The following is a 72,089-nucleotide window of genomic DNA, read 5'->3' as shown; positions in this document are numbered from 1 at the left end:
TACCAGAAAGGATGGCAAGTTGGTGTCTAAACAGAGAACAGATAGTTGTGGTTAGTTACACAGGATGGCAAAACATGGTGGGAAGTAGTGCTCGAGAAAGATGAGTGATTTGGCTGCGACGGGGCAGAGCGGGGCACGCGGGGGAGGTGAGGCTTAGAGATGAAGGTTGCCTATGATGGACACAGAGGATGGTGAAGGAGAGCTCTCCCTCCCCCACTCCTCCCCACCATACACACACACACACGCACACCATGCCTGACACCATACAACCCATACAGTTACAGTTCCTGGGTTACTCTATTGACATGGCCCGCCCCCTGCCATGAGTAAAATAGTGGCATGGGCAAGATAAGGCTCTTATGTTGTCATCAATTGGCTACTTAAAGCTCTCAATTGATCCATGGCCAGACAGGCCACCCAATGACTCCAGCGCCCCCCCCATCCCATAAAACATGAAATAGGTCCAGGGTGGGCAGGTCAGTAATGATAATCACCTTTATTAGTGTCACAAGTAGGCTTACATTAACACTGCAATGAAGTTACTGTGAAAATCTCCTAGTCACCACACTCCGGCGCCGGTTCGGGTACACAGAGGGAGAAATCAGAATGTCCAAATTACCGAACAGCAAGTCTTTCGGGACATGGGGGAGGAAACCGGAGCACCCGGAGGAATCCCACGCAGACACGGGGAGAATGTGCAGATTCTACACAGATAGTGACCCAAGCCGGTAATCGAACCTTGGACCCTGGCATTGTGAAGCAACGGTGCTAACCGCTGTTCTACTGTGCCACCCGCTGGCAGGCCATGCATTGCATTTTATGAGCCCCCTGCCCTTCAAACCCGGTGGGAGGAGAGCGTTAAATCATTTCTCTTCTATCTCCAGCCGCTTTTTAATGTGAAGAGTATATCAGGGAGCTGAGATTTATCCTTGCTGTTCCCCTGCAATATACACTTATAATCTTTTGGTGATGTTTTGCCACAACTGCTTACAACTGCTGATTATAAGTGTATATTGCAGGAGAACAGCAAGGATAAATCTCAGCTCCCAGATATACCCTTCACATTAAAAAGCGACTGGAGATAGAAGAGAAATGATTTAACGCTCTCCTCCCACCGGGTTTGAAGGGCAGCGGGCTCATAAAATGCAATGCAGGGTCTGCCAGCGGGCAGCACGGTAGCACTGCTTACAGCTGTCAGGTGGGTATGGGGCCAGCTTTCTCAAATTTCTCAAGGGGGCCTTTGCTCTGATCATGGAATGAAAAATATTTGATGAGGTTAGTTGTAATTAAATAGACCAAGCAACTCTGACACATTTATTTCAAGTGTGTTTAGAAAACAAAGGTAGTTTTAAGGGATTTATATTTGTATTGGTAAACATTGGAAATAAGGTATAGTTTTAAGTGGGTTTAATTTAATGTTTCGGACCTGGAAGGGTAAAACCTATAGTCAGATTCTTGCTGGACAAAGGTGTTTGTATGTGTGAGGGTTGATTTCTATTCCAACTGTGATTTTATTGTGCTTAGAGAGGACTACCACATGAAGAGTAAATAAAGCAATAGTGCCGACAGCGAATTCCGCAGACGGTCTTTTGAGCGAGGGTTCCATTCTGGAATCTTCCCATCCAGTTAGAACATCAACTGGGGTCATAATAAGGGACTGTGATAAGTTGAATAGTCACACTTAGTAGTTTGCAGGAAGGGTGCTTTTGCCAATTGAATGCGTGAGTTGTATTCCTACCTGTAATCTGCTCATGGAGCTTCTCTTTAGCTTTTGAACAATTTGATCAAAAATCTTACATCACCAATTTATGCAACAACGGTGCATCAAAATTATTTTTCCTAAGTTTTGTGGCTATTTGAACAATGAACAGTGAAGTCGTGTGTCCGGATTGGTTAACGCAATCTCACAAAGAGGATATGAACAACGACATTAATGATTCTATCATCCAACATGAAGAGAATGTATGCCTGATGTAACACCATGAATAATCAGGTGGGTTTTGAGATCAGATTCCTATTTCACGATAGTACAGTAAATATTTCAATAATTATACTTAGGAATTTTCTGAAAAACATGGCAAAGTGTTAGGTTCTGTGTGAAAATTGATGTGTTTCTCCCCAGAAATACAGCCAGGTTTTCTGTCCAGACCTTCTGACACCTCAGAAACAAATCGGGGGGGGGGGGGGTGTTTTGCGGCATCACTCTGGCAGGGTGAGGCCTCGTAGGGACGACAAGCCAGGCTGCACTGAGATTGGGGTGCACCCATAGTCGGCGCTTAAAATATACTTCTCCCCCATTGCCATGGAGGATCCCCCCCCACCCACAAGTATTGTAGTGAGCCCCCCCCCCCCCACCACAGAGGTATCGAGGGGCACTGTCCTCACACTCAACTCCCCACCCCCCGCACCCGCCCCTGGTTCTCCGGCACGCACTCCTCTCTCCTGACCACACATAAGGGGAGTTTTCGATTTCGAAAACCAAAACTGATACACGCTGCCGTGACATCTAACATGCCTGGATGTAATGGCGTTAAGTTGTACAATTCTATTTAAATACATTTAAATTCATGGAATTCAGGTTCACGCTCTTTCTGGGCAGGGAGGGTCTCAAACGGAGACATTGGGTGCAGTATTCCCACTGCATGGCGCCAGGCGCTGGTTCCGTTGCGCTGGATGCACAGCAAGAGAAGCCAAAACCGGGTTTTGTGCCGGGCGCCAAGACAAGTACGATGCACCTGATCTGTTACAGGCGGCATGGTCTGGATCGTCCACTCACTGGGTGTGATCCAGATAATCATATTTAAATGAACCATTAAGCTCATTTCAATATGCGCAGCCTGTGTGAAGCCGCAGTCTCCCGGCTCCCGGTAGACACCGGCCGCCTGCTGGGGGCTCGCAGTCCACTGAAGTCCCCAGGTGGCCGGGGTGAGTGCAGGACAATATCATGGCACCCTGGCAGTGCCAACCTTACACCGCAGGGATGCCAGGTTGGCAATTTCAGAGTGCCGGGGCAGTGTCCATGTGCCATGTTGGCATTGCCAATGTGCCAGGTGTCAGGTTGGCACTGCAAGATATGGGGCCTTAGGGGAGAGCCATGCACATGGAAGGGAGTGAAGGGGGCATGAAGGGTGTTGGGGCTGAAAAGGGGGAGCCTGAAAAGGGGGGTTACTGAAAGGAGGGGGCTCTAAAGGAGGGCCATCATCAATGACCCCATAGCAGTGAATGCACACTTGTGGGGGAGGGGGGCAATGCCCCAATCCCGACAAGGATGGGTGTTTACGGGGCCAGGTCACCCTCATGCCTGGGTGGTGAGTGGGGTGGGCATGTAGACTTTTAGTGATGGGAGGAGGTTGCCCCTCCAGGCTCATTAATTGGGGGTGTTGCCCATGTCTACGAAGGGGTCACGATGCCCATGGGTGCGGGTATGGGGGACTCTCAACCTCACTTTGAGATCTGGGCACCCTTTGAAAATAGTGCCCCAATCTCCGAGGAACCAATCCTGCCGGCGATTTTATATCCCACCCGGAATAACATAATGTTTTGGGAGAATTGCAACCCTTGCCGCCGCAATTCCCGTTTTGGCCATTTTGCGAGCGTTTGTGGCAATAATTGGCTTTGTGAATGTACCCTGAATACCGCGACTTTATATTGTTTTCAAAATACCTTGAAAAATGTTGTTAAAAATTTCAGGTCTGCAAAATATGTTTTGGGCTCAGCAATTCTACAACTGGACCTCATAGACTATGCAGCATTGTATCTTTACTACCCAGTGTATGCTGAGGGATATGATACCGGGGCTCTACTACCCTTGTTATATATACTAAAGACAGCAAGCCCACATATTCTGCTGTTTGTGTCAATCCTATCTTTTAGTCGGCAATTGAAAGCACTCTTTCACCTGATATGTGGCAGGTCCGGGAGGCTTCCAGCGTCCCGGATGGCTTCATCTGCAGAAAGTGCACCCAACTGGAGCTCCTCACAGACCGCATGGTTCGGTTGGAGCAGCAATGGGATGCACTTAGGAGCATGCAGGTGGCGGAAAGCATCAGGTGCAGGCAGGCAGAGAAGGTGCAGGCAGAGAAATGGGTGACCACCAGAAAGGGCAGGCAGTCAGTGCAGGAATCCCCTGTGGTTGTCCCCCTCTCAAACAGGTATACCCCTTTGGATACTGTCAGGGGGGATAGCCTACTAGGGGAAAACAGCAAAAGCCAGAGCAGTGGCACCACGGCTGGCTCTGATGTTCATAAGGGAGGGTCAAAGCGCAGAAGAGCAATAGTCATAGGGGACTCTATAGTCAGGGGCACAGATAGGCTCTTCTGTGGATGTGAAAGAGACTCCAGGATGGTATGTTGCCTCCCTGGTGCCAGGGTCCAGGATGTCTCCGAACGGGTAGAGGGCATCCTGAAGGGGGAGGGCAAACAGGCAGAGGTCATTGTACATAATGGTACGAACGACATAGGCAGGAAGGGGCATGAGGTCCTGCAGCAGGAGTTCAGGGAGCTAGGCAGAAAGTTAAAAGACAGGACCTCTAGGGTTGTAATCTCGGGATTACTCCCTGTGCCACGTGCCAGTGAGGCTAGAAATAGGAAGATAGAGCAGCTAAACACGTGGCTAAACAGCTGGTGTAGGAGGGAGTGTTTCTGTTATCTGGACCACTGGGAGCTCTTCCGGGGCAGGTGTGACCTATATAAGAAGGTTGCATCTAAACTGGAGAGGCATAAATATCCTGGCCGCGAGGTTTGCTCGTGTCACACGGGAGGGTTTAAACTAGTATGGCAGGGGAGTGGGCACGGGAGCAATAGGTCAGAAGGTGAGAGCATTGAGGGAGAACTAGGGAATAGGGACAGTATGGCTCTGAGGCAGAGCAGACAGGGTGAAGTTGCTGAACACAGCGGGTCTGGTGGCCTGAAGTGCATATGTTTTAATGCAAGAAGTATTACGGGGAAGGCAGATGAACTTAGAGCTTGGATTAGTACTTGGAACTATGATGTTGTTGCCATTACAGAGACCTGGTTGAGGGAAGGGCAGGATTGGCAGCTAAACGTTCCAGGATTTAGATGTTTCAGGCGGGATAGAGGTGGGATGTAAAAGGGGTGGCGGAGTTGCGCTACTGGTTAGGGAGGATATCACAGCTGTACTACGGGAGGACACCTCAGAGGGCAGTGAGGCTATATGGGTAGAGATCAGGAATAAGAAGGGTGCAGTCACAATGTTGGGGGTTTACTACAGGCCTCCCAACAGCCAGCGGGAGATAGAGGAGCAGATAGGTAGACAGATTTTGGAAAAGAGTAAAAACAACAGGGTTGTGCTGATGGGAGACTTCAACTTCCCCAATATTGACTGGGACTCACTTAGTGCCAGGGGCTTAGACGGGGCAGAGTTTGTAAGGAGCATCCAGGAGGGCTTCTTAAAACAATATGTAGACAGTCCAACTAGGGAATGGGCGGTACCGGACCTGGTATTGGGGAATGAGCCCGGCCAGGTGGTAGAAGTTTCAGTAGGGGAGCATTTCGGGTACAGTTACCACAATTTAGTAAGTTTTAAAGTGCTGGTGGACAAGGATAAGAGTGGTCCTAGGGTGAATGTGCTAAATTGGGGGAAGGCTAATTATAATAATATTAGGTGGGAACTGAAGAATCTAGATTGGGGGCGGATGTTTGAGGGTAAATCAACATCTGACATGTGGGAGGCTTTCAAGTGTCAGTTAAAAGGAATTCAGGACTGGCATGTTCCTGTGAGGAAGAAGGATAAATACGGCAATTTTCGGGAACCTTGGATAACGAGAGATATTGTAGGCCTCGTCAAAAAGAAAAAGGAGGCATTTGTCAGGGCTAAAAGGCTGGGAACAGACGAAGCCTGTGTGGAATATAAGGGTAGTAGGAAGGAACTTAAGCAAGGAGTCAGGAGGGCTAGAAGGTGTCACGAAAAGTCATTGGCAAATAGGGTTAAGGAAAATCCCAAGGCTTTTTACACGTACATAAAAAGCAAGAAGGTAGCCAGGGAAAGGGTTGGCCCACTGAAGGATAGGCAAGGGAATCTATGTGTGGAGCCAGAGGAAATGGGCGAGGTACTAAATGAATACTTTGCATCAGTATTCACCAAAGAGAAGGAATTGGTAGATGTTGAGTCTGGAGAAGGGTGTGTAGATAGCCTGGGTCACATTGAGATCCAAAAAGGCGATGTGTTGGGCGTCTTGAAAAATATTAAGGTAGATAAGTCCCCAGGGCCTGATGGGATCTACCCCAGAATACTGAAGGAGGCTAGAGAGGAAATTGCTGCGGCCTTGACAGAAATCTTTGGATCCTCACTGTCTTCAGGTGATGTCCCGGAGGACTGAAGAATAGCCAATGTTGTTCCTCTGTTTAAGAAGGGTAGCAAGGATAATCCAGGGAACTACAGGCCAGTGATCCTTACGTCAGTGGTAGGGAAATTACTGGAGAGAATTCTTCGAGACAGGATCGACTCCCATTTGGAAGCAAATGGACGTATTAGTGAGAGGCAGCATGGTTTTGTGAAGGGGAGGTCGTGTCTCACTAACTTGATAGAGTTTTTCGAGGAGGTCACAAAGATGATTGATGCAGGTAGGGCAGTGGATGTTGTCTATATGGACATCAATAAGGCCTTTGACAAGGTCCCTCATGGTAGACTAGTACAAAAGGTGAAGTCACACGGGATCAGGGGTGAGCTGGCAAGGTGGATACAGAACTGGCTAGGTCATAGAAGGCAGAGAGTAGCAATGGAAGGATGCTTTTCTAATTGGAGGGTTGTGACTAGTGGTGTTCCGCAGGGATCAGTGCTGGGACCTTTGCTGTTTGTGGTATATATAAATGATTTGGAAGAAAATGTAACTGGTCTGATTAGTAAGTTTGCAGACTACACAAAAGTTGGTGGAATTGCGGATAGCGATGAGGACTGTCAGAGGATACAGCAGGATTTAGATTGTTTGGAGACTTGGGCGGAGAGATGGCAGATGGAGTTTAATCCGGACAAATGTGAGGTAATGCATTTTGGAAGGTCTAATGCAGGTAGGGAATATACAGTGAATGGTAGGACCCTCAAGAGTATTGAAAGTCAGAGAGATCTAGGTGTACAGGTCCACAGGTCACTGAAAGGGGCAACACAGGTGGAGAAGGTAGTCAAGAAGGCATACAGCATGCTTGCCTTCATTGGCCGGGACATTGAGTATGAGAATTGGCAAGTCATGTTGCAGCTGTATAGAACCTTAGTTAGGCCACACTTGGAGGATAGTGTTCAATTCTTGTCGCCACACTACCAGAAGGATGTGGACATTCATGCCTGGAGGCTTTCGAGAGGGTGCATAAGAGATTTACCAGAATGTTGCCTGGTATGGAGGGCATTAGCTATGAGGAGCGGTTGAATAAACTCGATTTGTTCTCACTGGAACGACGGAGGTTGAGGGGCGACCTGATAGAGGTCTACAAAGTTATGAGGGGCAGAGACAGAGTGGATAGTCAGAGGCTTTTCCCCAGGGTAGAGGGGTCAATTACTAGGGGGCATAGGTTTAAGGTGCGAGGGGCAAGGTTTAGAGTAGATGTCCGAGGCAAGTTTTTTACACAGAGGGTAGTGGGTGCCTGGAACTCGCTACCGGAGGAGGTGGTGGAAGCAGGGACGATAGTGACATTTAAGGGGCATCTTGACAAATACATGAATAGGATGGGAATAGAGGGATACGGACCCAGGAAGTATAGAAGATTGTAGTTTAGTCGGGCAGCATGGTCGGCAAGGGCTTGGAGGGCCGAAGGGCCTGTTCCTGTGCTGTACTTTTCTTTGTTTTTTGTTCTTTGTTCTCTCGTGAAATTAGGCCAATAATAACCCAACAAACTGATTTTTTCACATAGAACATATGAATAAATAAAATAAACTTTTCCAACCATGTTTAATGAATCAATGCCATGTTACTCGGTTTAGAATTTAAGTAATAAATGACACAATTTGACTCTTTTGTTTGGGTTAACAAGTTAGCGATCTTGGAACATGCTGCACTGCGGTATCCACCACTCACAGTGACCGCTGAAAACTCAAATCTGTGGCAGACTAATTCAGCAATGAAAGGAGGCGAAACCTTTACTTCTGCCTTTCCCTTGGCTGTGTTCGTGGATTGTTTCCAAGTTACTATTTGAAACTACTACCTTGAATGAGAATTCTCCTTCAGTTAAATCCTCCCCCCCTCCCCCCCCCGATGCATCTGAATGGACACAAATTGAACATTATGTTGTGAATGATACGCTGTCCCACTGTCACCCCCTCCACCACACCGCTCCCCTCCCCTCTCCCAACCCCGGACCCAACCATCAGCTTAAACTTTGGAGGCAGTCCCACTCACGCATTACCTGTTCGGCCTTCATTTAATGGCTGTGTGTCTTGAATTGGCTTGACGTTGCCCTTCCACTTTCATCAGAGAGAAAATCCTTCGTCCGAGAGCTGTTGGCCAACTCAATAGCCAATTTATTGGTCACTTAAAGGCCTCAACTGGCACAACTGGTAAGATCGCACTGGGACAGGTGGGGAAGAATAGACTGCAGGCATGAGGACCCGGCCATGGTGATGAACATTACATCCTCCTGTTATGGGCCAGGGCTTAGAAAACTCCAAAGTGTATCATGGAGTTCACCTGACCCACGACTTTTAACAGATTGTGGTTATTAGAAGCACAAGAGCCCACTTTACAGGTGTGATGCAACAGAGATCTAAAGTACTTTTTAAACAAAACCATGTTTATTTATGAATCCAGTTAACACTTTATAAACCCACAGTAAACATCTTAACAACTATCAACACCAATCATCCCCACAGATATAATATTCTATAAGTAACCCATCATAACTTTCCTAACAACATCCATAAGACCAAAAGACCCTTTTTACAGAAAGACAGCAGGTTTAAATTCTCTACAAAAACAGGTATTACTTTGAAATCACCCAAATGAACATTCTTTAGCTTGTAGAGATATCCATACACATCTGCTTCCTTCCAGTGCAGCTCTCCACTCTGAAAACGAAACTAAAACACACAGACACACACCAACTTTTTGCTCAAAGCGGAAGTAAAAGCAGAGTCACAGCTTAGCTCCACCCACACACTGACATCACTGCAGCTATTTGATAAGCACCCATTTCTTAAAGGTACATCCACTACAGCTATTTGATAAACGTCCATTTCTTAAAGGTACTCTCACATGACACTTCCTCCTCACCTATTATCCCCACGCTATGAACCAAAATCACAGTGAAAGTTTCTAACCTCCCCTGCACATTGTTCTTTAACTGTTTTTATAGCAGACATAACGGCTGACCTTTTTATCCTTGGCACAGCCAATCTAAATTCCTCGTTTTCCTTATTTTCAATGGCTTCCTGGATTTTTACTGTCAAATCGGAAACATAATTGGAATTCTGTGAATTGTCAGCATCTTGCATCTTGGAGTTGAACTTATATCAGAAATTAGGTAACACCGAAACCAAATCTTCCTTCCAGATGAAATAGGCAATAATCTCAAGGCGGAAAAGTTTAACCCAAACCTGCTGGGTGAGAAGCTTAGAGTGTCGGGAGTAATGCTGGTTTTCACAACTCACATTGGGGGATATTTTAACCTATTTTGCCAGTTTGGAAGCAAACAGAATCAAGTGCAATTTTGTTTTAAATGGGAAAAGGCTTAGGAAATCAGAAGCACAAAGCGACTTGGGAGTCCTTGCTCACGATTCTCTTAAGGTTAATGTGCAGGTTCAGTCGGCAGTTCGGAAGGCAGATGCAATGTTAGCATTCATGACGAGAAGGCCAGAATACAAGAGCAGGGACGTACTTCTGAGGCTGTACAAGGCTCTGGTCAGGTCCCAATTGGAATATTGTGAGCAGTTTTGTGCCCCATATCTAAGGAAGGATATACTGGCCTGGGACAGGGTCCAGAGGAGGTCCACACGAATTATTCCTGGAAGGAAGAGCCTGCCATATGAGGAATGGTTGAGGACTCTGGGACTGTACTCGTTGGAGTTTAGAAGGGTGAGGGGGGACCTTATTGAAACTTACAAGATGCTGAGCTGGATAGAGTGGATGTGGAGAGGATGTTTCCACTAGTAGGAAAAACTAGAAAAAGAGGGCACAGCCTCAGATTGAAGGGACGATCCTTTAAAAAAGAGATGAGGAGGAATTTCTTCAGCCAGAGGATGGTGAATCTGTGGAAGTTTTTGCCAGAGAAGGCTGTGGAGGCCAAGTCACTGAGTATCTTGGAAATAAGGGGATTAGGGGTTGAGGGGAGAAGGCAGAGGAATGGGGATGAGAAAAATATTAGCCATGATTTAATGACGGAGCAGACTCCAGGGGCCAAATGGTCTTGCAACTCCACAACAAGCATCCCACAACCAGTTTTACTCTCCATTGAAGTCAACAAGTAATATTGGTCAAGTGTAAAATTAACATTCAACCAGACCCTGTGAGTTGGAGTAAAATTATCTCTATGTTTTTCAAGGGATAACATACCCCCTGTCCTGACCCAAGCTAAAAGTTGGTTGGCACAGGACTGACCAGATGTCCGGCTGCCCTGTAGCAATGATATGGTGAATGCAGCCTTAACAGGGTGAGAATGGAGTGTTCCACCCCTCAGGAACAGGAAGTTGCATGCTAGAGAGCTGCCAGCCAATCTGATTGGTCAGAATCTCCATAGCCCAAGCAGTGCCAGAAGAGAGTGCTGGTCATTTACTGCTCAGAGGACAACCAGTCCCATAGCAGGAGAGAAGATGGATACTGGACGTAAGTAAGAACACCGCAGTAAGGGGTTGGAGTGGGGGAGGGGCCAGAGGGTGCAGTGGCTTGGGTTAGAGAGTCTAGGGAGAGTGTCAAAGGGTCTTTTATAATACCGTTTTGAGGGAAGGGTGCGAGGAGGTGTCTCCAATGGGAACAGGGGCACCCCAAAGGGTGTATCTCCCTTCCTGTCCACCAGCAACGTGTGTAGTGAAAGCTGCTGAGCGGGCCGCCTTCCCTCAATCTACTGAAAGATTGTGGCAGTTGTGTAATGAGTTCATTGATATGGTTCATTGCCCACTTCACAGCCTCCATTGGCCTAACAGCGGGCAGGATGCCTGACACCTTTCCCACCCCAACTAGCCGGCAGGGGGGGTCATAAAATTCACCTCCAAGATTCTTGCCTAGTATTTAAATGGCAGCTCCCCAATAGATCATCTCTATATTGTTGTTAAAAATGCCAAGTAAACACATAGAATCTTTGTGTTGAGCACATCAAGAACTCTCAACATAGGGCAGTATGGTGGCGCAGTGGTTAGCACTGCCACCTCACGGCGCCGAGGTCCCAGGTTCGATCCCGGCCCTGGGTCACTGTCCGTGTGGAGTTTGCAGATTCTCCCCTGCGTGGGTTTCGCCCCCACAACCCAAAGATGTGCAGGGTGGGTGGATTGGCCACGCTAAATTGCCCCTTCATTGGAAAAATGAATTGGGTACTCTAAATTTATATTAAAAAAAACAAGAACTCCCAACATAGAATTCTTTTCTATCATACGGGGTTCAGGACACATCTCAAGCCTGTGTCCCTTGTCAAGCCACCAGAGGATTGGTCTTCATGCCTGCTTTCACTTGGCGTGTAGCATTTCATCGGTGTAGCAATCTCTTCCCCAGGCCATACGTCCTCTTATGCTGAGGCTTCTGAGGCTAAAGGGTAGGGGGCTGGATTCTCCGTCGGCGGGATTCTCCATTTCGCCGGCAGCGCACTCACGCCTGGCGATTTCCTGACGGAGTGGGGGTGGCCACAATGGGAACCCCGTTGGCCGGCTGGCAGGACGGAGAATCCTGCTGCCGGCAGGGGCGCGCCGCACCAGAACACGGGTGCGGCAGGACGAAGAATTCCGTCCAGGGTTTTTGCAAACCCTCTTTCTTTTTTTAGACATGTCTAAATGCAAGAAGGACTCCCTGCCTCAGTTGAATGGTGACACCACTTGTCCAAAATATCATTCCCTTAGTTCTCTGTTGCTTTCATTTGGACCTCTCTTTAATATCCATGTGTATGAACAAAAGAAACACAATTACTTTGAGCAATCACACATTCACTCAGAACATGCAACAAAAATATTGAGCAGTGCAAAATTTCAGATGCATAGTTCCACTTTGACGCAAACATTCCTGAGATCTTCAGATAAAAATCCAGTGTTTACTTCATTGTGCAACAGAACAGCAGTTCACCCTGCTTCACTCCACTCCACATCATCCAATAATACGTCAATATGCCTAATTTATAGCTACACAGGCAAAAGCTGAAGGCATAAATCACATCAACTAAACACTGTGCCCAAATTTGTTGAATGTGGTGTGTGCTCTACTTACCAAGGAGGTCTCCGCAACTGATGAGGAAATTTAGCTGGGCTGCTTCGCTAATGGAAATGTCCACTCTCAATCATTTTGGCAATGGTGGGATGTGGAGAATATTTAAACTTGACATTACTGCCAAGCACATCAGCCGCCTGTCATTCCGAACCAGGAATGATGGCTTTCTGGAATCGCTCGGAATTTGTTTTCCTGTGGCTGCTACTACTTGTCAACAATGGTCAGGCACTTAGATTTACTTGGCAGTTTATAGCATGCAAATGGAAAGGAGGAAGCAACCTCTCGAAATCGTGTCTAGGTAGCATAGTCACTGGTGCAGGGGGTGTAATTACATGGAGTTTCTGCTCAAATAGGACAGGCATATTTAAGATAACATTCAGATATGCGTAGATGCATAATGGGCTCCCAGAGGGATTATAAAATCTGTCTACCTTGTGACTTGACCATATATTCGAAGGCAATTGCCTTTGACAGTTATCCATCACTGCCAGGAGCTGGGAACATTCCTATCACACTGTGCATTCACTTACAATATCTCATGACTACTCATTCACTGTGAATTTCAGTATTTCATTGTGTTTTTTTTACCAGACATATGTTAACTCACTGATAATATACAACAGACTTTACAAGCACGGGACAGTCACTGATAGAGGGTTACACATAGCAACTCCGCTCCGGTGTTCAACAAAGTGGCTAGAATCTAGTGACTGAATTGGCACCTCATCGCTAGGGTGGCACAGTGGTGCAATGGTTAGCACTGCTGCCTGACGGCGCCAAGGACCCGGGTTCGATCCCGACCCCCATGTCGTTGTCCATGTGGGGTTTACACATTCTCCCCGTGTCTGCGTGGGGCTCACCCCCACAACCCAAAGATATGCAGGGTAGGTGGATTGGCCACGCTAAATTGCCCCTTAATTGGTAATTTTTTTTAAATGAATGTATTCCTTTCAGTGTGATGTGTAACTTTTAGGAAACAAAGCAACTCTTGGATGGCTAGATGTGTAAAATGGTATTCTGGTGACACTGGAACAGCCTGGAAAATAGTGAAAGGATTCCATAGCATGTGCAACATGGAAATAGTCCACTTGACCCATGCCGATGTTTACACTCCACACAATCCTCCGTCCTTCTCCTTCATCTAACCCGAGAAGCATGCTGATCTATTTTATTTGCCTCAACTTTGTATTGGTGAACTCTACAATCCTGTTGCTCCTTGAGTAGATAAATTCCTTCTGAAATCACTATTGAGCCTATCAGTTAATATCTTTTATTCATTATATTTAATTTTCTTTGTGCAATCTGGTATCTCTCCTCCAAGAGTAACAACATGTAGTGTATTGAAAATTGCGTTGTGCACCCTGACCGTTTTAGACTACCATATGCACATGTACCAGCAGCAGGAGTCTGCTGGGAAAGAGTCTGCTAGGAAGAGAATAATGCACAAATAAAGGATCCATGTTTAACAGCTTGTGTGCAGTTCTAATTCTAAATCTATCTACCTGAATGTGTAGCTTTCTGTCTCAAGAACTTTGCACACTGCGCTCACTTCAAATCCAGGGCAGAGAAGGCAAGAACAAAGGGAAACGGATACCTGTGTCACAGGCCAAACAATCTCAATGGTGCTATATTTAATTCTGATCACTTAATGATTGATTTCTGTGGCAGTAAACAACATTTGTTGTGTTCGTAACCCACTTGCTGTACAGTTCAGGTTAGAGTCATCTGTCAACCTGAATGCCAGCTCGTGTTTGACTAACTTTATCACCTGCACATATGCATATATGAATAAGTGAAAGAAAAACGATGAGCTCTTCCACAAAGTGCAGTAAATTATAGATTACAGCATGACACTAACTATTAGTTTGTTCCTTCACTGGAAAATGCATGCTGGTTACCTGCTGAATATATTATTGAAGAACAATTAAGCAGCAAAGCATTAAGTACAACATGATTTTATTGGGCAAATACTGTATCCACCAAATATCTGACATAAGTTCTATTTATGCAAACAATAATTAAGAGCCACAGGGAAAGATTTGTACTGGTTTATATAATATAACCTCTGACCGCGATCTGTTCATTAAATTATAGAAGTTTTTTTAAATCTTGGTTTATTAGATCTTATTCCCCAACATAAATGGTATCAGGTTCAACACAAACATTTGATTAAAGGTTATCGTAAGAGTTAAAAAGGATGACAAAAGGGGAAAAAGAAGATACAATCCACCAGTTACTTGACTACCTCAAGGAGACAAGAACAACCATGACAGGAATGTTATTAAAAATGAGGGATCACCGCACTGAAGGAAAACAGTAAAGGAAATGTTAAATATTAACATATATATGAAAATGAGGTGGAAGTGTGAAATCTCCATTCAGAACGATACTTCAGGAAAGTCCAACCAAAACAATACAAAAACGGATTGCATTCTGTTGAAGATGAAACACAAACATTTGAAGCAACAAACAAAATATCAACGAGGCCACAAGAGTGGTTTTTTCCTCAAAATGGATCCAGAGACATGAAAAAATATAGTTATTAAAGTGAAAAGTCTTCTTTTCTTGTACGGGGGCGGGGCGAAGGGTGGGTGGGGAGGGCAGAGTTTATATCTTACATTTTGGGGGGCTGTCTACAATAAATTATAATGAATTTATCTGTCAGAGTGTTGTCAGAATATTACCAACCATCATCCACAGGACTATTTTCTGCTTTTCAAATGTGTTTTGTTGGCATAATGCACTAAGTGTTAATTTATTCCAAGTAACGTGATTAATGGATTGAAATGCAACTTCTGTCAGAATGGGACCAACAAGTACTGAACTGAACTGTCTGTTCTCGATTCATTTGCATCCTATTTGTGCCTCATGTGATGTTTTTGCTTTATACCTGTCTCTCTGTTGATTTTACTTGCCTCATCATTGTCATCTTCCACACTTCTCCAATTCTCCCATCTCACTCTCCCTACCCAACATTACCTCACTTTGTTTAATGTTCCCTTTCTATTCTCTCTTCTTGCCCTTCTACTTTGATCATCCGCTAACTGTCCACTCATTGGGCATACTTCCCCTTGAATTTATTTTCACTTTTGACACGTAACCAGTCTGATTGCCACCTCTGGCTACCTGTAGCCACGTGAAAATGCCATGAGGCTATCTCTGGAGGCAGACATCTTAAGATCAGTTCAATAAAGCCTCTTATGAGAATGGGGCACCGAAGAAGATTGTTGTCCTGATACATTTTTTTTCCGATTAAGGGCAATTTGGCGTGGCCAATCCACTTACCCTGCACATCTTTGGGTTGTGGGGGTGAAACCGACGCAAACACAGCGAGAATGTGCAAACTCCACACAGACAGTGACCCAGGGCCGGGATTCGAACTCGGCGCCATAGGCCGTTGTCCTGATACTTGAAACAAGGTAGGTAGAAGTGGAAACAATCGATTTCTGAACCCCTGAAAAGGAGCAGAGAAAACACAGAGAAATCAGGGGAACACCAAAATGTTGTAATCTGCAGTAAAAGCTGCTGAAAATAACAATTAAAAAGAGGCTTGTAGCCACCTAAATTGGCCAATTCCCGATTTAAAATGACGAACGGCAAAGGCTGATGGGAAAGTCAGCCAACATGGACAGAAACCAGTAGCTGCAGGTTTGCTGTGTATTTACCTCTGCAAAGGCCAGACATCGATACCAGCGACCATCAGCATAACAAAGTAACAGCCATCTGCATACTGATGAGCAATCCCCGGGAACAATAAGTAAATAAATAAATAAATTTTGGACACACAGAGCAAAGCCAGACTCCTCGGCGCCAGCAGGAGCCAACACAAAGGAGGTGAACGAGCACCTCAAGACCGCCCATCGATCAGGGAACCACTCCAGTATTGGAGAAAATCGAACCAAGCGATTGGGACAAGTCCCTGGGGACTATAAGAGTTGAGCCCCAAGTTCAAATCTCTCTCCAGTTCTCTTCAGCTCTCTTCAGCTCGCTCTTCTCTCTTCACCTCTGCGTCCTGCCGGGTCACCCAGCAACACAAACCAACATTGACCGTGACCGGTGCAGTGACTCCCGAACAACGTAAGTCTTAATTCAACGCTCGCTACGAGATAGGCGCTCCTAGCTACCAATCCGTACCAACTTCGAATCCCGCAGACTCAGAACCTGAACGAAAGGCCATTTGTTCCCCTGACCTGGTGGGCCAGTCCAAAGTTAAGTATAGGCCTGTTAGTTGTAGAAGTAGCTTAGATGTAGAATTTGTGCATGAGTAGCAATTACTGTGTATAATAAATGTGCTTTGATTTAAATCTTACTAATCGGTGTATTGGGTTATTGACCATTACTCGGACTTGAACCTCATGGCGGTATCATAAAGATAACTGGTGACTCGAGAGCAAAGGTAATAAAACAGAGCAATTGAACCAAGGAGAAAATCAGCAACATGCTGCAAGTTAGACGCAGCTCAGAGAGGCACACATAAATGTTCAAATCTGCAGAGAGCTATTAAAAATACTGGGGAAGTGAACATAATGAAATAAATAAAAGTAAATAAATAATATTCATCGTCACAAGTAGGCTTACATTAACACTGCAATGAAGTTACTGTGAAAAGCTCCTAGTCACCACATTCCGGCACCTAGAAGGAGAATTCAGAATTCTCAGCTGGTACAGGAATTGAACCCGCGCTGCTGGCCTTGTTCTGCATCACAAACCAGCTGTCTAGCCCACTGAGCTAAACCAGCCCATGGCAAACTTTGTGAATTTTCCAACCACATCTCCGGTCAAAACGAACATGAAATTTCACAGAATTGGCAGTTTTTCCCCTGACAATAGCGAAACTATGAGATTGCAACATACTTAACTAACAAAACTGAACCAATAGGAATAACCACAGTGTCAACACTGCTTGGGGAAAGGTCTGCTACAAAATCTAACAGACCAAATATAACAGACGTGCAAAGAAAAAAAGGTGACGGAGATTTCGAAAGCCCATTTTGCATTGAATGTTACGTATTCAATTACATTTGAATTTGACACTAGCGTTCAGGATGAATATGAGACATTGAACGGTACATCATGGCATCAATACAGAATCATGTGGATTCAGACAGCGAAGAGATGTTCTGATTAAAGATAGATTAGCCTTGGGCATGTGAGAGCCCTTAGTGAGAGCAAGTCTGCCGAAAGATGGGAAACTGATCCTGAAGAAAACGATAGGTGTATGTCAAAATGAAGAGTTTGTGAAACACATCTTCGAGCTCATGTTCGGCAGAGCGGACCAGGGGATGGGCTCTGTTAAGAGACAGTCCAGGCTAGAGGGATTGAGCAATCTCAGACAAAGTGCAAAATAAAAATACTACAGAGGACAGTATGCGCAGGAAAAGAAGGGCTGCCTAGAATGGGGAAAGCTGGGTTTTTTTTTCCAGTGAGTTAGTTTATTGTTGAAAATGCAATTGTTACAAATACAAGCTGCCCCAGAGGTGGCTGTAGCACTGACAAACCCCGCGGGGAGAGTGACTTTACAGATACACACACAAACTAAACACATCTGTTGACCAGGCTGTAGAATGCTGTGTTTTAACTGCAAGAAACAAAATAATTTAGCCCACGAGTGCTTGGCCAGAAGAAAAAATCAAAACCACCCTTAACAAATGGCCACTGGAGAGATTTCAGCAGAGGAGTCTGATGAAGAACTATGGACAGTGAAACAGGGGATCAGATGTCCCAGGTGGCTTCACTCTGGGCAGGATGGCACTGCTGTTGCCACCTGGCACCTTGGGCAATGCCAGCTTGGCCCCATGAGATTGCCAGCCTAGCACTGCCACCTGGTTGCCAACCTGGCACTGCCAAGGTGTACAGGTGGCACTGACAAGGACACTGCCCATGGCGGGGATCGGCTCCTATGGTGCCCTGTGAGTGTGAGGTGGGCTGCAGGGGAGGGGGTCCAAATAGGTGAGTTCGGACTTTGGGGTGGGGGTGGGGGGGGTTCATGCCGGGGGGGGGGGGGTAAAAATGGCATCCCAATCTCTTCCTTCACTGAGGAGTTTCGGCGGGCGGAGCGTGCCTTAGTGCAGGAAATGGGACTAAGCTTGGCCTCGGTGGAGCATTCCCCGCTGAGGCCCCAAATCCAACCAAGTCCCGATGGACAGCGTGGTGTTACTCGGCACGGCAAGCACTGGAAAAGTACCTGGCTAAATGTGCTCCCCGTGGGACATTGTTAAAATTTGATCAGATCGCGTCTAGAAACAGTTCTGTCAAATTGCGCCCAGTGACTTTCACAGATCCATGTGAAGTGACTCAACATGGCAATCTGCAAATTAAGCCTTCAAATGGCACGATTTTAATAACGAGAGGGCAAATTAGTCTGACAGTCCAATGCAATGGCAAGAAGGAAGATCTCAAGTTCCAGGTCATAGATGGAACAGAATGGCCACTCATCACAGCTGGAGCAAGTCTAACGCTTGGGTCGGTGCGCCTGAACATGCCAACAGAGAACGTGACTATGGCATGAGGCTGCCTCTGGATGCAGACATCTTAAGATCAGTTCAGTAAAGCTTCTCTCCGAAACAGGCACTGAAGAAGACTGTCGTCCTGAAACACGTTTCACTGTCCTTCATCTTTTTGCTACTCTCGTCCCTTGTGTCACTCATATTTTTAAACCTTACTGTCTGCTTTATAATACACTCACTTTTCCATCTCTCTAATTTTCTCAATCCTACAAGGTGCCTGCTTCTCACTCCTTTGTATCTTTCTAACACTATCTTCTCTTTCTCAGTACCCAATCTTCTCTTTTACCCTGTCCTTGTCCTTATACCTGCATTCTTCTCCATTTTGTCTCTTTACTTTGTTCCCACTGCATTTTCACCAGTTGTTTACCCAGCTGGATTGTCCTTTGTATTTTAGCAACCTGGAGCAAACTGGCAGTGGGAAACTGGCCTGAAATGCATTGGTTGGGATTCTCTGTGTCGAATGCGGCGCGAGCCACTCTGGCGTCAACGGGCCTCCAGGCCCAGGTATTCACCCCTACCTAGGGGGCTAGTACGGCACCGGAGTGCTGTCTGCGGCTCCGGCGCTCGAAACCCGGTGTGCCATGGCCAGTGCGGGTCCGCACATGCACGTCACATGCGCGAGGGTTCCCATCTCCCTGCCGGCCCCCGGGCAATATGGCGGAACCCTACAGGGGCCCAGCACGGAGGAACATAGGCCGCCCCATGGAATAAGCCCGCCTGCCGATCGGTAGGCCTGAATCGCGGGCCAGGCCTCCGTGGAGGCCCTCCCCGGAGTCAGATCCCCCCTGCCCCCGCCCACCAGGACAGCCCCGCAGCCAGAAGTCCGAGGTCCCGCCGGGGAGGTCCATCCGTGACATACGCCAGCGGGACTCAGCCGAACTTGGTGGGCACTCGGCTCGTCGAGGCACGGAGAATCTCTGGGGGGGGGGGGGGGTGCTTTCAACGGACCCCGACCGGCGTGGCGGCGACACCCCGGGCGCCGGAAAAATGGCCCTGGAGAATCGGCGGGCCGGCGTCAGAGCGGCATGGCGTGATTCCCCCCCCCCCGGCGATTCTCCGACCCGGCGCGGGATCGTAGATTCCCGGCCATTATGTCCAATTTCTCAGCCACGTCAGCATCAGAAGTACCTGGCGGAAAATGTTACAGAAAGGGAATAATCTGCCATAATCACCTGGGCTATTAATGCTAGAAATGAAGAACGGCAATGTTCAACAGGAGTTTAGGGAGATGGAAATTTAAATGCCCAAAGTGCAATGGATGCAGAGGTTATTCATCCACAGGGGAAGAATCATTCCTCCAAGATTCTTTAGGTGGCACGGTAGCACAGTAGTTAGCACTGTTGCTTCACAATGCCAGGGACCCAGGTTCGATTTGCGGCTTGGGTCGTTGCCTGTGCGGGGTCTGCACGTTCTCCCCGTGTCTGTGTGGGTTTCCTCCGGGTGCTCCAGTTTCCTCCCACAAGTCCCGAAAGACGTGCTGTTAGATAATTTGGACATTCTGAATTCTTCTCCCTCTGTGTACCCGAACAGTCGACGGAATATGGCGACTAGGAGCTTTTCACAGTAACTTAATTGCAGTGTTAATGTGATAATAATAATAATCTCTTATTGTCACAAGTATGAAGTTACTCTGAAAAGCCCCTAGTCGCCACATTCCGAAGCCTGTTCAGGGAGGCTGGTTCAGGAATTGAACCCACGCTGTTGGCTTTGTTCTGCATTACAAACCAGCTGTCTAGCCCACTGAGCTATACCAGCCCTAATGTAACCCGACTTGTGACAATAAAGATTCTAATATTATTATTGTTGCAGCCTGTGGAATTATAGGTATTACGGTACCTGACAGGCTAAAGCACCATTGGTGGAAACTGTATGCTTTCCATTGGTAGAATGTATGATAGCTCCGCCCTGATAGGTGGGTTATAAGAACCCGTGCCGTCTGTACCTGAGCTGCTGGGGAAAGCATCTAGGTTATTAAAGCCTTCAGTTGGACTACAACCTCGCTTTACTGGTCATTGATCGTGCATCAATTTAATAAGCTAGTTTTTTTAAGAAGAAAGGATGGAGCTCCGAATCAAGCCGGAGTGTCTGCAAATTAGCCCCCACGCGGCAAACTCAGCGGCAATCTTTAAGCACTGGCTGCCGTGCTTTAAAGGGTATCTCGAGATGGCCGAAAACGCAACCAAGGGAAAGCAGAAACTGCACGTCCTGCACTCAAGGGTGAGCCCGGAGATTTACACCCTCATCGAGGAAGCGGAAGACTTTGATGCAGCAATCGAGCTGCTAAAAGGACACGATATTCGCCCGGTAAACCAGGTCTACACCCAGCACCTGCTTGCTACAAGGCGACAAACCCCTGGGGAATGGCTGGAGGAATTCTACCGTGCACTCCTGGTGTTAGGCAGAAGTTGCGGCTGCCCGCAGGTTTCGGCGAGCGAACACACGGAACTCTTAGTCCGGGATGCTTTCGTGGCAGGTATGCTATCGTCACAAATCTGCCAGCGCCTGTTAGAAAAGGACACCTGGGTCTCAGGGAGGCACAGGCCCTCGCAGTCTCCCTGGACGTGGCCTCCAGGAACGCCCGCGCTTACGTTCCCGACCGCGCGGCAGCCCCCTGGGCAGCGTGGAACCCCTCCGCGGCCGACCCCGAGACTTACCCCATCCCCCGACAGGCTTGCGCTGCAAGGCGGCCTGGCAACCCCAAGGGGCCCCGCTGCTACTTTTGCGGGCGGTTCACACTCAGTGGAGATAAAGGGATTTTGTGTAGCAAACCTCACAGTCCAGGGAAGGGAGTTCAAAAATTTCCGTCTCTACGTCCTTCCCCGCCTCTGCGCGGCTACACTCCTGGGTTTAGACTTCCAGTGTAACATTCAAAGTCTGACCTTCCAATTCGGCGGCCCTATACCCCCCCTTACTGTCTGCGGCCTCGCGACCCTTAAGGTCGACCCGCCTTCCCTGTTTGCAAATCTCACCCTGGATTGCAAACCCGTCGCCACCAGGAGCAGACGGTACAGTGCCCAGGACCGGATCTTTATTCGGTCAGAGGTCCAAAGGCTACTGAAGGAAGGGTTCATTGAAGCCAGTAACAGACCCTGGCTCAAGCAGTGGTGGTAAATACCGGGGAGAAGCTTAGCATGGTCTTCGACTACAGTCAGACCATCAACAGGGTTACGCAGCTGGACGCATACCCTCTCCCCCGCATATCCGACCTGGTAAACAGGATCATGCATTATAAGGTCTTCTCCACGGTGGACCTAAAGTCCGCCTACCACCCGTTCCCCACCCACACTAGTGACCGCAAATACACTGCCTTCGAGGCAGATGGGCGGCTCTATCACTTCTTAAGGGTTCCCTTCGGTGTCACCAACGGCGTCTCGGTCTTCCAGCGCTAGATGGACCGAATGGTTGACTGGTACGGTTTACGGGCAACATTCCCGTATCTCGATAATGTCACCATCTGCGGCCACGACCAGCAGGACCACGACACCAACCTCCGAAAATTTCTCCAGACCGCTAAAATCCTTAACCTTACATACAACAAGGATAAATGCATGTTTAGCACCGACCGCCTAGCCATCCTCGGCTAAGTAGTGCGAAATGGAGTTATAGGCCCCGACCCTGAATGCATGCGCCCCCTTATGCAATACCCCCTCCCTCACTGCTCCAAGGCCCTGAAACGTTGCCTAGGGTTTTTTAGCTACTACGCCCAGTGGGTCCCCAACTACCCGGACAAGACCCATCCCCTGATCCAATCCACAGCTTTTCCCCTGTCGATAGAGGCCCGCCAGGCCTTCAGCCACATCAAAGCAGACATTGCAAAGGCCACGATGCACGCCATCGACGAGTCCCACCCCTTCCAAGTTGAGAGCGATGCGTCCGACGTAGCTCTGGCGGCCACCCTCAACCAAGCGGGCAGACCAGTGACCTTCTTCTCTCGTACCCTCCATGCTTCCGAAATCCGCCACTCCTCAGTCGAAAAGGAGACCCAGGCTATAGTAGAAGCTGTGCGACATTGTAGGCATTACCTGGCCGGCAGGAGATTTACTGCCTTAGTGACCAATGGTCGGTTGCTTTCATGTTTGAGAATGCACAGCGGGGCAAGATAAAAAACGACAAGATCTTGCGGTGGAGGATCGAACTCTCCACCTACAACTACAAGATCTTGTATCTTCCCGGGAAGCTAAACGAGCCTCCTGACGCCCTGTCCCGCAGCACATGTGTCACCGCACAAGTGGACCGCCTCCGAGTCCTCCACGAGGACCTCTGCCACACGGGGGTCACTCGCTTTTTCCATTTTGTCAAAACCCGCAACCTGCCTTACTCCATCGAGGAGGTCAGGACAGCTACCAGGAACTGCTAAATCTGCGCGGAGTGCAAACCGCACTTCTATCGACCAGAGAAAGCGCGCCTGATAAAGGCTTCCTGTCCCTTTGAACGCCTCAGCATGGACTTCAAAGGCCCCCTCACCTCCGCCGACCGCAACACGTACTTCCTGAACGTGATTGACGAGTACTCCCGGTTCCCATTCGCCATCCCCTGCCCCGACATGACCGCAACCACCGTCATCAAGGCCCTCCATAGCATCTTTGCACTGTTCGGGTTCCCCGCTTACATACACAGTGATAGGGGGTCCTCCTTTATGAGCGACGAACTGCGTCAATTCCTGCTCAGCAAGGGCATCGCCTCGAGCAGGACGACCAGTTACAACCCCCGGGGTAACGGACAGGTAGAGAGGGAGAACGGAACGGTCTGGAAGACCGTCCTACTGGCCCTACGGTCCGGGAACCTTCCAGTCTCACGCTGTCAAGATGTCCTCCCGGATGCCCTCCACTCCATCCGGTCACTGCTTTGTACGACCACCAATCAGACACCTCACGAACGCCTCCACGTCTTCCCCAGGAAGTCCTCCTCTGGGACCTCGCTCCCGACCTGGCTGGCAGCGGCCGGACTCATCCTGCTCTAAAAACACATGCGGGCGCACAAGTCAGACCCATTGTTCGGGAGAGTCCATCTGCTCCATGCTAACCCCCAGTACGCCTACGTGGCATACCCCGACGGCCGACAAGATACGACCTCCCTATGGGACCTGGCGCCCGCCGGAACCCCATGCACATTCCAGCCGCCAGTCCCACCCTCCCCTTCATCGCAGCACCATACAGGAGGATCGGTCCTTCTGCCGGCCCCGTCGAGGCCCCCCACCCACCGACGCGCACCCCCCCCCCCCAGGCGCTCCCTTCTCAGGTCAACCGTTTTGTCCACCAGTGCCGTCTAGGGGTGCCGAAGCTGCCATGGAGATCGAAGCCACGCTCCCGGAGTCACAGAAGCCCGAGCCTCCACCGGAGTCACCACCGAAGCTCCGACGATCGCAGAGGACGACCAGGGCCCCCGATCGACTGATTGCTTCATTTTAATTGTAATCTGTAAATATAAACCATCAAATGTACATAGCTATCAGAATTGTAAATAGTTTCTAAACACTGTACGGAGGTATTACGATACTTCCATAACTAATTATACCATGTTGCCATGTTTTGTAGTTTCAGGCCACCACCCCCGCCGGACTCTTTTTTAACAGGGGGTGAATGTGGTATTATAGGTATTACGGTACCTGACAGGCTAAAGCACCATTGGTGGAAACTGTATGCTTTCTATTGGTAGAAAGAATGATAGCTCCACCCTGATAGGCGGGGTATAAGAACCCGTGCCGCCCCAGCAGCCTTCATTTTGTACCTGAGCTGCTGGGGGAAACATCTAGCTTATTAAAGCCTTCAGTTGGACTACAACCTCGCTTTAGTGGTCATTCATTGTGCATCATAGCCTTAATGTCCATATTCAAAGAATAAAAAAGAAGAGTTAAATGGCAGTCAATCATTTATTTTTTGTCTTTTGGCTATTATTTTGCTCCTTTTCAATCGTGGTTTCTTGAATAAACTAATCAATTATACCCAGGCATCCATTGCTAAAAAAAACCACTCATTTATCTGCTGCCTTTCAGAAACCCGTGTTATTCCAAAGTGTTTTCCAGCCAATTAATTACTTTTGAAGTGTGTTCAAAGTTGGGAAATACGACGGCCAATTTGTGCACATCGTGCTCCAACAAACAGCCACGTGACAATGCCTTGGTAATCCGTTTTAAGTGATGTTGGTTGAAGGATAAATATTGACCGAGACACCAGGGACCTCACCTGTGCTTCTTCAAACGAGTGACACGGAATCTTTTCCCCAAGAGGGCAGGCAGTGCTTGAGTTTGACATCTCATCCAAAAAGAATCCCCCCCCCCCCCACCAGCCCATTTGGAGTCGCAGGCTTGAATTGGGAAGCTGTGTCTCTGAACCCACAACCTTCGTGACTCAGGAGGCAAGTGTGCTTCCCACCCAGCCATAGCCAACAGACACAATGAAGACAGAAATAAATCTAATATGAATCCCTACATCACCAAAATGAAAGCCCACTTCCTTTATAGTACTTTACCGCAGAACATACTTTATGACAAATCGACCAGAATGATATCGGAGATGGGGTTCGGTTATCTGGCGAGACAAAATAAACTGGACCTTTTTCACCTTAGAGGAGACCAAGATTAAGGGGATATTCAGTTGAGATATCCAAAATCATGAAGGGTTATGATTGCGCAGATAGGGGGGAAGCACTTCCACTGAAGGATGAGTCATTAAACAGAGGGTCCAGATTCACAATACTGTTAGAAGGTCAGGGTGGGGATGAGGAGACTATTTATTTTCATCAGCATGCTGCCAGGACCTGGAAAACGCTGCTTGAAGGGGTTGAGTAAGCAAATTGAATAGTTTCCTTTAAAAGGGAGCAGGATATTGGCTTAAAAAGGAAACGTTTGTACAGCTGTGGAAGAAGACCACTTTGGTAGAAGACACAGAGAGCTACACCAGACACAATGGTCAAATGGCTTCTTTCTGTGCTGCATGATTCTATTACAGTGGTTAGTACTGCTGCTTCACAGCGCCAGGATCCTAGGTTCAATTCCTGGCTTGGGTCATTGTCTGTGTGGAGTCTGCACATTCTCCCTGTGACTGCGTGGGTTTCCTCCGGGTGCTCCGGTTTCCTCCCACAAGTCCCGAAAGACGTGCTTGTCAGGTGAGCTGGACATTCTGAATTCTCTCTCTGTGTACCCAAACATGTGCCAGAGTGTGGCGACTAGGGGATTATCACTGTAACTTCATTGCAGTGTTACTGTAAGCCTACTTGTGAAACTAATAAAGATTATTACTATTGGACGGCAGAGTGGTTACCACTGCTACCTCACAGTGCCAGGGGCTTGGGGTCTATTCCAGCCTTGGGTGACTGGGGAGTTTGCACATTCTTCCCTGTGTCTACGTGTGTTTCCACCGAGTCCTCCGGTTTCTTTGCACAGTGCACAGATGTGCAGGTAAGGTGGATTGGCCATGCTAAATTGCCCCTTAATTGGAATAAAATAAATAAATAATTGGTAATGAAATGAAATGAAAATCGCTTATTGTCACAAATAGGCTTCAAATGAAGTCACTGTCAAAAGCCCCTAGTTGCCACATTCCGACGCCTGTTCGGGGAGGCTGGTACGGGTACTCTCAATTTATTTGAAAAAAAGGTCGGTCCCTGTGATGATTGGAAGACTTTAGGAAAATTGGATTAGAAATGTAATGGGCAATTTAAGGATTAAAAGCCTGGGGTTAGAATGTGTTTGACTGCAAAAAATAATAATAATGATTCTCTTCTGCAGGGCCTGGGTGGTTTTAACAGCCAGCAGGTAAAATTGATGGAGGACAGTGTTTTTCAATCTGGGCTAATGCATCGTGGTTTGCCTGGGGAAGTCCTTGGGGAGTTAATGTGCTTTCAGTCCCTGGAATGTTAATTATTTTTTTTTGCTTGGGGAGATCAGGCCATTGCTGGGTCGAGCCAAGGAAGGCAGAGAGAGACAATTTGAAAGCATTAGAGAGACAGAGTTTTGGGGAAAGGTTTTTGGAAGTGAAGTCTAATCTAGCAACCCTTGTTTTTGTTGGTCCACAAGTAAAGGCAGTTTAAAAAAAAAGGAGAAATAATATTTTAAAGCAGAGCAGTCTTGTCTGAAGACAAAGAAGAGGCTGAAACAACCCAGTTGCAGCAACTATTTGAAGGTATTCAGCCAGAGTCTGAAGGGGTTATAACAAGAGTAAGAATCTGTTCAGGAAAGCAAGTATTACTCTATGCTCTGCTGACTTTTAAGCTGGATTGAGAGCTGCATGTTTCTTTGCTTGTTGTTTAATGGGGAATTGAGTGGCAGTGTTAAGGGATAAGTGTAAGCTGTTATTTTCTGGGTGAGCCCCCTTGTGGTAATGCCACCTCTGGGTGTCCTGATTACCCATTGCTTGTGTCCTGTTCTAGTGACCCATTGGTTGTGTGTCTGCATACAAGTTAAAAAGTTGAATCTTGTATCTATAATGAAGCTTTGATTTTGAAAATACCAAAGCCCTACTTTTTTTCTCATGCAATCATGAAGAGAATCATTCTTTCCGCACAGACTTAACCTAAACTAAAGCCCTCCCAACCGGGGTATTCACTCTTCCAATTTCTTCCCGCAGGCAGGAGATACAAAAGTCTGAGAACACGCACTAACAGATTCAAAAACAGCTTCTTCCCCACTGTTACCAGTCTCCTGAATGACTCTCGCATGGAATGATCTGATCTCCTCGCAAATCTTCTCTACTGAGTAGTGCTGCATTCCTTATGCTCACCCAATGCCTGTGTCTATGTATTTACATTGTGTATTTATGCATGCTCTTTTATGTATGGAATGATCTTTCTGGACTCTACGCAGAACAATACTTTTCACTGTACCTCGGAACACATGGCAATAAAACAAATCCAAATCCAAATATTGGGGTTTCGGCCCCGTATCCTAGTCAGTGTTGGAATCTGGTTTGGGATCATAATAGTCCCACTCTCCTGACCTTTCCCCAGGCAACCCATCAGTATATTTTCCTTTTTTAATGTATACCCAATTGCTTTTATGTTTTGTACTTTCTTTCCCCCTAAATTTGGGGGACATAATGACTTGAAAAAAAGATGAATGCATTTGCATTCTGAATCAGGCCTCACAGTGACGGATCCACACAACACTGGAACAAATCTGCAACCCATAATGAATATAGCGGCCCATTGAACATATTTAATAAAATAATTACAACTAAAATTCTTCCGTAATTGATGTAATATGTAAGATGAAACAGATATTGTCAGTCATGTGCTAACAGATCAGTCCATTCATTGCATGAGTTTTTGGAATGTAACCTTCAGAACATCCCTCTCCAAAATTTCAACCCTGATGATTCAGTGTCAGCATTGTTATCCCAAACACATGGTTGACAACTATTCTCTAAGGCTTTAGTTTAGTTTATGTGATGCTAAATCAATTAGGAACGTTAATATAATTATTAATTATAATCACCTTTATAATTGCCCTGATGAGAATGAAGTGTGAAGAGTTTTCAATTTCTGTCTTCTCTGATTTCTATTCCCTCAGCAATAAACTATAAAGTTTCATTTCTTCACATTTAAAGGTTGTCAGATCTAAAAACAACTTGTATTTGCATGGCACCTTTAACATATTAAAACACCCCAAAGAACTCCCCTGGAATACACAGAGAAAATGGTTTAAAACAAACCTGTCTGGAAACCATTGAGTGTCACCAATGGACGAACACAGAAGCAAGAAGGACCTCTCATTTGCACCCTCTCACTCTCTCTCGGTCTCTCTCTCTCGTTGGAGGCAGGCTGTCTAGAAGACATAAGCAGGAAGAAACAGGACAATATCTTCATTTAACCCTGCAAAGATACCCAGGTCATCTCTCCCTCTGGGACACGCCACCAAGTGTCTCCAGCAGACTGCGGATTGCATGTCTTGAGATATGGGTAAAAGTGTAAACTCTCGTCTTTTTGATATTTTTAATATATTTTTAATATCAATGTCTTTGTCACCAACAAAGAAACAGACACAAGCAATGGACATTGCTGTCTTCCATACGTCCATGCTTCTATTTTGATGTACATCACTGGTGCTTTTGATAACAATGTTAATAGTCAAATGCTTTGTAACGGTTGTGTGTAGGAGGATAAAACAAAAGGTAGAGGTGACACACGTCATATCTGGCAGAGAAAAGCAGTTAAACTTAACTACTTCATATAAATATTTTAGCAAGATGCACAAGCATTTTCCATTTCCAAAGCCCTTAAGAGATATTCCACTGAAGGACAAAAAGCACTCAGTGAAATAACAGAACATTTGAATTTGTTTCAGGGAAAGTATTACAAATGTGTTGTGATGTTGTAAACAAGTCATATTTTTCAACATGTTGATACAGATGAGAGTTTAATGCTCCGAACACTCGAAGGATTAGAAAGGCTGACAAAGCGCATCTTAACTATAATAATGTGGCCCCAACAGTTATCTTGCTCACATTTAGATAGGGACATACTTCCGAGACAAAGGACTTTGCCTATTTCCAATCTCAACATTTTATATTTTGGTTATGTGAAGTATTGCAGCGTTATCATGAGGGCGGTTCCCCCACCCCCCCACCCCACCCCCCCCCCCCGCCCTCCACCGGTAGCGTGTTTTGCGGAGGTGATCTTCCATTATCCGGCGGAGGCATCTTCCGGTCCAACGTTGTCATTGGGTTTTCCCATTGTTCACACCCTCGTCAGTGGTGCGGCTGGCTGGAAAAGCCTCCCAATATGTGTTCAGTGCTTTGGTGCACCATAAGAAAAATAAACAGTTAAGCATTGCACATTGGGAAGAACAAAATGGAGCACCAGGTTCCTTCTTGCCTGTCACCGTTGTACTGCCTCACAGCTCCAGGGCCTTGGATGACTGTCCTTGTGGAGTTTGCACTTTCTCCCTGTGCCTGCGTGGGTTTCTTCCGGTTTCCTCCCACAGACCAAAGATGTGCAGGTTAGGTGGATTGGCCATGCTAAATTGCCCCCTCGTGTCCAGAAGGTTAGGTAGGGTTACTGGGTTATGGGGATAGGGTAGAGGCATGGGCTTAAGTAGCAGGTCTTTCCAAGGGTCGGTGCAGACTTGATGGGCTGAATGGCCTCCTTCTGCACTGTATGATTCCATTTGACAACTATAATGGTTCTCTGTTGCCCAACACTTTTAATTTACCTACAATTGTAGAGACTATGGAATAACCATCAGCAAGCTTATATACTAATACATATTAGGATGAATTTGATGACTGAATTAACAGTCTTGAAAAGATTGTGAAAGAAATATGTTATTAAACAAATGTTAAGGAATTGCATAGCCTAAATCTAATATCAAATGAAAGAGAACCTAATAATCCTGTTGTCACATAGATACAGTGAATTCTGTAGGTTCCAATCATGGCAATCAATGTAAAGAATTCCAACCTACTGCCTCAGAAGATTTTATGTGGAATAACATAATAAACCATTCTTCATAGCCCAACTTAACTGAGGCACAAGGAAATAGGAAGTTTGCTGTATGTAGATTAGGAAAATGAGAGACGATTTCACAATAAAAATGCTTTCAACTGTCAGAAATCCCATGCTTACATTAAAGAAAGCAAGAATGCATATATGAGCAAAAGATAAAGGCTGCTATATATTGCAGATAGTAGAAATACTCCTGTCGTTAAAAAAAACTAATAAAATAGTGCCGCAGATCCAGAGCTCAGACCAATGTTTCTTCTGCTGCACCACATGTTGGGTATTGAAATATCAATAAGGACATCAAAAGCCAATAACCCTGATGCAGAGAAATCTTTCTGCAACCTGATTCAGTTCTTTCCCCCCACCACCCCACCATTAGTCCCTAAAGACCACAACAGAATTAAGCAAGCAGATGTGAGAATAATTTAATGCTACTTGGCTGCATTTTGAAGAAGTCAAATTTTAATCCCAGCCTTTGGGACATGGATCAAATTGTGCAGCAAAATATCTGGACATTTCAACGGACATCGGCGGAGTGCGGCAATAGTATCGGCAGCCATAAAAGACGAGCGAGCAATTCGAGAAGAAATTCCAACAAAATGCAATCGGGTGCTGAACAGTATGATATATCACTGTTTGTAAAACACAATGCGCAGTGTGTTTTGAACAAAACCATTGTTTGGCAAGTTTCATGTAATAAATGTTCTCCAGGCCAGGTAAAGATAATGGCAAAAAATCCCGAAATTCCGTGTAGCAAAAATGTAATTTAATTTATTCAGTGGCCCTGGTTATCACACAGCAACACACCCGTATTTGAACTGCTGTCATAAACAGCATGGGTGGAGCTTCAAACGTTTAGAACATCATCTTGAGCCCGGCTCATATAACTAACTTACTATAAACCGTAGAAGTATGTTAATCTGCAGACTGTATTCCGTCTCAGTATTTGTTGCAGGGGAGTCATGGAAACTACAATGAAAAAAGAAAGACCCGATAATTAAATTGCAATTTTTTCAAGCAGCAACACCCAAACCAGCAACGTAACAAGCAATAATACACAAATTGGTGGTGATAACGGGTGGTATTAGGATCTACCTTAGTGACTGCTGTGTTCAAATACATTGAATTCTGAATATTAATGTATTAAAATGAAATTGTGAAGAATTAAAACAAGGTTTTCCATGAAATTGCACAGAATGTATAATACAGAAACAGGCTATTTTGTCTAAAGGGACAACACCGGCTTTTATGCTCCACACAAGCTTCCCCCTCTTCCTTATCACCCAGTCCTATCAGCACAACCTTCTACTTCTTTATCTTTCATAGAATCCCAGAATCATAGAATTTACAGTGCAGAAGGAGGTCATTTGGCCTCTCAAGTCTGCATCGGCTCTTGGAAAGAACACCCCACTTAAGCCCAGACCTCCACCCTATCCCCATAAACCAGTAACCCCACCTAACCTAAGGGCAATTTTGCATGGCCAACTTTAAGTGCAATTGTGCTATTCACCTCAACTGCTCCTTGGGACAGTGAGTTCCCACGCTATAATAATAATAAGCTTTATTAGTGTCACAAGTAGGCTTACAGTGACACTGCAATTAAGTTAATGTGAAAATCCCCTAGTCGCCACACTCACCTGTTCGGGTACACAGAGGGAGAATTCAGAATGTCTAATTCACCTAACAAGCACATCTTGAAGGACTGTGGGAAGAAACCGGAGCACCCAGAGGAACCCCACATAGACATGGGGAGAACGTGCTGACTCCGCACATATACAGTGACCCAAGCTGGGAATCTAACCTGGGTCCCTGGCGCTGTGAAGCAACAGTGCTGACTGCTGTGTTGCCGTGCCACCCATAAAACACCAGGCGTGGTGAGATAGATTTGAACTTACAATGAAGTTGATGCTGTGAAGTAACCAGTGAGCTAAAGCTGACGCTAACTACCCTCTCTGGTTAAATAGGTTTCCCCTGAATGCATCATTAGATTTATTAGTGACCATCTTACAACTCTGACCTTTATTTTTGGTCTCCCTAACAAGTAGAATTATTTTCTCTACGTCTTAATTAGCGAACCCTACAGGCCTGGATTTTCATCCTTGAGGTAAATGTGGGGTAGTCCGGAAGATCCCCAGCTCGTGAGAAAGTGGCCACAAAGTTGAGATCTTCATTGTTGGAATCGGGGCTGGTTGACCTGGGAAGAGTTGTGCAGGCAGTCACGTGGGCCAGAGGTGGGCTGTTTTAAAGGTCTTCCTCGGTGCTGTGGGACTTTGTCTGAGTGGAAAAGGGCATGGGGGAAGGGGAGTTTGAGCTTCCACCGATGGCGGGAATCATGGCGGCAGGTGAACAAAATTTGACGCAATGGCAAGAGGCAGTTTCCCTCTGAAATTCCTTTGGCATTTTGTTCCTCCAACTTTGCTGGCAGTTTAAAGGCTGGCCAGGTTTTGTCCTGATTATGTCAGGAACCATTGGGCAGGATTCCCCGGTAGCCCAGTCGTTTGTTTCTCGGTGGCGTGCCATTCGCTGGGAGCGGGATTGTATCTTCTTGCCAATTGGCAATGGGATTTCCCACTGAAGCCACCCCACATTGTCGAGAAACCCACGGCCAGGGGGTGCACTGCCAGCGGGAAACGTGAATCCCGATGACCGGAACATTCCGGAACCCATTTGCGTCACATGAATTCTCATTAAAAGGCCAACTCGCTGGGATTACGTTCCACATCTAAATCTCCCCCCCCCCCCCCCCCCGCCCCCCCCCCCCCCCCCCCCCCAGTGAATTAGAATGATCAGTTTCTTCCGAATGTATGTTGTTTGGTAGATATTGCTCTCCGCCTACCTTTAAGAGCATCGCTGCTAGGTTATGTGAACATGTGCCGCAAACTGCTCAAAGGCTTGACACAAGAGGCAAAACCAGCAGGAATGGGAGAGACTGACGCACACTGGTGGGGAGGGGTGTGTGGAATGTGGGAGAAGAGGGGTGAGATGGATGCAGGACCAGGGGCAGAACACAAGAGCAGAGGGTGGTCAAGGAACAGAATGGTGGGCAGCACGGTGGCGCGGTGGATAACACTTGCCTCAGGGCGCCAAGGACCCGGGTTCCATCCCGGCCCCGGGTCACTGTCCGTGTGGAGTTTGCACATTCTCCCCGTGTCTGCGTGGATCTCACCCCCACAAATCGAAAATGGATTGGCCACGCTAAATTGCCCCCAAAGTTAACGTTTCAGGTCCATTGACCCTGGTACAGTATTGAAGAGGGATAGAAATTGAGAGGGGCGGGTGAGGCAGACAGGAAAGTCAGTGATAGGCAGGGACTAACAAGAGATTCACAAAGATGTCATGGACATGAAATAAATGGGCTGTTAATGGTGCCATTAAGGACTGGAGAGTGTCAATAAAGGCAACGATGGGATAGTAATCAGTCTCAATCGTGCTCAGTGGGAGCAAAACTGAATAAAATGAACAATGACCATGTGGGTGAGGGTTGCGGGGAAGGGGAGATCTGGGGGATTGAATAATGGGGGACTGAGATGTCAGGTTTAAAGGGGGGGTCCTGTGGATACTGAACCTGAAGAGAGGGAAGCCCAAAGTTACAAGGAAGCTTCTGATGGAGCTTCCTCAAACCACCCCATCCTGCCCGAGGTACGAACCTGATTATTTTCAGGCTTCCTCCATACCCGGGAACTCCACCTGCCCGCCTAAACGCTGAGGCTGGGTGGGAAACGACCCTTAAGTGGTCAGTAATTGGCCACTTAAGGCTACAATGTGAGCAAAGGCATGTAGCCAGTTTAAGGCCTAACAGCGTAACATTGCAGAAAGGTCAAGATGGGTGGAAACCCAGTGAGAAGCCCATCCATTGATTCTGACACCTACCCCCTCCTACAAGCCCATTGACCACAGAAAGTAGAACAGTACAGCACAGTACAGGCCCTTCAGCGCACGATGTTGTGACGACCATTTTCCTAATCTAAGATCAACCTAACCTACACCCCTTCGATTTACTGCTGTCCATGTGCCTGTATAAGAATCGCTTAAATGTCCCGAATGACTCTGACTCCACCACCTCTGCCAGCAGTGCACTCCACGCACCCACCACTCTCTGCTTAAGGCACCTACCTCTGACATCTCCCCTATACTTTCCTCCAATCACCTTAAAATTATGTCCAGGAGCATAAAATTCAGGTTTGTTTTCTGCGTGATCAAGATTAGATGTGATCATAAATACCATGAACCTCTTTCGCTGAATTATATAAAGAGACCTGGGAAAGAGGTTAAGGGGGGGTGGTCACTTTGATAGCCACTGCTAAAGTGTGGCCGCCAGCACTTGGCGGCAAGGCTGTTAATGCCTGCTAGAAGATGATGCAAGATGCGAAGCCTCCAGAGACACCGGTGTTCAGACAACCCAAGGAACTGATTCTCTGCCTGTACACCCTGTGTTACAGGTGTTGCCTCCTGCTCATCGTCTGCCTCCTGTGGATTACAAGGTCTGAAACGAGAAGGCTGCATGTGGTGGTGTCTGTGGTACTCTGGCTGCTAGTCACCACGCTCCTGCTGCAGCTGGTCATTTGGGTATTCTTCTGAGGTCCAAACTAAAGCAGCTCTAGCCCTTGCGTAACATAAAAAACACAAAACCCTGGAAAAGCCCAGCAGGTCTGGCAGCTTCTGCGGAGGGAGAAACAGAGTTAACGTTCTGACGCCAGTATGACCCTCCTAAGCCGTGAAATGTCGACTATTTCTCTCTCCCCAGAAGCTGCCAAACCTGCTGCGTTCTTCCACCGTTATCTCAAATTCCCAGCCTCCACAATATCTCGGGGCTGGTTTAGCACAGTGGGCTAAACAGCTGGCCTGCAATGCAGAACAAGGCCAGCAGCGCGGGTTCAATTCCCGTTCCAGTCTCCCCGAAAATGTGGCGACTGGGGGCTTTTCACAGTAGCTTAATTGAAGCCTACTTGTGACAATAAGCAATTATTATTATCTTGCTTTTGCTTCAGCAACTCGCTCGCTGCTCCGGTATCACGGAGGTGGCAAGTCGGTATCAAAGGCAGAGGCCTTCAAAGCAGTGAAATTGACCTCAATAGCACTAGAAAGTGCCTGTAAAGTAGCGAGGGGGATCTCTCAGAACAAGCACTGTGAGTAACGGGCTTTGACATGTGTCGGCAAGGAAGCGGATGTGAGTTCTCAGTGCTCGCAGAGATATTTTGCCTGCCATTTCTTCAGCCCCCACATCGTCGCTGTGACCTCACCTTGCTTTCCCTGGCAAGTTTCAGAAAGTGCCTCCACCTGGAAACCCTTGTTTACAAGAAAAACACTTAATCACCTATTAACACATTTCAACTGGGAATCCTCCCCTCCCAAGACGACTTCTCGCACACAGGCTAACACGCTGAAAGAATAACAATAAAAAAACACTGCATTGAAACGTGGAGATTAGCAGGTTGGAGCTACCTTTCTAATACCCTGTCAAATTCAGAACTTTTAACCTCCCAACCTCTTCAAAAGCCATCATTTTCGAAGTTAAAACGGCCCTCCCTATATTCATTTGGATGGGCACAGCTATGGGTCTTATTTTCAGTGAGGAGCCTTGACTGGAGGTTAATTCCAGCTTTTTTCCCCCTGCTGTTAAAGCAAGCTGGGTTCAGGTCAGTGTGGAAAAGCAGCATAGATTCTCCACCCCGGTTTCAAATATGAGAGAGGATAACACACAAGGTCGCCCAATCATTTAACCTTCATTGCAATCACATTGCAAGAAAGCTTGTGCACATTTCCAAATGTAAATATGGTTGTTCACCTGCAGAATCAAGTTATTATTTTCTGGAAACTGTCAGAATTACAGCTGGACTAATATTCAATATATAACTTTAGTTGATTGGGGAGTAATCAAACATTAATGTTCGAAGTCAAGAATTTTTTATGTCACAACTGCACTTGACTGACTGAAAATCTATCATATTTGAGAACATTAACAAGCAATTTTCTGGTAGGAACTTAACAATAAATATATTTGACATACTAAAATGGCTTCTTACTTTTTCTGTTACTTTGATCTATTTCATATAAATGGTTGCATTTATCTCGGCTACATTGGTGTAATATTGACTTTTAATAAAATAAAATAAGACTATCTCTGAAATGCTACTTCCAAGTGTATTTCCGACATTACAGCAGTGACTGCATTTCGAAAGTAGCCCAGTGTCTGTGCAGGGCTTTAGGAGGTTCGGACGTTGGGAAAGGTACTATCGAAACGCCAGACCTTCTTTCTCCCTTAATGCTCACACCACGGAAAGACTGATAGCTTTGGGTCAAAGCTGGCTTTTCCCTGAAGGGAATTGCAAAGCGGGAATGAATGTCAGATTATTATTTATAATAATAATAATAATAATAGCTTATTGTCACAAGTAGGCTTCACAGTTACTGTTAAAAGCCCCTAGCCGCCACATTCCGGCGCCTGTTCAGGGAGGCCGGTACAGGATTGGTAGGTCAGATGGAAAAGAGGCTTCCCAAGGAGAGGTGAGGATGAAAAAAAGCATCAAATACTTTACTAGTCAAGGACTCCATCACTCCTTGAGGTCAATAGTGATATGTTAGGCAGGTTGGTACGATGTGGACTGCACTTGACGCAGGGAAGTTAGAAACAGACGTCTAACACAGGAGAAGATCCAACACTGTTTTATTCAACTAGATGAACTGCTGTACATATTCAGCGGTCGGTCGACACTATACTGATCTGACTAGTGACCTTGTAGTAGCCTGACCAGACTTACTAGCTACCGCATGGTGTTTGTGCTTGCTAGCTCGTGGACTCTGACTGTCTCAGTAGCTGGGTCCCGAGAGAGCGGGAAACCTAGTGCCCTCTGGCTTTACAGTGGTAGTGTCCTGTCTGGTGATTGGCTGTGCTGTGTTGGATGCTTACTAGTCATGCCATGTGTCAATCACTGCCTGTCTGCATCTCATTATATACATGAGTGGATATTCTGACATCTCCCCCCGTTTTTTTTTGAGTTAAATAAATACTGAGGTGTATATATATATATATGCCTGCTGTCTACAAACGGTGATTGAACAAACGTATATACATGGGAAGGTGTTGATAGTGCAGATACAGGGCAAACTAAGCAATATTTACGAGAGTTAAGTCGATGGATTCAGTCACAAAAATTTACAAAAGTTAAGTCTACAGATTCAGTCTTTGTGGCGGGCGACGAATTCTTGTTGATCACCGCAGAGGTGGATCAGGAGCTGCCTGTACGTGGAGAGGTGGGATCGCTGCCATTGCGGTGGTCGCGTGGGCCGGCAGGATCGCTGGCAGACCGGTGGCCTCGTGGCAGGGTACGTACGGAGGAAGCACGATAGCCGGCGGAGCACTGCGGTGAGGTGGTGGGCGTGGACCTCTTCGCAATGCCCGTCTGTTGCGCCGTAGCAGGGAGCCATCAGCCATGCGAACAATGAAAGACCTCGGGGCAACTTGTTTGACAACAACAGCTGTGGCTGACCAACCGCCCTCAGGCAACTGGACGCGAACATGATCGGCTAGAGCCAGCTCAGGTAAATCTGTGGCATGAGCATCATATGTGGCCTTCTGTTGGGCCCGGGACTGCTGCACTTTCTGTAGTACCGTGAGGTGGTCAAGGTCTGGAACATGGATGGCTGGAACTGTGGTCCTCAGAGTGTGATTCATGAGCATCTGCGCTGGAGACAACTCAGTGGACAGTGGGGTTGCCCTGTATGACAGCATTGCCAGGTTGCAGTCGGAGCCTGAGTCTGCAGCTTTGCAAAGCAACCGCTTGACAATATGGACCCCTTTCTCGGCCTTCCCGTTTGATTGCGGGTAGTTAGTAGGGACTGGAGGTAACGTGACGGAAGTTGTAGGACTGTGCAAAATCAGACCATTCTTGGCTGTAAAAGCATGGACCGTTGTCGCTCATTACCGTGGGCGGTATCCCGTGCTTGGCGAACGTTTCTTTGCAGGCTTTGATGACCCCCTTCGACGTGAGGTCGGACAGTTGCACCACTTCTGGGTAACTGGAGAAGTAGTCGATCAGGAGTACGTAGTCACGCCCCTTGGCGTGAAAAAGGTCTACACCTACTTTGGACCACGGAGAGGTGATGGTCTCGTGCTGTTGCAGTGTTTCCTTGGGTTGAGCTGGTTGAAACGAGTTGAGGACCATGTTGGCAATATCCTGGTTAATGCCCGGCCAGTAAACCACCTCCCGAGCTCTGCGTCGGCATTTCTCGACTCCAAGGTGAGCCTCATGGAGTTGACCCAGCACCATAGCCTGCATGCTTTGAGGAATAACGATCCTGTCGAGTTTCAGAAGGATTCCCTCCACAACCGTCAGCTCGTCTTTAACATTTAAGAATTGGGGACATTGTCCCTTCTGCCAGCCATGGGTAAGGTGCTGCATCACACGCTGCAGTAAAGGATCCTTGGCCGTTTCCTCACGAATTTGGACCACCCATTCGTCAGAGGCTGGGAGGTTGGTGGCACACAATTGCACTTGCGCTTCTATGTGGCAGATGAAGTCACCTTGTTCACACGGTGTGGTGATGGACTGGGATAGGGCATCTACAATAATCAGCTCTTTGCCTGACGTGTAGACAAGTTTGAAGTCATAGCGGCGGAGTTGAAGAAGAATTCGCTGTAACCGAGGTGTCATGTCATTTAAATCCTTCTGGATTATGTGGAGTAGAGGCCTGTGGTCCGTTCCCACTGTGAATTTCGGCAGGCCATAAACGTAGTCATGAAACTTGACTATTCCTGTCAGGAGACCCAGACACATCTTTTCGATCTGGGCATACCATTGCTCAGTGGGTGTCATGGCCCTGGAGGCATATGCCACTGGAGCCCAGGACAAGGAGTCATCTCGCTGGAGGAGCACCGCCCCAATGCTGTCCTGGCTTGCATCAGTTGATATCTTGGTTTCCTTGGTTGGGTTGAAGAACGCTAGAACTGGGGCTGTGGTGAGCTTTGCCTTCAGCTCACGCCATTCCACTTCATGTGTGGGCAGCCACTGGAATTCCGTTGACTTCTTGACGAGATGGCGGAGGGCCGTGGTGTGGGATGCCATATTGGGAATGAATTTCCCGAGAAAGTTGACCATCCCGAGGAAGCGGAGGACCGTCTTCTTGTCCTCCGGGGTCTTCATGGCATTGATCGCCAAGACCTTGTCGGCGTCTGGCCGCACACCCTGCCGCGAGATGTGGTCGCCTAGAAACTTTATATCCGATTGACCAAATGAGCACTTGGCCCTGTTGAGCTGGAGACCATGTTCATGAATTCGCTGGAAGATCTGCTTGAGGCGAGCGACGTGTTCCTGGGGCATTGTGGACCAGATGATCACATCGTCCATGTATACTCGTACCCCCTCGATGCCCTCCATCATCTGCTCCATGATGCGATGAAACATTTCGGAGGCAGATATGATACCGAAAGGCATGCGGTTGTAACAGTCGCGGCCGAACGGGCTGTTGAACATGCACAGCTTGCGACTGGACGCGTCCAGCTGTATTTGCCAAAAACCCCGGGAGGCATCCAGCCTAGTGAAGAATTTGGCATGAGCCATCTCACTGGTTAACTATTAACGCTTTGGGATCGGGTAGTGCTCCCGCATGATGTTGCGGTTTAGATTCTTGGGATCAATGCAAATGTGGAGCTCCCCTGATGGCTTCTTTACGCATACCATGGCCCAGTCTATTGGCTCCGTGACCTTCGAGATGATGCCCTGGTCTTGGAGGTCCTGTAGTTGCTTTTTCAGACGGTCTTTGAGGGGCGCCGGCACCCAGCGTGGTGCATGGATTACAGGGGTGGCATTCGGCTTGAGCAGTATTTTGTATCGGTACAGGAGCATGCCCATTCCATCGAATACGCTGTGGTACTGCGTGATAATGTCGTCTATGTTGGCTTGCAAATTTCCATCGGGCGAGGCCGTCGCCGATGACGATGTCATGGTGTGGACTCGCTGAACCAGGTTCAGGAGCTTGCAGGTGCAAGCACCGAGCAGGGACGGCCTGCCAGGCCTGACGATTTCAAATCGTAACGTTGCCTTGATCGCCTTGTTGAATATCCCTAGTTGACACGAGCCACTGGCAGCTATGGCATTGCCATTGTAGTCAAGGAGCTGGCAGGCCGGTGGAAGAATGCTTGGTCTGGCGCGGATGGTGTCGTAGTCGGATTGTGAGATGAGGTTCGCAGACGCGCCGGTGTCCAGTTTAAATCGGATGCGAGCCTTGTTAACTGTGAGGACAGCACACCACTCATCGTCGGGATCCACACTGAGGATCGAGAGGTGTTGCGCAGGTGTGGTGGAGGCCAGCTCATGTGTGGTTATGATGCCCACCCGATATGGAGACTTGAGGCACTCAGCATCAGGGTCCATTGGGCTGTCGGGAATCAGAATCTAGCATGTCTTGTTGTATTGAGCGGATACTTCTGCGTCGCTGCTGGGATCGCTGGCTGCTGAGCGGTGGAGCGGATCTGCAGAGGGCTGCGTAGTGGCCAAGCTTGCCACACTGGAGAGTGGGCGGAGCCACAATTCGGATACATCATGACGCTGACGTCAGCGCGATCTGTGCGCCATTGCGCATGCGCAGTGCGGTCGGCCGACGTACGCACCTGCACAGTCGGGTTTTCGGTCTCGTCGTCCACTCGGTCGGGGGGGGGGGGGGTGGGGGGTAGGGGAGTGGGGGGGGGGTAGGGGGGTGGGGGGGCCTCACAGACAGCCAGGCCAGCGATCGGGGGCCACCAATCCGCGGGAACGCATGATCTCGGGGGGGGGGGCCTATAATTTTGGGGCCGGTCCACGATGTGAGTCCGTCATGTCGCACTGGGCAGTTGCCGATGGCCGCCGCCCTGCGCATGCGCAGACTCCCGAATGGACGTGCAGGGCCCGAATCGGCAGCCGGAGCTGCGAGGAGTAGTCCGGGGCCCTGCTAGCCCCCTTCAAGTAGGAGAATCACTCGTCAGGAAAGTCCAGAGTGAAACGCCCATGTTTTGACGCTGGAATGGGGACATAGCCCCATTATTGGAGAATCCAGTCCACTGGATTGCCTCAGTGCAATCAGTACTGGCTCGGTCACAAGGAAGATCAGGTGAGCTCCATTATGGGCAAGCACATTGACCTGCCCAATTTCCCAGTGTTCCAATACACCATGGTCCTTACAAGAAACATCTTAACATCCTATCCCATGAGTCAAAGAAACACACTGTAGACACTTCCAGTGACCAGAATTGGGTTAAATACAGCTGCCTGTGTAAACAGTGTGAACTCATCATAACAACTTGTACTTCTGTGGTGTAGTGAGGTAAGGCTGGACTCGGGTCAGTGAACTAGCAAAGGTTTATTAACATAACAACTGTGCACGTTACAGAGCAAGGAAACAAAGGTCATGGGCGGGATTCACCGAAACGGCAGCTAAGTGTTGACTCCGCGTAAACACCGGAGCGTTTCACGTTGGCGCCAACGGGCCCCTCGCCCTAGCGATTCATTTACCTGAAGGGGGCCAGCAGGGTGCCAGAGTGCTCTGCACAGCTCCGGCTGCCAATACGGGCCCTGCACTTCCGGCACAACATGGCGGACCCACACAGAAGCCAGCCCCAACAGTACTGGCCCCCCCAGATTGCGCACCCGCCGATCGGTGGCCCGCGATCGGAAGCCTGGCCGTCCTGGAGAACCCCCGGTGATAGATCCCCCCACCCCTCACCAGGGTGCCCGCGGCAGCCGCCACTCCGAATGCCCGCCGGGTGGAACCATGTTAGAACCATGCCGGCGGAACTCGGGCAGCTTCCGGCGGAGAATCGCCGCGGGGGCCTCTTTCAATGGCTCCCAACCGGCGCAGCGTCGACCGCGTTCCCACGACTGGCGGCGAGTCACCGGTCCGTGCTGAATCGCGGGAAGGCTTCGGACCTGATTGCGGGTCTGATTCCCCATTCTCCGCCCCCCCCCTGCCCCCCCCCCCCCCCCCCCCCCCCCCCGCGCAGAGGACGATTTCGGAGAATCCCGGCCCTTACCTCCCATGGCCAAAACTCTGATTGCTGGAATTTGTCCAAGCAATTCTCCAACTCCGCTCCCCATTGGACCAGTGGGTCACAAGACCCTTTCAGGGTCATCCCTTAAAGGGGCCATGACACCACATTCTTCCCCCTTCCAGAGTTAAATTATATACACAACAACAGATAAGGTAACTATTTACAAAAATAACCCACAGGTAGTCGGGCATCAAATACAGTCCATTGCAAATCCAGTCTGTCCGGTGGTTTCCCAACTCGCTGGGAGCAGCAAGGCTCCAAGGCAGACCCCTCTCTCAAGGTTCCTTGTGAAAACGAGGTTGCCCACCTTGAACGCTTTCTCCGATTTGCTCGAATTGTGACATGTCTTCAGGGCGCCTTGCTTTATCACCACCCTCCCTGCCAAGTTTGGAAATACGAGATCCAGGTGCATTCAAAATGCCTTCCCATCAACAATTCAGATGGAGGAATCGTGGTGGTGACATGAGAGGTCGTCTGGTAAGCCATTAAACACCTCAAAACATTTGTTTGCAAGGGGCCCTGGGGAGTGGCGTTTTCATCAATGACTTAAATATTTGGAACACTTTCTCTGCCAACCCATTGATGGTCAGAAATAATGAAACTCTTCACTGGTGAAGTTTGCACCGTTATTTGACACCAGGACATCTGGCAACCTGTGGTTGGCAAATGTCTGCCACAACTTCTTTATTGTCGCAATCGAGGCAATAGATCTCATCACATGCACATCCATACATTTTGAATGGGTGTCAATTATGATAAGGAACATGGTACCTAGAAAATGTCCCGCAAAATTGATATGGGTCCGTGTTCTCAGCCGACCAGCCCACTCCCAAGGAGGAGGTAATTGGGCTGACGGGGGTAGCTGCTTCTGCAGCTGGCAATGGTCACATTTCTTGACCACACTCTCAATGTCCTTCTCCAGACCTGGCCATCAGATGCATCTTCATGCCAACATCTTCATCTTGGTCATGCTGTGCGTAACTCCTGTGGCACTGCTTCCCTGGCTGAGAGGGGTGGAGTGGTCGTTCTCGCTTCCCACAACAACACTCCATCCTCTACACTCAACTCCTCTTTCTGGCTTTGAAAAGGCTGAAACTGTTCAGATTTTTTATTATTCCAACCGTGAAGGACCATTCTTTTTACCTTCACCAGCGCTGGGTCCCTCTGGCTACGGTCCGGATTTACTGGGCGGAAGTCGGTAGGGTATCCAAAATGTTCAGGGTGTGTATGATCTCTTGCGGCACTGCCAGTGGTGAATCTCTCTGCGACAAGGGTAGGCAACTTAATGTGAGTACCAATCTGTGCTGGGGTGAGTACCCATAGGCTGCTAACAGCAACGCCCAATACTAGAGCCATTTGATCGGGTATTGGAAGATTGTTTAGGACCATTACTGAAAACACTGGTATCAGTATCAAATGTACTGGTTTAATAACTTGTTGTGGTTTATCTATTACCTGACAAGTACGACAGGTTCTACAGAATTGCACTACATCCCGGTGCAGTCCTGTCCAGGGTAAATGCCTGTTGACTGATGGCTGAGTTTTCTGAATTCCCACATGTCCTGCCATTAATATCTCCTGTCACCCGCGGATAATACCACAATCTGATGAACAACTGCCCAGTCCTCACCGAGTTTGTGTAGTACCTGTGACCCTTAAAATAGTTATGGGTTTGGCTACATCATTTGATAAAAGTGGGGTGATCTTCCCCTTCGACAAAAGACTTGCACATCTTTCATCTATCTCAATCACCACACTTGCTCCAACAACAGTGTTTACCTCAGGTCTCCAAGTTACAGCGAGAGCTACAGTCTGCCCTGTGATATTCTCCACTTTTTTTCCCTTTTCAGAATCCTCCTAATGCACCCTCACAAGTCCCATGGACTTTCCTCACAACTTCCAACATGCTGATTGAATGTGTCCCACTTTATTGTCGTGGCAACACCTCGGCCTTTGAGTCTTACCGCCACCCTTATTACCTTACTTCCTGGTCTGAGAAGGAGATCTCATAGTAATCCCAGCTATCCATTCTTTATCTTGGCTACATGCCTTCCTTTCTCTCTCCTATTTCCTATCCTTTTCAAAATTATTGGGTGATGGAACAAAGGTTTATGGATCAGTTCATAATCGTCAACCATTATTGCTGCTTGTCTAGGGGGTTATAATCCTTTTGTCTTCAGCATGAGTTCTTATCACAGAAAGTAGTGAATTCTTAAATTCTTCTAAGAGAATGACATATCTCATAGTTCATAGATAGTTTCACTCCCATTGCTCGTATTCACTTATTAAAATTGTTCTGCTTAACCCTTTCAAATTCAACATAAGTCTGTCCGGCTGTTTCCTTAAATTCCAAAACGTTTGCCTATCTGCCTCTGGAACTAATTCACATGGACCTAGAACAGTCTTTTTCATCTCTTCACAATCCTTAGATACCCCCTCTGACAGGGAAGCATAAACAGCCAATGCCACACTGTCAATTTACTTCACACGGGTAATGTCCACTTTTCTTTTACCCGCTCCATTTGGGTTGCTATTGTCTCAAATGCCATGAAAAATGCCTCTACATGCTTTTCTTCAAAATTTGGTAGAGCCGCTGTGAACTTAAGCATATCCCCAGTGGGTTCTGTTCCAGGATTAAGCTCCCCTTTGTTGCTCCTGTCTGCTCCCTTTTAGTTTCTGGTGTTTTAAGGTGGCACTTTCTTTTGCTCTTTCCTCTTTCTCTAACTACAATTCCTCATTTCAATTTTCATTTGAAAAGCTCCAACTCTTTCATTTTGCTACAGCACCAATTCTCTTTCCTTTTTGTTGTATTTCTAATTTTTTCATTTGTAACGGGGTCCTGGCTAATCCCACTGATGTTTCCACAACACAGGCTGGATTTCTGGCACATTTTTAAAATTTTAAATGCGAAGCGGTTGCTTGAATTATCCCTACCTTCCTAGCTTTAGCAGGCACCTCGACTATTAATTCACTTGCCAATTCAATTAGCTTGTCTTTTCAAAGCCCTTGTAAATAAACCAAAGGCAGGTACTCTACCTGAAGAAAAACCTTAGCAGCTTCCAAAGCCATCTTGTTGTACTCTGACAAACCTGGTATCTCTTTTTAATAAATGTTGTGCACCAAATCGTCGCTGTCTGCTGTTCCAAAGATATGGGACGGGCTCGCAAACTATGTCATGACACCCTGGGCCAGTGCATGACCAATTCCAGCCCCAGTTGACCCAGAGTCGCAACACAGCTGAAATTAACTTTTATTTTTATTTTCCTTTCAGCTTATAATGGTTTTCACTATGGACTCAGAGAAATAGAAGATATTTGAGAGAGAGAGAGAGAGAGAAACAGCTTCTTCTTTCAGGATCCAGAAGCTTCTACCTTCAGACAGTAGGCAGCAGAGTAGAGAAAGAGAGAGTTGATTCCACCCTGAGGTTCCAGTGGCTTCTCCTGGGTTCTCTCACCTGACAGGAACCAATCGCTGTCGGTTGCCAGACAGAATACTGTCCCTGGCCAATTCATTGGCCACCAGCCAGCCAATCAACCCCCCCCCCACCCCCCCCCCCCCCCAATCTCTTGGGTGCCATTAAGTCTGGTTTATTCTGCCCAAAATAAAAAACTTTTTAACAGAGTGCACTATTTTGAAACTTAGTTCCATTGCCCGATACCAAAATCGGGAATGACGATTAGACGGAGAATAGCTCCGCGCCGAAATTGTGGCAGGCGCCAGTTTGGCGCTGAATCACAATGCCCCTCCCCCTCCAAATCGTCATCATTGCGACATGCGCTACGCAGTTGCGATTGCGTTCGCATTTCATTATCGGGCCCACTGACGATGCCCCGTCTCCAATGGGCCGAGTTCCCGATAGCGCGGGTCACGTGTGGTCTCAACAATTGTGAGCCTGGTGTGGTTTTCATGGAGAGAGAGAGTGTGTGGACATTGTCCAGCACCGCCATACATCGCCGACAGTCGTGCCGCTGGCCGGGGGGGGCTTCTGCCAGGGCTGGGGGGAGTAGTGGGGGGTGTTCGGGAGGTGGGCTGTGGAGTCGGGGTGGATGGGTACGTGGTCCAGCACAACTGTCGCCACCTTTTTCATGCACAATCGGTTCGTGGGGGGTGTAAGTGTACGCGCGGCTGCAGCTTGTCAACCCTGCGCCGGTGTCCAGCACCGTTTTCCGCGTGTTCCGCGGGTGTTTCACGCGGCGTTGGTGTTAGCCCCTCAACGGTAGCAGAATCGGTGCGGGTGTGGCAACTTTTTGTCCGTCGTGGAACTCCACGGATCCTCCATTGGCGTCCGCACTTAGCCGCAGGAACGGAGAATCCAGTCCGAGGTGTCTTTTTAATGTACTTAAACATTATGTAAAACCTAGATATTAAGAACATTCTTGGAACAAAATGCTGAGGGCGAGGCAATCTGAGTGACAGCACCATAGAGCGTTGTAAATGTTAACAGATTGCATTTCAATATCTTATTCACCAGGTTAACCTTTTCATTTTAACTTCCTCTTGTCTTGTAGTTTCTTTTCAAGCTGAAGTTAGCATAGATGCTTTGCAACAAGAATTGTATCAAACGATCAAACCAAATATATAAATCACATCCTGAGCTGGTAATGACTGGGGAGGACGATGAAGCCGGTTTTTAAATGAAACACCGAACTGCTTAGCTACCACTCGAAGGAAGATTCACAGATCTCCTGTCATTCCAGAAAGTGCTTCCTGGGTGCTAAATACAAACTGTCTGCATCATTTTACCATAAATAATAAGATAATAATCTTTATTCGTGTCACATGAAGGCTTACATTACCACTGCAATGAAGTTACTGTGAAAATCCCCAGTTGCCACATTCCGGTGCCTGTTTAGGTAAACAGAGGGAGAATTCAGAATGTCCAATTCACCTAACAAGCACGTCTTTCAGGACTTGTGGGAGGAAACCGGAGCACCCGGAGGAAACCCACGCAGACAACGTGCAGACTCCGCACAGACAGTGACCCAAGCCGGGAATCGAATCTGGGACCCTGGTGCTGTGAAGCAACAGTGTTAGCCCCTGTGCTACCATGCCGCCAGGACTAACACCCTGTTGCAAAATCACTGACTATAACTTCACTAAAGTTACAGAGGTCTATCTGAGCATTAATACATTGATTTGCTGTCCTTGAACTATTTAAGCTCATAAGCCTCCCAGTTCAACATTTCCAGGCTGACTGGAGACTCTCAGTTTGACCTTACGTTCCACTAAACTAGACGTCACATTCTGGGAGTTCTGGGAGTTCTGGGGCAAAATTCTCCCCCAACGGCGCGATGTCCGCCGACTGGCGCCCAAAACGACGCCAATCAGACGGGCACCGCGCCGCCCCAAAGGTGCGGAATGTTCCGCATCTTTGGGGGCCGAGCCCCAACATTGAGGGGCTAGGCCGGCGGCGGAGGGATTTCCGCCCCGCCAGCTGGCGGAAACGGCATTTGTTACCCCGCCAGCTGGCGCGGAAATGACATCCCCGGGCGGCGCATGCGCGGGAGCGTCAGCGGCCGCTGTCAGTTTCCCGCGCATGCGCAGTGGGGAGCGTCTCTTCCGCCTCCGCCATGGTGAAGACCATGGCGGAGGCGGAAGGGAAAGAGTGCCCCCATGGCACAGGCCCGCCCGCGGATCGGTGGGCCCGATCGTGGGCCAGGCCACCGTGGAGGCACCCCCTGGGGCCAGATCGCCCCGCGCCCCCCCCCCCCCCCCAGGACCCCGGAGCCCGCCCACGCCGCCTTGTCCCGCCGGTAAATAAGTACTCTAATTTACGCCGGTGGGACAGGCAATTTCTCGGCGGGACTTCGGCCCATCCGGGCCGGAGAATCGAGCGGTGGGGCCCACCAACCGGCGCAGCCCGATTCCCGCCCCCCGCCGAATATCCGGTACCGGAGACTTCAGCAACCGGCGGGGGCGGGATTCACGGCGGCCAACGGCCATTCTCCGACCCGGCAGTGGGTCGGAGAATGACGCCCCTGATCTGTAGAAATGGGCCTTTTGCAATCACAGCATACAAGTTAGCATCATCCGCATGCCCATTGCATTCAATTTAAATATGGATCATTTAAAAGGGACACTTGAAGTGATGTACGAAGATTCACGTCTGAATGAAAGTAATAATGAAGTTCAGACATGTGTTATCTTAATCTCCGAAATGTGAAGTTTAATTAGATACTAAGCACCCACGCTATGTTTCACCCTCAGGGCTTTGCAGTGAAGAATTTTGGGACCATTTTTAATTAAATGTTCCCTTTCACAAATGCATATCGCAAAAGAATTTCTTTTCAATAAATGGCATGCTCTGAAAGATCATGGATTATCACATATGAATGATTTTAAAAAGTATTGACATTTCTGGGCAGAAGAAAATGGGATAGCTCATGGCTTTGTTGAGACCTTACAAAGGAAACAGATTGGACGATAGAGCTACAACTGGGCGGCACAGTGGTTAGCACTGCTGCCTCGCAGCACCAGCGATCAGGGTTCAATTCCAGCCTTGGGTGGCTGTTTGTGTGGAGTTTGCACGTTCTCCCCGTGTCTGCGTGGGTTTCCTCCGGGTGCTCCGGTTTCCTCCCACAGTCCAAGGATGTGCACGTTAGGTGGATTGGCCATGATAAATTGCCCTTTAGTGTCCGAAGGTTAGGTGGAGTTACGGAGAAAGGATGGCGTAGTGGGCTGAGGTCAAGGTGGTCTTTTGGAGACTCGATGATCCGAAAGGCCTCCTTCTGCACTGCAGGGATTCTATGATTCTACGTTGTGTCATAGAATAGGAAGGATGATTGATTCCCTCAGTACAGTTATCCTGTGACACATTAGTAGCGGAATCTTATTTTTTGATTGGACTGTTTTTTGTCCAAGAGCCTCTGAAAGAACAAATTGTGTTCTTTTGCTCTAGGGAAAGTCTTCTGGAAAAGTGTTTTCAACGAACGGCCTGGAGGGTCAAGAAGGTTTTGAAGAAGAAAGACTTGAAACATTAACTCTGTTTCTTCTCCACAGATGCTGTCAGAGCTGCTGAGTTTATCTAGCATTTTCTCTTTTCATTTCAGATTCCCAGAATCCGCAGTATTTTCCTTTTATATTACTGAAGGGCCGAGCTTTGTTTTATCCCCAATCGAAAGGCTAATATTTCTGATGTTGCAGAAGACAACAACATGATTGTGCCAAAATCAACCAGATGAAATATTGCGGATGCTCTCTCCATGGATGCTTCCGGATCTGCTGGGTAATTCCAGCATTTTTCTGCATCATTAACCTTTTCACATTTCCCAGCCTACTAAAATTGCCACTTAAATTGCAAAAGAAATGTGATATTCGTACAGCTGCATTATTCCAGCAGATGTTTTTGTTCTGCAGCGACAGTACAAGGTGAGAAGTGGCCACTGTTTTCTCACAGAGATCAAACCTCCTGAATCAAGGGGTGACAGCCTTTGCGAAACTGGCCAGAATCTTTCAATCCTCCTTCGATATGGCTTGGTGTCGGCGAATGGAAGAATTGCAAAATGCACAACTTTCTTCAAAAATGGATGGAAGGATAAACCCAGGACCTGCAGGCCAGTCAGCTTGATCTGAATATTGGCAGAGCTTTTAGAAATCGCACTTCAGGACAAAATTCACCATCATGTGGACAAATGTGGATCAACTGAGGCAATCCAGCACATCTAGTTGAAGGTAAATCAGTGAACCTACCACAATGATGAGATGGCACACCCCACAATGGGAGATCTCTTCACTCCCAAGTCCTGGTCGTCCCCGAGAGGCTTTGAGAGCATCACTAGCACATCGGCACGTGCAGACCCTGGCCCGAAGTCACTCCTCCTCCTTCTCTGAGGATAGCGCCTCCTCGACCTCCTCCTCACTCGGGTAGATGTGTCGCCCCCCCACCCCCCCCCCCATATCCTCCTGCTCCAGCTGGGCTCCCCTCTGCAGTGCCAAGTTGTGAAGAGTGCAGCAGACTGCAATTATCATAGATTATCATAGAATTTACAGTGCAGAAGGAGGCCATTCGGCTCATCGAGTCTGCACCGGCTCTTGGAAAGAGCACCCTACCCAAGGTCCACACCTCCACCCTATCCCCATAACCCAATAACCCCACCCAACACTAAGGGCAATTTTGGACACTAAGGGCAATTTATCAAGGCCAATCCACCTAACCTGCACATCTTTGGACTGTGGGAGGAAACCGGAGCACCCGGAGGAAACCCACGCACACACGGGGAGGATATGCAGTCTCCGCACAGACAGTGACCCAAGCCGGAATCGAACCTGGGTCCCTGGAGCTGTGAAGCAATTGTGCTATCCTCAATGCTACCGTGCTGCCCTTATGCGGGAGACCCTCCGGACCGAGGGCATCCCCCAAACAGTCCAGGCACCAGAACCGCAATATCGGCTGTTCAATCGCCTGCTCGACACGCATTCGCGCTGAAGCATAAGACTGGTTAGAGTAAGTCTCTGCAGATGTTTGTGGCCTCCGGACTGGCATCACCTGCCACCTCCTGAGTTGGTACCCCTTGTCACTCTCAACCCATCCCTCCATTCACTGCTCTCCCTCAAAAACATTGTGGACTGTGAGTGTCGTCTAACCTCCACCTCCCCCCCCCCCCCCCCCCCCCCCCCCGCCTCACCCCACTCTCCTCACCCCAAGTGTGAGGGTCTTCAAGCCTCAGGGATGCCACCTATTCCTGATTACCCTTTTCTGCCATTGCAGCCTGGACTCTCATGGAACCCCACCGAAACAACTCGCAGTCACCCCCAGTGCTGACGCTCTGCAGTCCCCTCCTCCCACCCACCTGCCAGCTCCCACTAAGGGCGGGCACAACCTCAGTGACAATTTGGGCGCAAGGCCAGCAAGAAGGACACAGCAAATGATGCCCGCATGCCAGCCTCCAGACCCACTTAAAGCAAGGGGCGGCCTGACATGAAGGGAATGTAAGACCTGTGAGTGAAATTGAGAGATTGGTCCCTGACCCCGAGTTGAACTTATCAGTGTCCCCCCATGTTCTCCCCAGTGCACCCTGAGCATTGAACACCCTGGAGATTGAAATTTCACCCCTGAAATACCCCTTGGAGGTATGTGTGCCAGTTTCCCGTTAATATAAACCTGTTGTAAATGACAGCAGCGCAAATTTTCAGTGAGGCGGGAAGTCCCGGAGAGAGTGCTCACAAATGACCTGCCAATGTATTAAAATTAGATTCCTTGGCCCCCACAGCATGATTTGAGTTACTCCACTGGTGAGGGAGATTGAAAATCGGAAATCACAATCTTGCTGGAAAGAATCATATTTTCTGATACTCTGAAGATTTTGCACCAACTCCACCGTTCCCACTGATGGCTAATGCAGAATCAAAGTTGTTCCCTCTATCTCTTTGCAGCCTCCTTGTGTCCTCTCCACAGCTTACCTTTGCTGATTACAGCGCCGAGGTCCCAGGTTTGATCCCGGCCCTGGGTCACTGTCCATGTGGAGTTTGCGCATTCTCCACGTGTCTGCGTGGGTTTCGCTCCCACAACCCAAAGATGTGCAGGGTAGGTGGGTTGGCCACGCTAAATTGTCCCTTAATTGGAAAAAAAGAATTGGGCACTCTAAATTTATATTTAAAAAAATATTCCTCCCCACCCCGCGCAAAATCTGAAGACCACCTCGACAAGGATCAGCTGGGGGTGGATGTCGGAGTCTCCAGTAAGTCCTCGTGGAGCTGATGTGCCGGGGAACACCACGTGCGGCAGGAACAACGTGCCGGATTATCGTCAGGAGTCGGCTGAACTGCGGTGTCGGCATCCGAGACCTCTGAGGTCTGCATCTCAGAGGTGTTCTGAGTCAGATGACACAATGTTGGGCATGTCGGCATCGAGAGAGATCGGAGGTGTCACAGCAGGCTGGTTCGGCAATGAAGCTGGGGGCCCCAGGACAGGCTTCTTTCGAGGCACCTCATGAGGGAGCAACCTCGTGAATGAATGTGATCCGGGTGTCATTTCTTTAGTTGCCTCCGGACCCGAACTTGGTCAGAGACAGGTCCCTTTTGACAGACGAAAACCCCAGAGAGCTTGTGAGCACCATCATTGAAGTTACAGATGAACACCACATCATCAGGTACAAAATGGCAAAGAGGTCGATGCCGAACTGGGCAACGCCCTTGCAAATCTTGGCTACGACGCATTTCCGCGCTGATGTCTGGTAGGATCAAATTCAGTTGTGTACGGAGTCTACGACCCATTAACATCTCAGCGGGACTACCCAGTTACTGTGTGTGTTGTGGTTCTGTATAACAATTAAATTCTTGTCAGTGTTGTGCCCATCGAGCCAGATGTCTGTTTCTTGAGTCCCCGTTTAACCTTCTGCAGGGCCCTTTTTGCCAAACCATTCGATGCCGGATGATAGGGTATGGTGCGGACGTGGCAAATCCCTTTGCTCATCACAAAAGCAGCAAGCTCTTCACTCGTGAAAATGGCCCCGCTATCATTCGCGAGTACCTCCGGGATTCCATGGGTGGAAAATCAAATGCTCAATCGCTCGATGGTCACCCAGGAGGTCCATCAGCGTCACCTTGTGGAGCTCCAGCCACTTTGAGAGGGCGTCCACCAGGACGAGAAACATCGAACCCAGGAAGGGCCGGCAAAATTGGTGTGCTGCAGGCCCAAGAGCACCCCGGCCTCTCCCACCAGTGTAGGGGTCCCGCCACGGGAAGCTTCTGGTGATCTTGACAGATGCAGCACCGTTGGGACACTGTCTCAATATCCATGTCCAAACCTGGCCACCAGATGTAGCTTCTCGCCAGCATCTTCATTTTGGACACTCTGGGATGTCCATTGTGAAATTCCGTGAACACGACAGCTTATCCCTCGCTGGGACAACAACCCTGGTGCCCTACGGGAGGATACCGTCCTCCATGGCCAACTCCAACAATTTTTAGGAGAAAGCCTTCAACTTCCCTGGTCGCTATATCTGCTGCCCACCGTATAGCACCAGCCGATGCACCTTGGCAAGTACAGGGTGGGTTTGCTTCAAGTCACGAACATACAAGGCAGTGATGGGCATCCATGAAATGTAGGACAGGAACCACTTTGCCCGCCGTAGGAGGGTTTGCAGATTCAATCTGTCGGGTAAGACGGCTCATGCATCAGCATGCGCAGTCTGGGGCCCTGGGCGGTGCTTGAAAGAGTATTCGTCAGCAATCAATAAGAGCCAGCGCTGAATCCTTGCGGTCTGATTGGTGGGATCGCCTTAGCTTCAAATATATCGCACAAAAATATCGGGGCTGGGCTTCCGCGTCCACCTGGAGTTTGGCCACGGCCCCTTTAATGGTACCCAAGTCAGGCTGGAAAACCTCCGGGAATTCACTCAGTACCGTACACAAACCGCCAGGTCCCACTTGGAGGATATGCTGCCAATCCAATGGCAGCTGGTGTAGCCAATCGCAGGCCAACAGGCTAGAGCCCCTTCCTTGTACAACAGTGAGGAGAAGGCACACTTACTAGTGTCCCCAAACCACCGGGGCGAGGGTGGACCCCCACGATATTCAGTCATTCCCCTGTATTAGTGGCCAAGCGAGCCGTCGTGTCAGCCAAAGACAAAGCATGCAATCCTTGTTTGATAAGATCAAAAGTTCTCTGCGTCACCACAAAAACAACTGCTCCCGTATCCAGCTCCATTTGGAGCATTTGCAATCCACCTGTATCGAAACGTGAATAAGGCCACACAGGGTACTTCCAAACAGCTCAGCTGCATCTCAGCCTCTTCTTTGACCTCTTCTGGGTCATCCAGATGCAAGGCCTGGCCCCGGGGCTGTGCACGCCTGACAGGAGCGTTGGCCTTCCTGCTGCCTACGGGTATGCCTGGATCAGCGCCCGCATGTAGCACACGGGCCGGAACTGCCTTCAGCTGGGTCCAGGGCCATTGCACGTCTTGGCAGCCAGATTTTTGCACAGAAATCAGAGTTGCCTTCAGTCTGAAGCTGTGCCCTCTGGTCTTAGTTTTCCCCATTAGTGGAAACATCCTCTCCACCTCCACTCTATCCAGGCCTCGCAGTATCCTGTAAGTTTCAATAAGATCCCCCCTCATCCTTCTAAACTCCAACAAGTACAGACCCAGAGTCCTCAAGCGCTGCTCATACGACAAGCTCTTCATTCCAGGGATCATCCTTGTGAACCTCCTCTGGACCCTTTCCAAGGCCAGCACATCCTCCCTTAGATACGGGGCCCAAAACTGCTCACAATAAATTATTGATACAGCAGACTAAGCGATCGTGGAGCATATCAGACTAAACAGTTCCATACTCTCAAAACGTGGCTATCTTCCATAGCCAAGAAACAAACTCGGTGACGGATTCACAGGTGGACATCTCTGACGTATCAAACCGATATCCTTGAACGATTGTCAACCAGGTTGGTTAACATGTTGCGCCACAAGTGTCATGAGCTGGTTGAATGTTTGCATATCCAGCGTTCCTGGTGACGTGAGACTCCAGATCATCCCGAACGTAGGCAGTCCACATGCCAGCAATAGTATGACCGTCTGGTGGTCAATCTCCATGATGTTGGTGGCCTGGAAGAATTAACACATTCATTCAGCGTATTGATTCCAGTTTTCAAATTTGGCGTCAAATGCATCTAATCACCCAAACAGAGACACGGCGAATCAAACAGATCCGAATCTGGATCCGGAAAATCGGGGAGGTGGCTCAGCTGTGTCGGTCTTAGCGTCGACTGCAAACCAGTTTACTCCTCGTCGGCAGTTTAATAAGGACATGGGGAGTCCACACCGAGTAAAAATAAGTACAAAGTTTTATTTACAAACAATGGGCGGGATTCTCCGTTAGCTGACGCTGAAATCGGGGCATTCGATCGGGCGGAGACTAGCTCCCAACGCCAAAATCATGGCAGGCGCTGGTTAGACGCCGAATCGCGATGCTCCGCTTCCCCGAAAACGGCGTCAATGCGACGCACGCTGTGCGTAGTTGCAACAGCATTCGCATATCATTAGTGGGGCCACCCGCAATTGTCTGCCTCCGATGGGTGGAGTTCCCGACGGTATGGTCCGCGTGTGCTCTCACAAATCATGAACCTGGCGTGGTGGCTGCTGAGAGAGAGAGAGAGAGAGAGGGGGCATGCGGACAGTGCGCAGCATTACCTTACTTCGCCGACAGCCGTGCTGCTGGTCGTGAAGCTTCTGCCAGGGCTGGGGGGAGTAGTGGGGGTGGTCAGCAGGTGGGCTGAACGGATACGCAATACCAATACCAATACCATTACCGCAGCCGGCAAGGCTGGTGCCCTGGGTCATATAGGTGACCCCCCTCCCCCCTTCCGGGGCATCCCCCCGGGTGCCCTCTGGCCCCAGCCGACCCATCAGCTGTATGGGCACTCCAGCACAACCTGTCCCATCTTTTCGGTCCCGATCAGTGTGTGCGTGTGGCGGGGGGGGGGGGGGGGGGGGGGGGGGGTGTATTGATTAATCGCGGCTTAAGGACCCGGCGAATCCCTCACCATTGGAATCCAATCTGTTCCGCTCGTGCTAGTCCCTTAACAGTGGCGGAATCGGGCCAGATGTGTCGCCAGTTTTGCTGTCTCTCAAAGTCCACAAATTCTGCGGTTGGCGTCAACACTGAGAGCAGAAACGGAAAATCCAGCCCAATGGATACCTCCACAAAAGAAGGAAACAAAAAAATTTGTGTTTTGGAAAAATTGTTAAACAAATTTCAGTTAATACCTCGAAAGAACCCAACAAAATAGGCCAAAATTCACAATAGGTTGTCGTTGGTCCTGTTAAACTGTTTTGGGTTCCTTTGTACTTCCATAATAATTATTACTATGTGTTATTACCAAAATGAAGTCCTTCTTCATGTGCTTAGTTCGGGTATAAATTGATGAGGCAGCTCTTAAATGTATGCATCTCACAATTTAATTGATTGTTTGAATAAAACAGATGCCTTGTTTTTTTTTAAAAGAGTGGAATTCTTTGATATCAAGCATGCAATTAATTGGGTTAATTCCTGCCTCGTGTCCCTAGTTAATCCAATTAATGAAAGGTTTCTCTACCCTGGTAATAGGATTGTCTCATGTATCACTGTTAATTAGAATCTTGGGAGTACAGCTAGGAATGCTATAGGCTTTGCTTAAAAACTCAGTTGACATAATCAAAGATTACTCGTTAATGAAAGCTACCTTCCCACGGGAGTGGGAAATCCGTCCATTTGAAGTTGACTTGACGGTTATGTTAACACGGGTTTTAAAGTTGGAAATCCGGGAGGGTTACAGTGGAGGAGAGGTCCGCAAAGGCAAGGTTGGGAAATAAAAGAAATGGGCAAGGTGCGACAAGGAGAAACACGAGGATAGAAATTTGCAAAGATTGAACATGCCGTGAACAGAATGCACATCCGTGAGTGAGAAATGTCTACAAGTCGTGCCCAGTTTTGAATAGTTACGGAATTTACTTTTTGCGCTGCACAATTAAAAGGGGAACAGCAACAAATATCTCACCAGTAGAATTACTCAAGCAACGTTATTTTAATTTAGGACATAGAAGCTGGAGTGGACCATTGAAAGCGGAGAGGTGACAGTGATGGAAGGTTGTTAAACTGCATTGAGTGAAGGGGGGAGAACCTGAAGGCAAATTCAGAGTGGGGAACAGGGAATGGAGAATTAGTGAGTGACTTTGAAAGACATAATCGGCACAGGTTAAAAAGTGTACAGCGCAGGATATCGGCAGTGTTAAGGTATTCATTTAAATACCAGGGCCATTGTAATTGAAGCCAATGAGCTGAGGGTATACATGGCAGCATGATGTCATTGCTATGTTGGAAATTTGACAAAAATTAAAGCTCAACATCCCGGAAAATAAAGAGCTGGATTCTCCATTTTTGGGACTAAGTACCCACGCCGTCGGGAAAACTGGGATCTTTTATGCCATGAAAACGGGTGTCAAATGGCCACTGATTCCCCATTTTGCTGGGGGCTAGCAGGCAGCCGTAGTAGAGCCCGCAGATCTAGCTGCTGATACGGCCCCCCCCCATTTCTGGGTCAGAGGCTGCACATGCGCACGGCGGCGGCCTCCAGCGGCTGCGCCGTGCTCCGTGGCAGACTCAGACCGCGGACCTGGACCTCCAAAATAGTACCCCACATCGGCCGCTCGCGCGCCCCGGACCGCCCGCACACATTGCCCCCAGCCCCCACTGAAGCCCCCCCTGCCCGCCGATTGGCCCTCCCCTGACTGTTGCGGCGCCGGACTGAGTCCGCAGCTGCCATGCGAGGATCACGGACAGTGGGACCATACGAGCCCTACCCCATCGGGAATTCGGCCAGTTGTGGATGGAGCATCACGGAGCGGGCCCCAGGCAATGGCCTGAGGCGGTGGATACTTGGTGCGGTGTACTCCATGACTATGCCGATTTTCAGGGGCGGAGAATTGAAGAACTGGTGCCACTCCCAATTTCGTGCCGCAAAACGGATTCTCCGTCCCATCGCCGAATGCGATTTTGGCGTCGGTGAATAGAGAATCCAGCCCAGAGTATTCAGGCAGGCTAGGGAAGGGCGGGGGGGAGGGCAAAAAAGATGGGGTTGTATTATTGGTTAAAGAACCAATTGCAGCTGTTGAGGAGGGGTGATACACTAAATGTAACGTCAATTGAGGCCATGTGAGTTGAGCTTAGAAATATAAGAAAAGGACATTTCCACAGGCCCTTGACGGTGGCAGGACAAATGGAGAAGATGTTCCAACAAGCACATAGAATGCTTCTCTTTATTGGGCGAGGTGCTGATTACAAAAGCAGGGACGTAATGTTGGAACTGTGTAAATCCTGGTTAGGTCACAGCGGGAATTTTGTGTGCAGTTCTGGTCACCACATGACAGGAAGGACGCAATTGCTCTGGAGAAAGTGCAGAGGAGATTCACAAGAATGTTGCCAGGGCTAGAAAACTGCAGTTACAATAGGGATTGGATAGGCTGGGGTTGTTTTCCATAAAGAAGAGGAGGCTAATTAAGGAAAATGTTGGAACAACGCAGCAGATCTGGCAGCATCTGTGCAGAGAGAAAGTTTATGTTTTGGACTCTTCAAAACAGTCATCCGGACTCAAAACGCTGACTTGGTTTCTCTTTCCACAGGAGTTTCCAGGCCCGCTGAGCTTTTCCAGAACTTTCTGTTTTTCTTATTTCAGTTGATGAACTGCTTGGTTAAAGATTTTGAGGGCCATTTTGAAGGATGATAAAAGGGAGAGAAAGGGAGAGGCGGAGAGGTTGAGGGAGGGAATTTCAGAACCGAATGTCGAGACGTAAGTGGCATCAATGGTGGAGCAATCCGCAATGTGGAAGAAGTCAGAGCTGGAGATGTGCAGAGATCTTGTAGGGTTGCGGGGCAGGAGCAGGTTACAGAGACAGAAATAGGCTGAAGCTGTGGAGGAACATGAATCTAGGAGGAGAATTTTAAAATCGAGCCAGTGCTGGGCTGGGAGCTGAAGTAAGTCGACGGACGAAGGAGCACTGGGTGAACAGAGATTGGCGCAAGTTAGGATACAGGCAAAAGAGTTTTGCAAGAGGTCAGTTGCAAGGTGAGTGACAGAGAAGCGTGCGTCTATTAAAGCTTCAGGCAATACAGAATGAAAAGCTATTTTTCAATAGCCTATAAACTGCCAGTACCCCGCAGAAATTGGGCCGCAGTTTTCAATCTTTTGTTGGTTCCCATGGGAAAAGCAGAGGGCAGGCCGCCCTCTGGCTTGCTGGGTTTCCCCATCATATTTTTAAACTCTTTGGAAAGAAAATCCTGGGGGCGGGTCCCATGCAGCATGCTGGACAGGCGGAATGACCCTCGGCAGTGCCATGTGGCATTGCCAGGCGGTGCAGTCCATGCATGACCCTCTTCCCCCAGGGGGGCTGTACTTGCCTATGCAGCCTTGGCAGGTTCTGTTCGCCAGTTCCCTGTTTGCCAAAATCAGTTGCCAGCGGCGGGTGGGTGGATTTCCCTATAAAGGGGGATGATACAATAGGGAGGACCATTAAAAATATTTAAATGGGGGATTTCCATCATTGAATGGCAGGAACCCGTTACATCATTGGAGGGTCATGGGCACAATTGAGTGGGGAAATCCCGCTGGCGTGAAATCCATTTTGGGACACCCCCATCGATTATCCACCACCACCGCCATTCCTGCCGCTGAAAACAGAGGTGGAAATTCACCCCCCACCCCCATTGAATAGGTTTGGATCAAATTTCTACTCAACATTGTTTTTAAATTGTGATGTTATAAAACATTTGAACCAAAAGGTTATTGAGTTCATTCAAGAGACAAATGTCATACCAATACTCTTTGATGCTGTATAGTGTAATTTCTAAGTTGATATTTGAGAGACTGTAACATTGGTCATTTGCAACACCACATTATTTTGTGAATCCTTTAACATTACCGACATAACCAGCATGAGGGAGGGAGTTTCATTGATAAGCCGAAGTCCTCAAATTCTAAATACTGTTTATATTACCTCAGAGAAAATGCCTTCCTTCTGAAAAATCAAGCATTTAAAGATCTGGGGCGAAATTCTCCCCCAACGGCGCGATGTCCGCCGACTGGCGCCAAAAACGGCGCCAATCAGACGGGCATCGCGCAGGCCCAAAGGTGCGGAATGCTCCGCATCTTTGGGGGCTGAGCCCCAACATTGAGGGGCTAGGCCGGCACCGGAGGGATTTCCGCCCCGCCAGCTGGCGGAAATGGCGTTTGTTGCCCCGCCAGCTGGCGCGGAAATGCGGCGCATGCATGGGAGCGTCAGCGGCCGCCGACAGTTTCCCGCGCATGCGCAGTTTAGAGAGTCACTTCCTCCTCCGCCATGGTGGAGACCGTGGCGGAGGCGGAAGGGAAAGAGTGCCCCCACGGCACAGGCCCGCCCGCGGATCGGTGGGCCCCGATCGCGGGCCAGGCCACCGTGGGGGCACCCCCCGGGGTCAGATCGCCCCGCGCCCCCCCCCAGGACCCCGGAGCCGGTCCACGCCGCCTGGTTCTGCCGGTAAATACCAGCTTTGATTTACGCCGGCGAGACAGGCAATTTCTGAGCGGGACTTCGGCCCATCCGGGCCAGAGAATTGAGCGGGGGGAACCCGCCAACCGGCGCGGCCCGATTCCCGCCCCCGCCCAATCTCCGGTACCGGAGACTTCGCCGGGGGCGGGGGCAGGATTCATGGCAGCCAACGGCCATTCTCCGACCCGGCGGGGGGGTCGAAGAATGACGCCCCTGGCATCAAACACAGAAATGAACAGCCTCAAATTGTATGTGATATCCCAAAACAGCTCAAATGCCTCGCACAACATTGAAACTCATTCATGTGTGGCCTGGGGGGGGTAGGTGTTGGGGGTGATGGGGAGGGTGGCAGGGGGGGTGGGGAGTGGTGGTGGGTGGTAGTGGGGGAGGGTAGGGGTTGGGGGTGATGGGGGGGGCAGGGGGGGCTGGGGTTGTGGTGGGGTGGTAGTGGGGGAGGGTAGGGGTTGAGGGTGATGTGGGGGCAGTGGTGGTGGGGTGGTAGTGGTGAGGGTAGGGGTTGGGGGTGCTGGGGGGGTAGTGGAGGGGGGGGGGGGGATTGGTGTGGGGGAATGGAAACCAAACCACCGGGACAGTGGAGCAAATATTCTGAGGAGAGGCAATCACCATTGGATTACAACTCCACTCCTCTTTTGGTTCATACAGGACTGGAGCTGCGAATTCCTAGGCCAGACCTCTTCAGGAATTTGGAGCATTTGACTCCTGATTTGTAGCACAGGATCATCAAGAGAAATCAATCCATTCCCTCTTTTTAAGGCACTACCGCGTTTTATATTGGCAAAATCGGCACCACCCCCTCACCGATCCTGCTACCGGTGAGGGACTAGCAGTCGCCCCCATGTAAAACTCACGGCTTCCACAAAATAAACGGCTGGAACCATGGCCGCGCAAGCGCATGGCGTCGACCTGCAGCGTTCGTGCCGTAAAATATGGCGCAGTCCGTGCATGGACCCGACTTGCCAGATAGTGCCCCCCCCCCCCCCCCCCCCCCACCCCGACCATCCCCCACCAGTCCCCCCAGCCCCAGCGGAAGCTCCTCCCCAGCCAGCAGCACGGCTCCTGCCCGACTGTGGCGGTGCTGGGCGCTGTCCGCAGCTACCACGCCCGGTTCCTAACCGCTGAGACCACACGTCCCTTGCGGGTCGGGAACACGGTATATCGGGGGCGGAGCATCGGGGGAGGGCTTTCATGGTGACGCTCTGAGGCCGTCCCAACGGCGTGCACCGCATGCCGCCATGATGTTGTTTCAGAGGGGGCGGAGCATGTGAAACCTGCGTCAAACGGGCCCCGCCCCAATTTTGGCATCAAGAGGGAACGGAGAATCCCGCCCTATGTATTCTGGAAAGTCTTCATTCACTTACACAGTGAAAAACTTTGCGACATTGAAATGGTTTTCCACCGTGTTAGTGAATGAGTATAAGTGTCGGAAGTGGGTCGTGTGGCTGGCTGGCTCGGCTGGTATCCCACACTGAAAAGATCTAACATAGATTCAGCATTTATAAAAGTTTGTTCGCTATCAATGCTGATCTGACTTCACAAGGTGTAATTTGGAATGATCATTGAAACACTTGGAAAAGTAAAACTCCCTTTTATCATTAAGAGGATTCAAAAATGCTTCGAAGTGAACACGGCTTGTCAAGGCTGGGAAAGCTCCCTTGGTAGTTCGGAAGCAATCATTAGCCATTGAAAGCACTTGGGAACTCTTCGTGACCCTCACAAAAGTGGGTTTCCTGCCTGAGGTTCTGTTCGCCCACCCGTGGAATTGCATCTGGGTTTGGATGGGCGGGTTCCCGGGAGGAATGCATTCAATTTTAAGCTCCCGCCAAACTCAGAACCCGCTTTGCGGGGAGTGTACAATTAGGACCAGTATGTTTAATTTGGGTGCTGCCAGAGCTAGTTAGATATGGGGAAAGGTGGGTGTGCTATGGGGTTATTCCAAGACCAGTGGCGAATGTTGCCTGCCTTCTGGTTTGACATGCGACATATTATATTACGTAATGAGAATGTGTCGCTGATGCTTGTATTCTATCACGCACCGATTAAATCTCTCTTGACAGTCATGCATAGAGCTGAACCTTCAAACAAAGAAGCTTCTGAAACTAAACAAACACCAGAAGGGCAAAGCATGGTTCTATCTGGAAACGAGCAGGTTGTGGATGAATATCAGCATTAAGAGCAGAACCCTGAGGCTGATGACTGGCATTTACATCCGGTCGATTCATTAAAAGGAAAATGGCCAAAGGATCATTTCAAAACCTCACTTTATTTTAATGAGCTGATTATATGGTGGATTATGTTTCTCAATTATTTATGAACTCAGTCTCTGCAGGGTAGCAGCAGTCAGTGTGGTCTCGTCACTGCGTTATTGATTTCTGGTCACTAATTCCAATATTAAACACACATTCAAAAAGTCACTGAGCGCCCTTTCAGCTGAGTGGCACATTATGGGTGAGGTTTTACATTTTGGTTGAATGCTCTATCTCATGAATGTTCAGACAAAGTGAGATAGGCAAGAAAAGACATTTAACCTATTGGTCCCTCATGGTAGTAATCTTCCAAAAATACTTACATTTTGGAAAAGAAGTCCCAGAGGATTAGAAAACTGCCAGTGTAACACCCTATTCAACAAAGGGAGGGAGACAGAAAAATCAGGTAACTACAGGCCAGTTAGCTTAACTTCCATCATTGGGAAAATATCTATTACAAAGGATGTAACAGTAGAGCAATTAGAAATGCAAAATACAATCAAGCAGGGTCAACCTGGCTTCATGAAGGAGAAATCATACCTAACAAATTTATTAGGATTTTTTGCGTCGGTAATAGGCAGGCTAGATTAAGGAGAAGCAGTAGATGTAATCTCCTTGCATTTCCAAAAAGCATTCAATAAGGGACTGCACAAAATGCTACTTAATAAGATACGAGCCCATGGTGTTGGGGGTAGCATATTAGCATGGATTGAGGATCGGCTAACTGATGGAAGACAGGATTGGGATGAGGTTGGGGTTGCAAGGAAGCTTGGTAGGGTAGCCTGTTCAGGCCTTGGTGATGCCGGGCTTAACTTGCATTCTGGGCTCCTGCCACCAGTGACCCAGGTTCGATTCCCAGCTAGATCACAGTCTGGGCGGAGTCTGCACGTTCTCCCCATGTCTGCGTGGGTTTCCTCCGGGTGCTCCGGTTTCCTCCCACAAGTCCCGAAAGATGTGCTTGTTTAGTGAATTGGACATTCTGAATTCTCCCTCAGTGTACCCGAACAGGCGCCAGGATGTGGCGACTAGGGGCTTTTCACAGTAACTTCATTGTAGTGTTAATGTAAGCCTACTTGTGACATAGAACATAGAACATACAGTGCAGAAGGGGGCAATTCAGCCCATCGAGCCTGCACCGACCCACTTAAGCCCTCACTTCCACCCTATCGCCATAACCCAAAAATCCCTCCTAACCATTTTGATCACTAAGGGCAATTTATCATGGCCAATCCACCTAAGCTGCACGTCTTTGGACTGTGGGAGGAAACCGGACACCCGGAGGAAACCGACGCAGACACGGGGAGAACGTGCAGATTCCGCACAGACAGTGTCCCAGCGTGGAATCGAACCTGGGACCCTGGCGCTGTGAAGCCACAGTACTAGCCACTTGTGCTACCGTGCTGCCCTAATAAAGATTATATTATTATTATCGGGGCATTTTCAGGCTGACATCTGTAACTAGTGAAGTGCCACAGGGGTCAGTGCTGCGGCACTGTTATTTACGTTCTTGTGTTCTTATGGGTGAAAGCAGAACTAGGGGGCATAGCCTCAAAATAAGGGGAAGTAGATTTAGGACTGATCTCATGAGGAACTTCTTCACCCAAAGGGTTGTGAATCTATTGAATTCCTTGCCCAGTGAAGCAGTCGAGGCTCCTTCATTAAATGTTTTTAAGATAAAGATAGATAGTTTTTTGAAGAATAAAGGGCTTAAGGGTTATGGTATTCGGGCCGGAAAGTGGAGCTGAGCCCACAAAAGATTAGCCATGATCTCATTGAATGGCGGAGCAGGCTCGAGGGGCCAGATGACCTACTCCTGCTCCTAGTTCTTATGTTCTTATTTACAATATATAGTAATCACTTGGACGAGTGAAGTGGAAGTATTTTGCCAAGTTTGTGGATGACACAAAAATAGCTGGAAAGGCAAAGGGTGAAGCTATTACAAGGAGGGATATCGACAGGTTAGGTGGGTGGGCAAACACAGATGGAATATAATGTCGGAAAATGTGAAGTGCACTTTGGTAGGAAGAATAAAGGCGCTGAATATTATTTAAATGGAGAAAGTCTGCAGAAAGCTGCAGTATAGAGCGTCTTCCAGCATAAGTCACAAAACGTTAACATGCAAGTTCAGCAGGTAATTGCGGAGGCAAATGGAATGTTGCCCTTTATTTCAAAGGGAATGGAGTATAAAATAGGGAAGTCTTGCTGAAACAATACAAAACACCAATAATCCCACACCTGGAATGCTGTGAACAGTTTTGGTCCCCTTATCTAACAAAAAAAGATATTGTGGCATTGGAGGCAGTCCAAGGAAGGTTCACTACATCGATCCCAGGAATGGAGGGATTTTCTCATGAGGGGAGGTTAAGTCAGTTGGGCCTGTACTCACTGGAGTTTAGAAGAATGAGACGCGACATTAATTGTGACATGTAAGATTTTGCTTGACAGGGTAGATGCTGAGAGGTTGTTTCCCCTTGTTGGAGAGTCCAGGACCAGAGGGCATAACTCAGAGTAAGGGGTCACCCACTTCACACTGAGTGGAGGAGGAATTTCTTCTCCCAGAGCTGAATCTGTTGAATTCTTTACCGCAGAGAGCTGGATCATTAAGTATGTTTAAGGCTGAGATAGACAGATATTTAATCAGCAAGGGAATCAAGGGTTATGGGGATAAGGGGGGAAAGTGGAGTTGACGGTTATATCAGATCAGCCATGATCTCACTGAATGGCGGAGCAGAATCGATGGGCCGAATAGCCTGCTTCTGCTCCTATATATTATGATCTTATAGTCTTATAATTTTGCTGTGGTCATGCCAGGGAAATTGTTAGTGTTCATTGCCACTACACCACTAAAACTGGGGAGTTTAAACAGACTCAAGAGTAAAAGAATCCCAAAAGTTGCTGTTGTTGAATAGACTCTCCTCCATGGGATGCACTGTAGGAGTTCCCACAGACGATCTCCCTTGCAAACATAAAGTCACAATAATTGTTACTTTCCTGTTGTGGGTCTTGCTATTGGAACCTACGAAAAAGTTACAAAAACATAAACTACTGGGCAATCTGAGCAGATCTGACAGTATCTGTGGAGAGAGAGGGAGCTAACGTTTTGAGTCTGGACATTGTTGAAAAGGTTACATCCTGTTGCATGAGGTGTAATTGCTTTTAACTTCACGATTACTCATCAACACCCTCACTGACCCCTACAAATCTCATTTTATATTTGCCACATTTCTCCACAATGATTACATATTCCAAATGTTTTTAAAGTTTATTTTTGTTAAAAACTCAGACACGTATCTTCATTTTAACTTTTATCTCAAGACAGTCATCCATTTTACTTGCTACCTGAAAATTCAAATTAAAAGTAAAGGGTTTTAAATGCCTTTAACTTCCTGTTTTCAGCTTGCGATTACTTCAATTTGATTGGTTTCATAGAATTTACAGTGCAGAAGGAGGCCATTCGGCCCATCGAGTCTGAACCGGCTCCTGGAAAGAGCACCCCACCCAAGGTCAACACCGCCACCCTATCCCCATAGCCCAGCAACCCCACCCAACACTAAGGGCAATTTTGGACACTAAGGGCAATTTATCATGGCCAATCCACCTAACCTGCATATCTTTGGACTGTGGGAGGAAACCGGAGCACCAGGAGGAAACCCACGCACACACAGGGAGGATGTGCAGACTCCGCACAGACAATGACCCAAGCCGGGAATCGAACCTGGGACCCTGGAGCTGTGAAGAAATTGTGCTATCCACAAGGCTACCGTGCTGCCCGATGTGCTTGCTGACATCACTGCTGCCTCACACCTGGAGACCCTTTGAATTAGAGCCAGTGTCTTGCAAAGCTTGTGTGTCGTACAGTGGGCAAAATTCTCCTTTGAGGAAACTAAATGTTGATGCCGGGATTGAATCGTGTGCGGTTCGCTTCCCCCTTTGGGGGGGCACTATTTCCAGAGCAATTCAGGACATACTAATGGGCCAGCACTCTAATCATGTGAATCTAGAGAAATTCTCATTTCCACTGGCGTTTGATTTGCTGGGGCCAGGATTGGTGCTGGAGAGCTTGATGAGCTGGAACTGCTACCACTTCCCACAGCTCGCATTCCAGCCAAGATGGCTCCACGAAGAGTAGCACGCCGCTTCGCCGACACAGAGCTTGATCGATGTTGGATGCGGTGGAGGAGAGCTTGGACACCCTCTTCCCTAGGGTGGGGAGGAGGCTACGCCCATGGCCGTTAACTGGGCCTGGGCGTAGCTTGATGAATGTTGGATGTGGTGGTGGAGAGCTGGGACGCCCTCTTTCCCAGGGTGGGCAGGAGGCTACGCCCGTAGTCATTAACTGGGCCTGGGCGTAGGTAGCTGAGGCGCTCAACCCGTGGATCTCACCAGTGCCTCAAGAAGATAAACAAACGCCTTAGGGAAGCTCGGGTGACCCACCACCTCTGTTCTCCTGGCATCACTCCTTTCCCTCACTCCTCACATCACCCCCCCCCCCGACTCCCATAGAGGCAAATCAGTACCCACCTGCCCGCATCTCCTTCTTTTCCCACCCTTCACCAAACCCCAACACCTATATTGTCCTCTTTGGCCAGGTGCCTTGCACACACATGGCACCAGCTACGGACCCTCCATCCCATATCACTCACCTCCATGCGTCTCACCATATCCTTTATCTGTCTCCTAGGAAAAGATGGCCCATAACAGAAGGGAGCATGAGAAGACAGCAGTGGGTGTCCCAGGCCGCTGGGCCCTCCCCACCGCCAAGCAGAGAGCAAAGGCATTATCTGGGGGGCTGCAGCAGAGGACCACCTCCGAGGCGAAGGTCGGCATGCTACAACCAAGTGAGCCGCTAATGCAAAATGATGTCCTCCAGCAACTGAATTACCCCTCTCCCCCAGACCACCCCTACCCAAGATCTCACCATGTGTCTTGTCTTTTGCCTTGCAGAATGACCATCAGACCAGGTGGCCTCCCTGGGGTATGTCACCCCCAGCCACAACCCCAGCACACCCCACAGGACTAGTCCGGGGACGACACCGGCTTCACGTCACTGCTGTCACCTGAACCCTCCACCATCGCAGAGCCTATCACCTCAGTAGGTCATTTTAGTGAAGAGCCTCGTGGGTCACCTCTGGTGCACACGTCACACATGCTGCAGCACATCAGGAGGAGGTGCGAACTCCTACGGGAGCGGGCGGTTGGAGGGCTGCCCGATCCCTGGAGCCAGCTGTATCCGGACGGGTATCGTGGTTCTGGACTGTATGATCCCATCACTGATGGAGATGTGGACCCAGAGCCAGGCTCTACCGGAGTGGGTGTCAGCAACCTTCCAGTGGCTGTAGGTGCAGTTGGAGGAGCCAATCGCCTTCAGGTGTGTGGTGAACCACCGTACACCTGTATTAGGGGATGTAAGGTAGGACCTGTATTACAGGTTCATCGGTAGCCCCTGCCGGCTGGCTCCGCCCAGTAGGAGGAGTATAAATATGCGTGTCCTCCGTTTAGCTGCCATTTCGCCAGCTGCAGCAGGAGGCCACACATCTGACTGCAATAAAGCCACAGTTGTACCCAACTTTAGTCTTTGTGCAATTGATCGTGCATCAATTTATTGCAGTCAGATTTTCTACTGGATGGACATCCGTATCAAACCATATCGCCTGCAGCAGGATCCGCTATCTACTGACGCCAGAAAAGACTTTAATCACAGGCTAGCTTGCTTCGAGGCCTACATTAACTCAGTGACCACCCCACCGATGGAGGCTCAGAAGATACAGGTCCTGTCTTCCAGGTTGAGCTCAAGCGTGTTCCCGCTGACCCAGGACGCCCCGACTTACGCGGAAGCCATGGCACTCCTCAAAGAGTACTACGCGCAGAAAGCGAACACACTCTTCGCACGTACTCGCCACTCGCTTTCAACTCCCTGGTGAGTCCATCGAAGACTTCTGGCGGGCCCTAATCCCACTCATCCGGGACTGAGACTGTCAGGCCATTACGGCCGCCGAACATTCTAATCTCCTCATGCGCGATGCTTTCGTAACAGTGATTGGGTCGGACATCATCCGACAACGAGACAAAAAAATTAGCGCTCTCCATGCCGGTCGCCTCCCGTAATGTTCAGGCCTACCCCTCCAGCCGCGTGGCCCACCCCTCCTATCCCTCCTGGACCCCGCAAATGACCGCCCCAGCTGGGGCCCTGCCTAACCAATACGCCTGCACCACACGCATAACCACGCACCCTGGGGGTCCCCGATGCTATTTCTGCGGTCAGTAGAAGCACCCTTGCCAACGCTGCCCGGCCCGCGCCATCATTTGCAAGGCTTGTGGCAAAAAGGGCCACTTCGCCGCAGTGCGCCAAACGCACAATGGCCGCCGCTCTCTTCACCCCCACGGACCATGCGCTGCCAGTGGGCGCCGCCATCTTCACCTCCCGTGGCCATGCACGGCCAGTGGGCGCCTCCATCTTCTCCCCCTCAGTCCACGTGCGGCCCATGGGCGCCGCCATCTTGTCCTGCTCTGCCAACGTGCGGCCCATGGGCGCCGCCATTTTGTCCCACCCCCGCAAACGTGTACCCCATGGGCGCCGCCATTTTGTTCCCTGTAGGATCTCCAGCCGCAGGCATCTTGCCTTCCCCACGGGGCATGGACGCCAACGACCTTCCACGACCTTCGTCTCACGGCCAACGCTCTTCGTCTGAAATCGTCTGACGATCACCCGCAGCTCGCCTCGATGACGCTGGACCAGTCTCGTCCACACAACCTGGCCCCCGCTTCGACAACGGTGAAAATCAATGGCCACGTGACCTTTTGCCTGCTGGACTCCGGGAGCACCGAAAGCTTCATACACCCGGATACAGTAAGGGGCTGCTCCCTCGCGGTCCACCCCGCCAACCAACGGATCTCTCTGGCCTCCGGGTCCCACTCTGTCCCGATCCGAGGGTTCTTCACAGTCACTCTCACAGCCCAGGGCGTAGAGTTCAGCGGTTTTCGTCTCTACATCCTTCCTAACCTCTGCGCGGCACTATTGCTCGACCTGGATTTTCAGTGCAGTCTCCAGAGCCTCACCCTCAAATTTGGCGGGCCCCTTCCGCCCCTCACTTTGTGGGCCTCACGACCCTAAAGGTCGACCCCCCCTGCCAATCTTACTCCAGGTTGCAAGCCCGTCGCCACCAGGAGCAGACGGTACAGCATCCAGGACAAGACCTTCATCAGGTCCGAGGTCCAGCAGCTGCTTCGGGAGAGCATCATCGAGGCCAGCAACAGCCCCTGGAGAGCCCAAGTGGTAGTCATTAAAACTGGGGAGAAACACCGAATGGTCGTGGACTACAGCCAGACCATAAATCGGTACACACAGCTCGACGTGTACCCCCTCCCACGCATATCTGATATGGTCAATCAGATTGCGCAGTACCGGATCTTCTCAACGATAGACCTCAAATCCGCCTACCAACAGCTCCCTATCTGTAAATCCGACCGCCCAACACTGCCTTCGAGGCAGACGGTCGTCTCTACCATTTTCTTAGTGTTCCCTTTGGCGTCACTAATGGGGTCTCGGTCTTCGAAAGGGAGATGGACCGAATGGTCGACCGGTACGGTTTGCGGGCCACGTTCCCGTAACTAGACAATGTCACCATCTGCGGCCATGATCAGCAGGACCACGATGCCAACCTCGCTAAATTGGGGCAGCTCGGTAGCGTTGTGGATAGCACAATTGCTTCACAGCACCAGGGTCCCAGGTTCGATTCCGGCTTGGGTCACTGTCTGTGCGGAGTCTGCACATCCGCCCCGTGTCTGCGTGGGTTTCCTCCGAGTGCTCCGGTTTCCTCCCACAGTCCAAAGATGTGCAGGTTAGGTGGATTGGCCATGATAAATTCCCCTTAGTGTCCAAAATTGTCCTGAGTGTTGGATAGGGTTACTGGGTTATGGGGATAGGGTGGAGGTGTTGACCTTGGGTAGGGCACTCTTTCCAAGAGCCGGTGCAGACTCGATGGGCCGAATGGCCTCCTTCTGCACTGTAAATTCTATGATAATCTATGATAAATTTCTCCGCACCGCCACTCTCCTCAATCTCACTTACAACAAAGCGAAGTGTGTGTTAAGCACGACCCGCTTCGCCATCCTCGGCTATGTGGTCCAGAATGGAGTTCTGGGGCCCGATCCCGACCGCATGCGCCCCCTCATGGAACTTCCCCTCCCGCACTGCCCCAAGGCCCTCAAACGCTGCCTGGGTTCTTTTTGTACTACGCTCAGTGGGTCCCACATTATGCGGACAAGGCCCACCCACTCATACAGTCCACCCAGTTCCCTCTCACGGCCAAGGCACAACAGGCCTTCGCCCATATCAGAGCTGATATAGCCAAGGCAGGGATGCACGCAGTAGACGAGTCACTGCCCTTTCAAATAGAAAGCGACGCATCAGATGTCACCCTTGCCGCCACCCTCAATCAGGCAGGCAGACCCGTGGTATTCTTCTCCCACACCCTTCGTGCCTCTGAAATTCGGCACTCATCCATCGAAAAGGAGGCCCAGGCTATCGTTGAAGCTGTGCGGCATTGGAGGCATTACCTGGCCGGCAGGAGATTCACCCTCCTCACTGACCAACGGTCGGTAGCCTTCATGTTCAACAACACGCAGCGGGGCAAGGTCAAAAATGATAAAATCTTGCAGTGGCGAATCAAGCTCTCCACCTATAATTACGAGATTTCGTATCGCCCCGGCAAGCTCAACTAGCCCCCAGACGCCCTCTCCTGAGGTACATGTGCCAGTGCACAAGTAGACCAACTCCGGGTCCTACACGACAGCCTTTGTCACCCAGGGGTCACACGACTGTACCATCTCATCAAGGCTCGCAACATGCCCTACTCCGTCGAGGAGGTGCGGACAGTCACCAGGGACTGCCTGGTCTGTGCGGAGTGCAAGCTACACTTCTACCGGCCGGACCGTGCGTGCCTGGTGAAGGCCTCCCGCCCCCTTTAACGCCTCAGCGTGGATTTCAAAGGGCCCCTCCCCTCCACCGACTGTAACACGTATGTTCTCAGTGTGGTCGATGAGTACTCCAGGTTCTCCTTCGCCATCCCATGCCCGGATATGACGTCCGCCACCGCCATCAAGCCCCTCAACACATTCTTCATTCTGTTTGGTTTCCCCGCCTCCATCCACAGTGACAGGGAATCCTCATTCATGAGTGATGAGCTGTGTCAGTTCCTGCTCAGCAGGGGTATCGCCTCCAGCAGAACGACCAGCTACAACCCCCGGGGAAACGGGCAGGTAGAAAGGGAGAACGGGACGGTTTGGAGGGCCGTCCAGCTGGCCCTACGGTCCAGGAACCTTCCAGCCTCTCGCTGGCAGGAGGTCCTCCCTGATGCAGTGCACTCCATCTGGTCACTATTGTGCACCGCCACTAATAACACACCCCATGAACGTGTTTTTACCTTCCCCAGGAAGTCCACATCCGGGGTGTCGCTCCCGACTTGGCTCGCAGCTCCAGGACCGGTCCTGCTCCATAGGCACATCCGACTCCACAAGGCGGACTCATTG

Source organism: Scyliorhinus torazame, chromosome 15 (genome assembly GCF_047496885.1).
Source record: "Scyliorhinus torazame isolate Kashiwa2021f chromosome 15, sScyTor2.1, whole genome shotgun sequence".
Lineage (NCBI taxonomy): Eukaryota > Metazoa > Chordata > Chondrichthyes > Carcharhiniformes > Scyliorhinidae > Scyliorhinus > Scyliorhinus torazame.
Note: the sequence above shows the minus strand (reverse complement) of the source record.